Genomic DNA, 69,527 nt, shown 5'->3' with positions numbered 1-69,527 from the left:
ATTCATTTCTATGGAGCGTGCTGTTCGAATCGGCTGATCCGTAACAGTACTCGCTCATCTCTAGTCATAATCATGATGTGATAATGAATTCTGCATTCATGGCTTCTGTTAATTCACTACTAATAATCCTGGTAGAGAAGCAGGGTAACTTTCCTAAAAATAGTACTCCCAATTGGAAAGGTATGCCAAAGTTGTGGTCATAACACCACCTCCAATATATTCTCTCCTGTAAAACAGCACCTCTACAATTTGAACACAAGGAAATTCCTTTGTGAGGGTCAGCATTTCAGAGAAAAAGATGAGGATAGACAAGGGTGAACTGAAACACGGCATATTACATCTGCCCTTTGTGATTTTATTAAAATCGCCTCTTTGATGGCAGGGGTGGCACTTTTTTTTTTCAGACAAGCTATGATTAGAGATGAACGAGTACTGTTCGGATCAGTCGTTCCGAACAACACGCTCGCATAGAAATGAATGGACGTAGCCGGCACGCGGGGGGCTAAGCGGCCGGCCGCCGTCAAAGCGGAAGTACCAGGTGCATCCATTCATTTCTATGGAGTGTGCTGTTTGGATCGGCTGATCCGAACAGTACTTGCTCATCTCTAGCTATGATATCTCTGGTTACAGTAGCCATTTGCCTGAGCTTATTACTTGTTACATTTGGAGGGCTTCTCTATTGCCTCCACAGTTAGCAAACTTTTTGCAACTTCAGAATAATGATTATCTCCACATAGGTTCGAGGTCTTATTCCAGTATTTATATGTAACTAGCAGGAGGACATGACTTCACACGGGTATATTTCATTTTTTGTTTGTGTAGTGGCCCCATAAGATTTGTCCAGTTTTGCACTGGTGTATTTTATATGTTGTTTGTGTGTATGTCCACAAGTGTCATATGATCTTGTGTATCTCAGTTTGGATATCGGTGAAAAACCTGCGATCGGTTGTTGTGGATACCTGGAGTAAAGCTGTCTGATTGTGACCTTGTGTAACAGTGTCATCCACAGCGCCCTACCCCTTTAAAGCTGACATTCAGCAGTGAAGAAAAATGGCTGGGATGCTATGGAAATCTGGAGTAAAGCTCTGTGTGATACTGTGTGCTGGGCCGCGTACCTAATCCTCCGGCATGTGGTACTGTGTACTGAGCCACGTATCTAATCCTCTGATGCGTGTATCTCAGTTTGGATATTAGTGTTGTACATGTGCAGTTAATGTGTGTATGGCAGTTGGAATATGAGTGAAAGACTTGCAGGTTTTTATTGGCTAATGCAGGTTATTGTTTTGGGAATACTGTATCTCTGGAATGGTACATCTGAGAGAGTTGAGGCCCGGTCTAAAACCTTCCCGGACACCTGATGTATCTGTGTGCCAAATCGGTGAAGATTGGTCCAGTCATTTGGTCGCACATAAAGAACAAACAGGCTTTAAGGGTGATAATTGACTATTATAACTTTGTTGTGTTTGTAACTGGTTAAATGATACAATGAAATTGCAGTTATTACAGCTTTACAAGAATCTCTCTGGCAAAATTAAACCACTGGGGTGTAAAAGCTTGCTGGTGTTCTAGTGTCGACTCCCTCCCAGACCCCCACATCTATTTGCCCCATTGGTATAGATATGTTAATACTAGGAGTCTGTTGGTATTGGCTCACATCCTTAGAAAGAATTTACTTCTCTCCACAGCCCCTACATGCTGTGGAATATGTTTCATGAATATGGGAATCTGCTTCTTTCTGAAAAAGTTTCTTTTTTGCCCAGTGAAACTACTCTCTTTTTATTGGGCTTTATCCAAAGAAAAGGTTACTAACTGAAAAAGGGCTTCTGTCTTTCTGGCCTATGCATCTTAGCATGAACAACACCTCTCTATACAAATAACTACAGATCAGTCCAGGTTGAAACACCAACCAGATGTTCTCTCCGTACTTGCTACTGCAGGCTGGTGTATAATTCAGTCTGCTTCTAACTCCGTTTTGTATATTTAGAAAGCACAGGCCCTGGAGAAGGTGCTCATAGGGTTAAGTCTTACAGATTGGACATTCACATTCTACATTTACATTCAATTGGGCACAATTTTAATGAAGGCAAATTATGAGTTACTCACAGCCAATACCTATTCCTATTAGGATGGTGCCTAGCTGTGTTGGAGATATACAATAAACTATGGATCAGTTAAAGCCACACCTTTAGGGAAAAGTCATTTTTAACTAATCACATCCTTGCATAGCCTTTAGAAAGGCCATTCCACACCTACCTTTAGTATATAGATTGCCTCAGTGGTTTCTGAATAAGTCTGTTTTTATTCATATGCTAATGAGCATCCAACCAGCACAGGAAGTTCCCAGCAGCCTCCTCTCTTCTATTATCTCCTATGTGTGTGCAAACAGGAAGCTGAGTCATCATCAGTCTGTGCACAGGAAACAATAGCAAAGGGGGTGCTCAATGCATCGTGCACCAGTCTAATTAGCATATGAATAAAAACTGACTCAGAAACCACTGAGGCAATTTATATACTAAAGGTAGGTGGGGAATAGACTTTCTAAAGGCTATGCAAGGATGTGATTAGTAAAAAATGACTTTTCCCAATGATGGAGCTCCTTTAAGGCTATGTTCAGATGAAGAAAGTGATTGAAAAAGTGCAACACAAGTAAATGAAGATTACCTTACAAAATTCTGTTCAAGCGCTGCAGAAATCATTTTCAAATAATCAGTAGGCCCATGTTCTGGAAAAAACTGCAAACATGTCATGTCCCCCTTTTCGGCACTGGGTAAACAATCCACGAAATAAAAGAAATTCACTGAGTTGTGGATATATACATATAAAACTTAAACTAATATCTGGAAAAAAAAATCAGTCTGAAATATAAAATATACTGTGTAAATGCCAGTGTATCAATGACCAGATGAAATGTTCTGGCAGGGGGATATATTTTTACCCCCTTCAAATCCTAAATAGCATACACCTGGGTATTGCAAATGGCAGACATTTTCTGTATTTTTCAACACCAATAAAGACCACTCGAAAATACAATCCATACAGTAGCAAAGGGGGTAACTCATCCCAATAATACATCTTCATATATATCCCCCAGTTACATATTCTCCCGAGCTACTCAGAAATATATGAAATATGAAAAAATAACAAAAACAGGGAGAACATAGGTCATATTTCATAGCCAGCCAACGTTATGGTGAAAAAATATATCAAGTGGAAACATTACCCATGATCTAATAGCCTCTTCCTGGACAGCACTGACCGCAACGTGATTTTCAACACGGATTTCCCCATGTTTTTATTTATTCATCATTTATAGAAATGGATATGAACCATTTTATTCTTATAACTTGAGGAAGTTGTTATAGTCTGGTTTTGACCTCATAATGTGAGATAGGTCTTCAGTATAAAAATTCTCTTTGGGGCCACAAAACCTCACTGATCCCTTGTGCAGGTTCTTAAATGGGTTGTACAAGAGCTGAACATTGTTGATACTGATACCCTATCTACAAAATAGATCGTTGGTATCAGGGTTTGAACCCAGGAATAATCATCTGATGCTGCTGTCAGAAGCCATATACTAAGTATACTCAGTGGCCAAAGGTCACAGGAAGGCATGTCCCAGTGCCGGTTGTGTCAGATATGATGCTCAAACAGTGTGACGTGATGCGGTCTATGGCGCTATTGTCTCCAGGATGTCTGAGCAGTCTGATGCAGACAGGTGTCTTGTGAACATGGCAGGACGTCGTGAGTTAAGTGACTTTGAAAGTGGGATAATAATCAGTGCATGATGCATGGGGCATAGCGTTTTGGAGATTACTTGGGAGATTGGGTTTCTGAGGTCAACAATGTCTTGGGTGGATCTGCAATATCACAGAGGTAATGTTGGCAGTCATGTAAACTAGCGCACCGTTCGGCTATGAATGTTTGATGAACGGACCTCACGTCACTTCCGCAGAGTCGTACAGGCTCTCAATGGTCTACTGTGAGTCAAGTTGCCGCCGATTTGAATGTGAGGCGCCAGGACCCCATTTCCACGGGGACTATATGCCAAGAACTGCACCGCATAGGCTTCAACAGCCCGACCCGTGTCTCTTTGCTGACACCACAACACAGAGCTCAAAGACTGGCATGGGCCGTGACCATCATCATTGGACCATGGAGCAGTGGCAGCATGTGTCATGGTCTGATGAATCACGGTTCCAGTTGTACAGAGCTGATGGGCGTGTGAGAGTGTGGCATATGCCCCATGAAGCCATGGATCCTGCATGCCAACAGGGACATGTCCAGGTGAGAGGTGGCTCCGTCATGGTCTGGGCCATATTCAATGACCAGTGTTCGATACGTGCAACTTATGGCAGATCATCTGCACCCCTTTCTGGTGTTGGAGTTCCCTGATGGGAAAGCTGTGTACCAACAGGACAATGCAACATGTCATCGCTCATTGGTGGCACGGGACTGGCTTAATGAACACACCAGTGACCTCACAACCCTCGATTGACCTGCCCGCTTGCCCGACCTCAACCCCACAGAGCATTTATGGGATACTGTGGATACCAGTGTCCGTTCCATGGACCCAGCACCAACTACACAGGACCAATTGTGGGCTGCAGGGCAGACCGCATGGATCAATATCCCTCCCGAACTCTTCCAACACCTCGTGGAGTCCATGCCTCGTCGTCTTGCTGCAGTTATTAGGGCTCGCGGAGGGGCTACCCGCTATTAATGGTGCATCCGGTACCTTCCCATGACATTTGGCCACTCAGTGTATATGGCCAGAAGCAGCTCTGCTTCTATTCAAGCGAAGGGGAGTAGGACTGCAGTTCCAGGCACCACCGCTACAGTGTTCAGAGCTTTTCAGTGTTCAGAAGTTTTTGGTTCATATTCATCTAATTTCACATTTATAGACCAGCAATGAGATTTTAAAAAATGGTATATAGAAAGATAAGGCACAATCTTCTATCTCTTTAAACTTTTGCATTTTGTATGTGTTTATTTGCATGTTATGCAACTAACAAGGCATGATGCTTTACTTTATGATTTCATTTTGTACATGTATTTCATACCTCTGGTGAGAAAGCATTTTATGCGGCATGTGAATGTGTAATCTTTTTTAATGTTATGTTCCTTGTGCGGCACATACATCCCCTGCTGAGGTAAAAGCTCCAATTATCTCACCATGGGGTCCTGACATATCTTTGGGCGCAGTTTCTTCTTTTCTCTGCTGTGTTGCACAGATGGACCATATTTAGAAGTTGTTTATGAGCAGAATTAACTGCTATGAATCACCCCCTCCCCATTATTATATGGAATTTTTGCTTAAAAATAGTTCGATCTCCATTAATGAGGCATAATAAACAAATGAAGCCATATTATCAGGAATACTGTAATAATGATTGTTTGTTGTATAGTGATTGGCAATGACAGTATCTCAAGCTTCCTATGTGATATAGTGTTTAGGAATAATGGAATTGACAGCAGAGCACAGAGAAACAATTCTAAAAACCAAGATGGTGCGGAGTAGAGAAAAGTCATAAAATACATAAAATAAGGGTGTAAGGATGAAAAACGTGTTTTCACTGGACATTTTGCTTAAGGCAGAGTTTTTCATATGACAGCATTTTGGGACACCAAGTGAAAATCATGTCTGGTCAAGTGCCTGGACCCAAAAATGGAAATCCATGACTATATCCAGATGTGACATAGTACTTTGTTTTATTGGTCAGGGGACAGGATATTTCATTGGCGGCTATATCTGCTGAACCAGCACCAGCTGACTCAGGTATGATTCACATCCTGTTAGTGGATAGAGATTCCTGACAGTGTCTGAGCTGGTGCTTGTGAAGTGGGAAATGAAATTGTTGCATTGAAAAAATGGTTTGATGATTCCATGTTTATATGGGCATGTACTTTGGATTTGTGCCTGGTTGCGTTATTTAGTTGTTCTCCGTTTACATTCACCCCCACTAAAAGATAACATTTTCAACTTCTATTTCTACAGTGTATCATTTATACATGTCTTTCCATTTTCCTGTTGAATCATATCATATTTACAAGTAGACATCTTTGCGTTCATTGAGGTGAAAAATCCCATCAGAGCCAAGTTACACAGCTGAGACGATTGCATGAGATGACCTATTTATTACCTAAATCATATCAATGCCTTCTCACAAATAACTGGCCAAGTGTAAATGTAACTGTTTCTTTATTAAATAGTAACCTCTATGTATATCACACATTATCTGGTCCTTTATGTGATCTGTATCGTACAACCTTCTATCCACACTTTGTATATGTGGAAGAGATACTGAGTATACTATGAAGAACATGAGATAAATTTATACAAACTGACCATAAGCAGGAAGGGGTTAAAAAGAGGAGGAAACCTATTAACAAGGGGGTAGGGTTGTGCACTGCCTTCTAGATATATAGTAATAAATGTCTGCAGATCTGAAGTAAAGCCATGGAACCTAAATCATCAAGCTTTGGACAATATGCTTTTCGAGGAACCCTGGATATTTTATAAAAGCAATCATTCAAAATTGGTAAATTGGATAGTGTAAGATTTAGGCAAAAGAGTAGTGAAGTAGTGTAATATTTGGTGGATTCTAAAAACTTCAGTAGTGGGCGAGGTATAGCGTAAATTAAAACAATTTAAGATGATTTCTTATTGAGCAACAAGTCTGATAGTAATATGAGATGTGTATGTTTCCAATAGGTGAGACTAACATGGGACAATCCTGGCGATAGGAGACGATTGCGGAAGAACGGCATCAAACCATGTTCTTTAAGGTATAATTAGTGGGTTCCTTTTTCTGCTAGCAGACAAAGAAACCCATTAAAGTCAATGGGAGTTTGGGGTTTTTTTTAGCGCTGAAATTCCACACCAAATTCCTCACCATTTTGCTCTGTGTGAATGGACCCTTAACCTTCAGGCCAGATATCCTGGCAAATGTAAGAGGGTATGAGTCAGTTTAGGAAAGGTAGTTAGTGGTCTAGATATTGTAAAAAGCATATTGTCTGAAAATAAATTTATACTGAAGACCCTCTACCTGTACTTCTGAAACACGGGTGTAACTACCGGGGTAGCCGCGACCACGGGGAGGGGGCCCCATGTCAAATGTTTGCCTTGGTATCCCCGCCATTCTTAGTTACGCCACTGTCCTGAAATGTCATATCTCAATGGACCAGGATAGGTAATACCTCTAACGGGTTTCACCATTAATTATGATTCGGCTAGGGATCTTGGTTTGGAGCTTCAAAAAAAGACCAGCAAAGACTATCAAAGTTGTTGTTGCTTACTATTTCTTCAGTAGATAATGTTAACGTTATCTGGGCCTTCACATCCAAAGATGAATCTTGCCTGGTCTGAATGTATTAACACTGGAAGGAGCTGATTTAGGCATGTAACTAAAATTAAAGAAATAATCTTTACATCTAAATTTAATAGGGAGATGGGTCAATAGATAGCAGGCTTGGTGCAGTCTTTATTAGATTTAGTGATTAAAGCAGACCTCCCAACTTTTGAAAAACAGACAGAGGGACAAAATGTGCGGCGCACAAATTTAGATCCACCCACTTTTCTGTTTACTCCACCTATTCTCATTCATATTTCATGTGCCCCACACAGTACAATCCTCCTACAGCCACCTGTACATTATATGTCCCCACATTATAATGTTCCCTTCCAACTGCCCCACAGTATTAAGTCCCTTTCCTGGTACCCCAGTTTAAAATGGCAGAAACTAGATGGGGACATGAAACTGGGGCAGTTGGAGGGGGACATTAAACAGTAGGGGTAGTTGGAGGGGAGCAATAAATTAATGGCAGCTGGAGTGGGACATGAAACTGGGGGCAACTAGAGGCAAACCGATCCCCTCCAGCTACTCCAATGGTTTAATGTCCTCCTCCAGTGACCTCATTGTTTAATGTCCCCCTCTAGTTTAATTGCCACCTTCATCTATCCCCATTTTAATATCCCCCCATGTTTGCCCCCAGTTTAATGTCCCCCCTTCCTCTGCCCCCAGTTTCATGTCCCACCTCCATCTCTGCCCCCGGTATAATATCCCTCCTCCATCTTTTCCCTCAGTGTAATATCCCCCTCCATCTCTTCCCCAGTATGTCCCCCCCTCCATCTCTGACCCCGTTACTGCATAATGCTGGGTTATAACCAAATCAATTTCTCAGCTACGGACGGCACCGTTTCTGTCTGGTTGGACTTCATCAGTGCAGCCTAGAGAGAATTGATTTGGTAGAAGTGAGAGGCTGAGAGACCAGATTATGAGGATAACGTCCATCCTTTGTACCGGCCCATAGAATATAGGTAATATGTTACTTATACTGTACGCTGCATGGCAAAATAATTAAAAGGTAAAACACAATACCAGAATTATTATTTTTTTAAATCCAGCAAAAAAGAGTTAATAAAATGTATTCAATAAGTTATAGGCACCCAAAAATGGTGTCATTACAAAATGCATCTCATCCTGCAAACAAGCCCTTATATGGCCACGTCACCAGAAAAATAAAGCAAATATAGTATCTAGCAATGTGAAGACAAAACCCCCCAAAATCACCAAATCATTAAAACACAAATGGCTGTGGCAGGAAGGGAATGTATAAGCTGTGCGAGCGGATATCGGGGGACACCCCAGATTTACAGCTTATGAGGGAAAAGACACCAGAAGTGACTCCCCCAATCATAGGAGCTACTGGGACATAGTAAGGGAATCTGACGTTTGCAATGTACTCCGCACAGTTTACATATTCCCTCTTCGCCATCCGCTGTGCAGTCACTTCTGGGATACTAATACTCACTACACCCCCTGATAAATTCTTTTAGGGGTGCAGTTTTCAAAATGTGGTCACTCCTTTGAGGAATCCACTTTTCTGGTACCTTACAGGCTCTACAAACATGACATGGCTTCCAGATACCAAACATCTGAATCTGTACTCCAAAAGCCGCATAGCTCCTTCCCTTCTGTGCCCTGCTGTGCGCCCAAACTGCAGTTTATGCCCACTTATATGACACTGGTGTACCCAGGATAACGTACATAATGTCATATGTGGGTATAAACTGATATTAGGGCACAGCCGGACACAGAAGGGAAGAAGGGTTATTTGGTTTTTGGAGCACAGACTTAGACGGTTTGGTTTTTATACAGTACATCATGACACTTTTGCAGAGCTGAAACACCAGTAAAGTGGAATCCCCTGATATGAGACCTTATTTTGGAAACTACACCCCTGAAGGATTTATCCAGGGGTACAGTGAGAATTTTTAACCCCCAAGTGTTGCTATAACTTATTATCCATAAATGAATACGAAGCTGATTGTGAGAGGTGAAAATGGCAATTTTTCCAGGAATACGTCATTTCAATGCCTAATATGTTGTGCCCGAATTGTATCAGAGATGAACGCTCTAAAAGCTGTTGTGTCTGGGATACCTGCTTACCAGTTTTTGGAGTGTGTATCTCTGCTGACATAAGTCGGGCACAAGTTATCGGGCACTGAAATCGCGAATCTCAGGAAAAATTTCATTTTTAACTTCTCATTATCAGCCCCGCATTCATTTTTGGAAACTAAATAAATGCAACACTCAAGGGTTAAAAATGCTCGATACGCCACTTGATAAATTCCTTCACAGGAAAAAAAAATCACACTCAAAATTTCCAAAATTTGCTTATAAACGTGTAAATTGTCTAAATTACTCAAATATGCTAAAATTATTTCAAATATGCTTGAAACACAAAAGGAACATTTAGAAATATATAACTACTAACTTTTTTGACCTGTATTAGTGTGTATATTTGAGATATCGCAGCTGAAAATAGAAAAATTCCAAAATTTTCTAAATTTTCAACATTTGCGAGTTTTTTAAATAAATTTAAACAAGTTATATCAGTCTAATTTTACCTTCTCAGTAAAGTACAACATGTCAAGAAAAAAATATCAGAATCGCTTAGATGTGCTATACTGTTACAGAATTATTCACTGATAAAGTCACACATGGCAAATTTCCAAAATTTGGCTTGGTCATTAAGGTCCAAAACAGGCTGGTCACTAAGGGGTTAAAAAAATATTTGCTTCTTCTTACTGCTTATACATACAGTACGTGTACCACACCTATTCTCATCAAAGCTATTTTTCTGGCCTAAAAAGAATGGTAAGTTCCCCTTTTCAGCCTACAAAACTATTCACCTATATTGATTTTTTTTTTAATATTGCATGACTGTACTCATCTGCTAAATGCAGTGTGCACAATCTACCTTACACGTGAGATTCTGTTATGATTTTAGCATAGGAGCTATGCAATGGGTCTCTGCTCTTTATTATATTCTGAGCCTAGCTGTTTAAACCCTGAGATGGTCAAGGACAGCTAAGTACTTAGTTCCGGTGCACATCTGCGTTTGGGTTTCTGTTTGGGGTGTCCGCTTAGGGACCCACCAAACGGAAATCTATCTGCATAAAAAAGCAATTACCTAAGGAAATCTGTGGAGCCCATAGACTATAACGGGGTCCGTGTGGTTTCTGTTCAATTTCGAAATGAAAAAAGCAGAGAGAAAAGTGCAGCGTTCAGGATTTGAAGATATCATGCGGATAGGAGAATGGAATGGCCCGAACACTTATGTGAATGAGGCCTCAGATAAAGGGAGGAGCCTCTGTTAATCCATCAATTTCCCCCCCTGAAACAATTGTAGGTTTTCTGTTAGGCTGCTATGACATCCAAGGGACCTAATAAAGGTCCTCATGTTTGCAGAAGTATTGCAGTGCATTATGTAAGAACAAGCAGACTCATCCCTTCTGGGACTAAATGTTTAGATAAAATGTTTAAGAATTAAAAATAGGAAAAAAAACACAACCCCCTATTTCTGCATTAAGATGCTTTATTATGTCAAAAAGTAAAGTACAAAAAGTAGTATTGTCCACAATTGCCTAAACTATTAAATAATCATGTTATTGAACCTACATGTTGAATGCCGTAATAGAAAACTGGTATCTTCCAAAAAGAAAAAAGCCAAAGAAAAATCATATGTGCTCCATATGTACTAATAAAAACAACACATATCCCATAGATGTGAAGCCCTAGAGAGTAATGTTGATGAAACCAAAAAAAATATGGCTTGAAAATATGGAGGCATGATTTTTTTAAATGTTGCTTTTATGCAAAAGTAGTGAAAAAAACTTTAGAAATTTCACCATAATTGTACTGATCCGCAGAATGAAATAATTTATATTGCACATTTAGTTCTGTAAAAAGGAAACACAACAAAGCAGATATCCAAAAATGGTGAATTTTACATTATAATAAAATAATTTTTAAATATATTATATGTACCCCAAAATGGTGCAATCAAAAATGCAACTTGTCCCACAAAAAACAAGCTCTCATATGGCTAGGTCGACCAAAAATGTTTAAATGTTATGGCTCTTGGAAGGAGGAGAATAAAGGCCAAAGCAGGCTGTGTCCTTAAGGGATTGAGAATTGTTGTAAACTACCATCAAAGCATTACAAAGTATACAAAGTGATCTGTAAGTTATTATAGTGATTAAATACTAAATAATTGCAGAACTATTCACCACCATAACTAGGACCTACCTACAGGATTGCTGAAACAGAAAATTGCTTTTAGAATTCACGGAGCTAATGGAATCACGAGTGTGCTTAGTAGGTATTATTATGAATATCCCTCCGAGTATACTGAAATTAGTCATTATAAAATGCAAAGAACAATGGAACATGTAATGTACTTACTCATCCACACTCCTGCATGAGCTTTGCTTTATTCCAACCATAGTGAGTCTGGTTGCAGTGCTGACAGGGATGCCAGGCGACCAAAGTGATAGGTGGCCTATTTATATCAACTTTACAAAGTCATATTGTTGTATCCCTGCCTCTGTGACTGCTGGATTCTCCAGGGTACCGCATTGCTGATCCTGCTCGACCTGCTTTGTCTTGACTAGGTTTACGTTTTCTCCACAGTACTGTTTGCTGGTTCTGCATAATCTTCTGATTTTTCCTGAATCTTGGCTCATATGTGTATGTTCAAGTCTAGCTTATACATATATTTATTATTAACTGTAACCCATTATGATGGCTGGTCTATTGGACTACACCCCAGAATTCCCATATTATTGTCACACCTTCCTAGGTATGTGTATAGAGTGACATTTTCTATTGCAGCGGCATGTCCAGCTACTCCTATTATGTCTGGTTTACCTCCTAACATGTTATCTAAGGAGTCAATCACTGACCCTGCTTAGGCGAACTAAGCCCTGAGGTGAATACTTTGACCCCAACCATACTCATTTGAAAGGGAGTAATGCAAGTGAATTGTGCCACCCGGTTCAATCTTCCCTTGGTATCACAGAGATCAAGCCATTACGTGATGTAAATCTACCAAGTGCTGGCCAGATCCGGTCTTCAGTAACTCTGAGGACATTAGAAGATTTTGTATCTTAGATGGAAGACACTGTATGTATCTCTTCCCTGGATGCTTCACCACTTACATGAGAAGAATGGCAAAGAAAAAACAGTTGTTGAGAAAAGACATTGATGTCACATCTTAGGTACATTTTATTGAAAGGGGATCTTCAAATATTATAATTTTGAAAATACTAAATTTGAAGTTTTTGTTCTGACATGGGACAATGGCCTTCACTTTATAGGTTGTTTTTTTGTGTTCCTTTGGATCAACACTGTAGGGTTATAGGTTGGACGTGATGGACCTGTGTCTTCATCCAATCTCATCTACTACGTTACTATGTAAATATACCAAACTAAAAGGAAAAAATCTTGAAGAAAAATCTGCTGCTGTGAGCATGAGATCTTCATCTTGGCAAAAGAGGTTTGTTTCCAGAAAGACATCCACAGTGTCCACATTTCTAGACCTGACACATTGACTTTGTAGAGATTTGCTTTTACTTTCACATCACTTCATTCTAAATCTTCATTATATAAAACCAGAATGATATTATTGTTGATCACAGCCTATGCAGCTCTTCGTTACCCAACAAGGTACGACAAAGGTAAGACTGACTGGCGCAAACATGACCGAACATAAGTCCAGATGCAGTTATCATTGGTCTCATGTACTGACAAACCAGTAATAATTGGCCTGGCAATTAATCTGAAAGATATAGATTGTTTTCTACACAGATCTTCACATAATGTCCAGGGCCTTTAGTTGCTTCTGTAGGGAATTATTGGTACCATTATTGAGTGAGTTGTGAATAACAGGGGGTTTGTACGATGCCACAAAGAACCCGCTATACAGAACCTGTCAGTACTGTGAATAATATACCTATACAGTGCCAAATAATAGCCAAAAACATGGCCTATTAAGTGCCACAAAGTACCTGGATAATACCAAAATACACTGGAATAGAACTGTGCAATGAGAGATTGCAGCCCTCCCTATAATACCTCTATGTACCTAGACATAATATACCATGTTATATACATACACTCTACACTGTACAGTATCTACCATGTTATATACAGTAAATATACACAATAGGTTTTCTGGACTATGATTTTTCAGTGCATTGTTAGAAAGATATTTTGTGTACAAAAGCACAATTTAATTTTCTTGCAATTTAACACATTTATTACTAGATTTCTACTGCTAATCTCATTTCTTGCATGCATCTTTACTTTCAATTTCTCAGGAGAGCGGAGCTATATGGTAAGTGGAGTGTTTGAAGGTTAATAGTCTGGAAATGCATTGCTGCTATAAAATTGGTAGGGTGCAGCCGAAAGTATAATGACCTTTGGAGAGCAATTACATCAGATATTGGATACTTGTTTTGATGAGAGCGTTTCCCTCTAATACGATGAGCTTGTGTTATTGCTGTGGCCCTTTATATATTATAACAACATGAATAGGGCTAAAGATTTTCTACCTTGATAGAGACAAAGACACATTACACTTAAAACTTGCTATTTATCCTCTTTAATTGTATACATGTTAGGTGAAGAGTTTGCTGGCGCAGGGACAGAAAGACGTGAGGTCACAGCAGGATATGTGAGGTTACAGGGTGGGTTATGAAGGGACACGCACTAGTGCCCCCTTCCCCTAGTTCATAAGAAAGGTTAAAAAGTGCACCATATATTGCCCATATTATATTAGTGTGCAGAGATGTCAACATGACACCTATTAAATCAGTTGTTCACACTGCTCTCTTTCTCTGCATAAAAACCTTTCTGATCTATTTCATCCATTCAGACATTCCACTCATTCATCTGTTCAAGAAATATATTAACAATTTCTGGAATTCAGTTGGACTATGATTACTGTCCCAGATGTCTCTACATTGACTATTCACTACGCTTTAACACCCCTTCCATTTTTAACTCTGCTCCTTCTTTCCTTTTTTTGGCACATATGGTAGCACAGTCTGAGTACTCTTGTCGCAAACAGTCTGGGTACTACAGTTCCTTGTGCCCCTTTTGACTCCAGTCATTCCTCCTTTACTGCTTCGTATAACATTACAAGGTACGGTAGGCCTAGGAGGTTCTCGAGGAGTGTCTTGGCCATATGGGGGATCTTCACTGTCATCACAACATAGTGCATGGTACAGAACTTTATCACTGAACCTTACTCGGTCTCTAGAGCCAGGGGTTCTTGTTGGTAGGGGCTTCTGTGGTGGGATGGGCGTTTCTTCACTTGAGGAATCTGGACCATTGGGAGTAGCCCCACCATTAAGTAACCTAAAGTCAGGAGGACGGTCTGAGCCATCTCCAGAGTCAGATGGGGTAGAGGCTTCTAGAAAAGAACAGAATTCCCAGCTGTCTGAACTTAGGAAATCCAGGGGTCCCAGATCACAGAGAGGACCTCCTTTTTCACTGCTTGATGTGCTACTAACAGTTCCTGGGGTCCAGTCATCAGCATCCAGCTCAAACTCAAAGTCCGAAGTAAGTCTGTCTATCTGCTCCACCACCTGAAACAAACATACAATGTGTTACATTGTTGTTTCCATCAAGTAAACATTGTTACAAAAAGCTCCATACTTTGTGTACAAGTTTTAGTATTAATGTTCTACTAAATGTTCTAGAACCCATAGGCTAACGCCCCACGTTGCAAAAAATCTTTTTTTTCTTGCAGGTTTTGAAGCATTTTTTTGAGCCAAGGCTAAGACTTGCTTGAAAAGGTATGGGAAATATAAAGGAAAAACTTATCAGTTTCCCTTATGTTAAATCCACTCCTGGCTTTGGCTCAACCCCCTTCCCCCCCCCCCCTTCAAAAAAAAAAAAAAAATTGAAAGGGAATTTCCCAACATACTACTTTTTTTTAAGAAAACTTTATTTTTTTACTCACCTCCTAAGTGCCCTCTCTTTTAAGATATGCACCCAAATCACACCACTTAATTTTCAACTAGCAATGGCCTTACTGTTCAGTATGTGAATGTCTGCTTACTAGTGAAAACTATATTTCCCCCTACGCCCAACAGCAGCACAACTGGAGTATTCCTGCCCCTATGAGCTGTTAGGACAGGTGGAATTTTTAATTACCTAACAGCTTTTGACCCCTAGGAGGCCGGAAGACATGCTCCTCCCTTGTGTTTTTTTCTGTCCTGTGGGACAGGACAGGTGGTTGGGGGGGAGCAGGTGTTCTGACCTCCTATAGGGGTCCACTACTCTCCCCCATCCGTACCTGACAGCGGAAGATCTTTTTCTTGGACATCCTCTTCTTTTTTCAGCAGGGGTCCTCTTCTCCCGGCGGGGACCCTCCCGGCTCGTGCGCGCTCCTGTCTGGCTGGCGCGCCGGGTCGGGGCTTTCCCCGGGTATAGGAACGCTAGACCTAGGAACCTTTCTCAGGTTCCTCGGGTCCGCCGTCTAGCAGGGTCCGCTGCGCATGCGCAGTGCGCGGGTCTCGCGGCGGACGGAAAGAGAATAACCCCTAGACATGAGCATTGCCGTGGTAGTTCGGGGGGGGGGGGGGTCCCCCGGTCCTTGGGACCATACCTGAGTCGGATCCCCCCCCCCGTCTTCCCCCCTCCCCTTTTCTCATGGAGATTCTAGCTCCGTTGTAGCCCCTGCCCCCTGGGCGGGGCTCCGGGCAAAACCCCGCCCCCTGGCCTATTTAAGTCCCCCTAGAGCTTCAGTTAGTGCTTGTCGCTCCGGTTGCAAGCACATCAGTTGGTGAAGCTCCCTGGTCATTTCATTGCTGGAGAGCTGTCTTGATTGACTAAGGTTTGGTGGACATGGCCGGGGGGGGGAGGTTGGGGAGTTGCATCTCTGGGGGCAGTAAGTGGTTAGTGTATCCTTTTCTTCCTCCTCAGAATGTCTTCTTCTTCCTCCACTGTTCCTCCTAGAAGGAAGGCTGCTTCCAAAAGGAAGCATCTGGCGTGCGCTTCCTGTAGAGTGCCGCTGCCTGATGACTCCCAATATCGGTTCTGTCAGGGGTGCAGGGCCCCCTCTGTTGAAACAACTCCCATGCGAGAGATGGTTTCCTGGGTGAAGGGGTACGTCCAGGACTCCATGAAAAGGATGGAAGCCGTCTCCCTGGCCAAGAGGCCACGGCTGGATTGTGAATTGTCCCTGCCGCCTCTGGAAAAGCTGCGCCTCAGGGATGTGGAGTCGTCTTCTAGTACGGAGGAGGAGAAGGAGATTTTTCCCCTGGACAAAATGTCCAGAGTATTCAAGACCCTAAGAATCAGAGACCGGGAAGGCGGGGAAGGCTCTAGCCGTAGGTCTCGTACCTTCAGGCCCACTTTGGAGATGCTCCGCCTGATGGAGGGCGAATGGAGGCACCCGGAGAGATCCTTTGCACCATCCACACGCTTCAAGGCACTTTTTCCCGTCTCTGAAAGTCAACTAAAGGCGTGGGGTCCCCCACCAAAGGTGGACGTCGCCGTGGCCAAGTTATCAAGGCGCTCCATCCTTCCATCAGAGGACGGCTCGGGCCTCAGGGACCCCATGGATCGCCGAGTCGAAGGATCTTTGAGGCGTGTATATTCGTCCGCCTCTGCCCAGGCCTCTTTGGGCATGGTCGCGAATGAGGTAGCAACTGGCTTTCGCGCAGAACTGTCATCCCTGGCCAAGGACATCGATTCCGGCGTGGATCGTGATGATCTCCTCGCGGCAGTGTCCGACATCACGCTGTTGGTGGATCACCTGACAGAGGCTACCCACTTTCAGACCCGTCTGGCGGCTAGATCCATGGCACTGGCTACTGTGGCTCGCCGACCCCTATGGCTGAAGCCCTGGAAGGCTGACCTTACTTCCAAAAATAGCCTCTGTGGTCTCCCCTTCAAGCCCGGACGGCTGTTCGGAAGGGAGCTCGACCACATCATGGAAGGCTGGGCCGACTCCAAGGGCAAGAATCTGCCACAGCCCCTTGAAGGTCGGAGTACCTCCTTTCGAGGAAGAGGCACCAGAGGCCAGCGGCGATCCGGGAGAGGAAGAGGTCGGGGCTCATCTCGTGGCCGTAAGAATGCCCCCTTCTAATTCCCTCTCAGTACACCCCCCCCTTCCCTGGGGTGGGCGGTCGTCTTTCCCACTATGTGGAGGCCTGGCGGCAGAATATTCGGGACCCCTGGGTCATCCAGACGATCCAGGAAGGCTATAAAATTAATTTTGTTTCCCAGCCGCCAGAGAAGATGGTAAGAACCCGCCCTCTTCAGGGCCCCAAACAACTTCATCTGGAGAGATTGATTCAGGAGTACGTGGACAAGGCCGCACTAGAGATGGTTCCTCGCGCAGAGCAAGGCACAGGCGTCTACTCTCCAGTCTTCTTGGTCCCCAAGCCATCAGGCGAGTGGCATATGATCAGCGATCTCAGGTATCTGAATCACTTCATCCGCAGGCTGCGGTTTCGCATGGAAACCATAAGGTCAGTACTACCTTTCATGCACCCTGGAGATCACTTCATCACTCTGGACCTGAAGGACGCCTACCTCCACGTACCCATCTTTCTGGCACACCGAAAGTTCCTAAGGATTGCCGTAGACATACAAGGGAAAGAGGCGCACTTCCAGTTCGCAGCCCTCCCGTTCGGCATATCCTCCGCCCCCCACACCTTCACAAAGGTTATAGCTCCGGTCGCTGCCACCCTGCGCCTTCAAGGCATATTCATAGTCCCGTACCTGGACGACTGGCTTCTGAAGGCTCATTCAAAGGAGGTTCTTACCACGCAGGTGCAGACCGTCGTAGCTCTACTAGACAAGCTGGGGTGGCTGGTAAACTGGCAGAAGTCAGTGATGGTGCCATCAACACGAGTTCAGTTCCTGGGACTTATTCTAGACTCTCTCAACATGACGGTCTCTCTACCCTCTCCTCGCAAAAGGAAAATTGCTCGGGCAGCACATCATTCGTCTTCCACACGGAAGGTCACCATCAGGACGGCTATGAAGGTCCTTGGATTGATGTCCGCTGCCCTAGATGCAGTTCCTTGGGCCCTATGGCATATGCGCCCTCTACAGAACGAGATCTTGAGAGTCTGGAATCACAGTCCTTCAGGTTTACAGAAGCCAATCCAGTTAACCATCAGCACCCGGCAAACCTTGCCCTGGTGGACCCATCTGCGAGATGGGAAGTCCTCGGTCCAGCCCGCCTGGACCCTGTTGACTACAGATGCCTCCCTCACAGGCTGGGGAGCTCATCTGGGGGAGACCCCGGTTCAAGGTACATGGAATCAGCGGGAGAGGACGCACTCATCCAACTGGCGCGAGCTTACCGCAGTTCATCGAGCCCTTCTGTCATTTGCACCACTTCTACGAGGGAAAGCGGTCAAAGTAAGATCAGACAATCTGACGACAGTCCACTATATCAACAAGCAGGGAGGAACCAGGTCCCCCTCGCTCATGCAAGTCACCAACCTGATCTTCTCCTGGGCAGAACGAAATCTCTCCCAGCTGGCTGCGGTACATATCCAGGGCCGCCTGAACATCCTAGCGGATCAACTCAGCAGAGGCCGGTCGACCGCAGGCGAATGGTCCCTGAATCAGGACATCTTCCACTACCTGACCAGGAGGTGGGGTCTCCCCGAGGTGGATCTGATGGCCACCCAACACAATGCCAAAGTAGAAAGGTTTTGCTCCCTGTACCGGGAAGACAACCCTTTGGCTGTGGATGCCCTGTCAATACCATGGAGGTTCGAACTGGCATACGTGTTCCCTCCCATCCCGATGATACCGAAGGTATTGGCGAACCTCAGGCAGGACCAGACTTCGGCAATAGTGATCATGCCGTTCTGGCCAAAAAGGGCATGGTTCACCGACCTTATCCTTATGAGTCGGGGGAACTACTGGAGGCTTCCACCAGTCAGGAACCTGGTGTCACTGAACAGTCGGCCGTGCCTGGGCCTAGACAAATTCAACCTCACTGCCTGGAGGCTAACCACGCCATACGTGCAGACAGAGGATTGTCCCAGGGAGTGCTAAGTACCTTAGTCCATTCAAGAGCAGAGGCAACCAATCAGAGCTACCAAAGGATCGCCCGGATATTCCGAGATTGGTGTACAGGCAGCCACCGCGATCCAGACAGAGATGCAGTCCTAGAGTTCTTACAGAACGGCCTGGAGAGAGGACTAGCACCTGCCACCCTCAAGGTTCAAGTGTAAGCTCTATCTGCTCTCCTGGAGACACGGTTATCACAAGATCCTCTTGTCAAACAGTTCCTTAGGGGGGCTGCCAGGCTCTGCCCCCAGGTACGGCCCCCTGTTCCCAGGTGGGACCTGGCCGCGGTTCTACAAGGGCTATGTGCGCCCCCCTTCGAACCATTATCTGAAGTGGACTGGAAGTACCTGTCATTTAAAGTGACCTTTCTGTTGGCAATAACCTCCGCCAAGAGGGTTGGCGAATTGCAGGCTCTAGCGGCCTCCGAACCTTTCATAACCTTCTTCTCTGACAGGGTACAGCTAAGGTTCGTCCCAGGATTCTTGCCGAAGGTACCCACACTTCAGAACACCAATCAAGTGATCACCCTACAGGGTTTCTTTCCCTCCCCTGCCACTGAGCAGGAGGAGAAGCTACACACACTGGATCTGGTAAGAGCACTACGTATCTACCTGGACCGTACAGCACCGTTCCGAAGATCAGAGAATCTTCTGGTTAATGTGTTTGGCCACAATAGAGGCGCTAAAGCATCAAAGGTAACCCTGTCTAGATGGATCAGAGAAGCTATCAGCTGTTCCCTACGGGCTCACAATCTTCCTGTTCCAGATTTCCTACGAGCCCATGCCACCCGATCAGTGGCGACATCATGGGCAGAAACACGGTTCCTCTCTCTAGAGCAGATATGTGCTGCAGCCTCTTGGAGCTCACAGCTGACTTTTGCCAAACACTACAGATTGGACTGGCGTACGGCCGATGCTACAGCATTTGGGCACTCCGTCTTGGCATCAGCCTGCCAGGAGGTCCCGCCCTAGGGGAGATAATACTTGCTAAATCCCCAGTTGTGCTGCTGTTGGGCGTAAGGGGAAAGAAAGATTATGAATGATAATCTGTTTTCCCTTAGCCCAAACAGCAGCATAAGGCTCCCTCCCTAAGAGGTGCTATTGTACAGATTTTGTGTATGTGTGTGTAGCTCTTGGCATAAATTGCTCTCTGTATATCATACTTGTTACTAACACAAGGGAGGAGCATGTCTTCCGGCCTCCTAGGGGTCAAAAGCTGTTAGGTAATTAAAAATTCCACCTGTCCTAACAGCTCATAGGGGCAGGAATACCCCAGTTGTGCTGCTGTTTGGGCTAAGGGAAAACAGATTATCATTCATAATCTTTCTTTCTCTGGTGCACCTTGCTCTGTGCGATTCCTAATTGGCCAGAAATCACTCATGCAGTGCACATATTCCATCTATTAAGACGGCACATGAATGTTTATGTAGCCCTCATCTAATAAGCAACCTTAGGAAAGTCAAAGAGAAATTGAGCATGCTCGACCTGAATGAAGACGGACTACAGGTCGTATCCTTTGACAACAGTGCACAAAATGTGATAGGGAAAGGGTGATTCCATTCTGCATTTTCTAGTGACATATACACGTCTTAATTGCTTTCAATGTGATATTTTGCAATGGAGCTTTGCAGCAATGCTATTTATAGTGCTCAGCATATATATGAATACATCCCCTTTGAAAAGTAAGATTGTAATCAATATCTCACTGAACACAAGAACAATTTCCAAAATTTTGACAAGACTGAGTATTATAGAACATTGGTTTAACCTATGACATGAAAGTAAGGTTAATGATATAACTCAGATTACAAACTCTTCCACTTTACTCAAATTAGTTGATGCAAAAATGAATACACCCCACATGAAAACTACTACATCTAATATTGTATGAACTCTGTGATTTTTGATGACAGCACCAAGCCTTCTAGGCATGAAATACGCAAGTTGGTAACATATTGCATATCTCTAAGAATGACCTATTTTAGAGTTGAGTGGAGAGTAATGCTTAAACTATCCCCATAGTTTCCCCATAGTTTCACAATTCCCCATAGGTGTTCAATTGGAATAGATAAGGGGACATCGTTGGTCACTGAATCACTTTCACCCTGTTTTTCTTCAGAAGTTCAACAGTGGCCTTCGATGTGTGTTTTAGATGATTGTTGTCATGTTGGAAAACTGCATGACAACCAAGGGAATGGCATGATGGTAGTATCTTTCCTTTCAATATAGGGCAGTATATCTGTGAATTCAGGATACCATAAATGAAATGCTTCTCACCAACACCAGCAGCACTCATGTAGACCCACATAAGGACATTGCCACCATGTTCCTCTGTAGGCACCATTTTTCTTTGTACTCCTCACCTTTGTGATACTTATCTTGATCTCATTTATCTTCATCTTTTTCAGCATGGGGCCTGGCAAATTGTTGGCAGGCTTTTTTCTGCATGGGTTTTAGTAGAGGCTTCCTTTGTAGGAAACATCCATGCATGCCATTTCTCTGCAGTACATCCCGTGTTGTTGGATGACACTCATCCAGTTTGGGTTTCTATGTCTTTAGCTAAGTGCTCTGCATGGTGACTTGCATGGTTATTTTCTACAACCCTTCATCAGGATTGGCCCCTTTTTAGGTGTTAACTTCAGTTGACAGTCTGGACATCTCTATCAGATGGTTACAGTTACATTTTTGTTAAATGTTTGTATTACTTTTGCTACAGTTTTCTGGCATAAGTAAGGCTTTCCTGTTCTTGTAGCCCTCACCTTTCTTGTGTAAAGAAATTATTTTCTTTCTCAGTTCTTATGACATTTCTCTTCTATGTCATGCCATTGCTGTCAACATGAAATAGGAAGGGGTTTTCTATAAGTAACACCCTTTTATAGTAAACTGTCAGCTGTTTAATAAAGATTTAGACTCATCTGTAGTTTAATTCTTCATATTTAGAATTTTGTAGTCTAAGCTTTAGCACCTAAGGCTGGATTCACACGAAAGAGGTTCAAAACACATGTGAAAAGTATCCATTTTTCACTGCCATCTTGCACCCAAGGGGCACCCATGGATTCCCCTTACAACAGACCCGGTGACAACGGACCATCAAAATAACAATCATGTAAATAGCCCCCATTCACTGACAGTAAAAAAAAAACGGATGTCACATATCCAGTATTAACTTTCATGTGAATATAGCCTAAAACTTTCATTGGGGTGTACTTTGTGCAACATGGTCGTGAATGAATTTGTTAGGAAACTTACTTTTTTGTATAAGCAGAGCAAATTCACAAATCTTGTTTGTAATCAATGAGCTGCATTTATAACAGTGTTTTGTAGTAAAGGAAACTAAAGATAATGTGCATATCTGTTGGGGAGAACTTATTTATGCAGAGCTCTGTATGTGATATTCTTCTTTTGGTATCAGTTGTTATATTTTAGCATATTTGGCTATACTGCAGTCAATTTTTGTTGTTTCCACTTTTTAGCAACTCATTCATTTAGTAAACCGGAAAGTTTATTATAGTATGTTGATGTGTAATATAGCTTAGGGGCAAATATCTGTTTTCATTGTTTGCATTTTCCACAGTGGATGGTGATCTCTTTATTTTACTTCAAAATTTATAATAGTTATAGTCATGTAAGATGATAATGTCATCACATCTATTTTCCTGGAGTAACTTTATAAATCCCTAAAATAATCCAAGTTATCCCTAATACTAAATAACAGTTTTCTCATATAGCTAGTCATGACCCTTTTATTCCTTGGAGATATCTGTACACTTCTATACCCATTTCCTATCATTCACAACAGTGATTAAAAGGTTCCCACTATGTCTAAGTTAAACCTTCAGAAATGATGTGTAAATTCTACATGATAAAATTTCTCAGCATGTGTGAATGAATTTATTACTAATAGTTAATGTGTTTGTATATATTTAGAAGATCATAAACAGCAGAGTCAAGCTTGTACCTAATGCTGAGATTAAAATATGAGAACTGACATTTCCATGGAAACCATCCCTATATACTGGCCAAATGTTTTAGTCAACGGCACATCTTCATGTCACTGAAAGTAAACAATTGCATTTCCAAGGCACTATATTGCACCAGGAAGAGGGGTGAGCTTATATTGGCTTATTATATTCATTTGTACAATTCAATAGATTCAGGTGTGTGTCCTTGGCTCTTTTCTGGGCCAGAAAAAAGCTGCAGATTCTGCACTCCAAGGCAGATCCATGGGGTGCAAGGAGGTGTACGGTTCTGTCCTATAACCCTGAGTTCAGAGAGTCAATATTGTGCTTGTTTTGTTTGTGTCGCTGGCAGTAATCCACACGTATAGTTAGGTTAACATTATTGTTTAATTAGTTGCTCAGACGAGCAGGATTTTATTTTGTTTTTGCCTGAAGTTAAGGCTGTATTTTGTTTTGCTCATTTTGTACCTGAAGTCAAGGTTTATTTATTTTTCTGTTTTTTACCTAAATAAACTGGTTTGCTGCATATTTTGTGTCCCTGTCTTGGCTGTTTGGGTCTGTACCACTGATTCTACAGAGCTAATTTCCCCACAGTAGGGATGTAGATGCTGTTAGTGACAATACATACCTTCTATCTGTTAAAGTGCAAACTTGCTGTCAATAAAATACATTTTTATTCATCTGCAAATGAACTATTTGGTGAATTTTCACCTGTGGTCACTACCTAGCACCACCTTTAACATAAAGATTGACAGATCTCTATGTGCAGTGATCACCAGAAAAAAACAGGAGCTACAAAAGATGCTGCCATACACTGGGTGCACCAAACAGCAAATCCTCACTCAAATTAAAAGGCGGAGTGCTGTATATACAGTAGTGTTACATTATGGTTTTACTCTATGGTTTATTATGTACTAATATAAATTAGTAAATCAATATCCTATAAAATGTTGTTAGAAATCCTCTAGAAAATTAAAATATATTGGTATCTGTCAACTTTTCGATAGAGAGTAAACTTGGCCTTTCTGCCATATAAGACCAGTATTACAACTGACACATGGTATGTGGACACCCAAGAGCGTTCAATTATACCTCTGCTTTCAGACTCATACATAGGATTGCATTTAATAGAATTCATACCATTCTCTACTGACATACTATATATTTTTTGCTGTAAAGTGATGTTTAGTACCCAGTTTACTTTAGCATTGTATTATTACTGGTATAAATGCAAATAGAAACAAAACTGAAGAATTCATGTAGGAAGATAAATTTAATATCAACTTACCTCTCTTAGTTCTTTGGCCACTTCCTTGAGATCCCGTAAGATTCCTTCTAGCTGACCAATCACTGCCCGGACTCTGCCTCGAATTCTCTCCCTCTCCCCAGCTCTGCAGCTGCGTCCCCCTTGCTCCGTGGTCTTCCCCACCCCCCGAGAGCACATGATTCAGAGAGAGGCCTCCAGCCTCCTCTACAGCTTCTCTCCTCTGGGGGGAGCTCTGCATCTTAACGTCTAACCCCCCTTTTACCCTGCACCCCCTCCCTATACACAGCCACACACAATACTTCCCAGCCTCCTTTTCAGGAGGGCTAATAAATGTCAGATAAAATTATTCCTGTGGTAGGATATGAAGCTGGTAGATTAGGTTTGCTTTAATAAGTTAGAATAGAAGATAGTCAAAAGTTGGAATATTTGATAGTGGCTTTTGAAGATTCACCAGAAGTGTAGGAGGCAGGGTTGTGCAAGTCATGAAGAATTGAAGTTCTGCTGTCTGAAAAAGGAAGCAAAAGCTTGTGGTTACATTGAGGGTAATGCATGTAAAAGGATTTTTTAATATTTAAAAGAATCTCTTTATACATATTGTATGTTTCATTACCAAGTATGGAAGAATCAATCAGAATCACAGCTGTCACTACATAAGTACCAGGAACTAAATGAATAAATATATATTGAGATGGAGAAACAACGCTCTGCAAATAGAAATATTGTGAAACATTCTAGGAAGCCATATGAGGACATATACAGGGACATAATACGTCAAATTGCTCCCAGCATTGAAAAGGTTCCACTTTCATTGTTAATGACCAAAATCACTTACCCACTTGAGTACATGCAATTTTCCATTTTTGCAGATTTGTTTTTACTGCTCATTTTCCAAAAGCCTTTTTTATTTTTATGTTTACAGAATCATATGTAGTACAATTTGTGGGACAAATTGTACTTCGTAATGGGGCCATTTAAAGAGGACCTTTCATGTCCTCAGGCTCATGCAGTTTTATACCGCTAGAAAGCAGGCAGCTTTCCCATTATATGACCAAGGGCTGGAGATATCATTACTGTTACCAATCTCAGCCCACTGTCAGGACGGCCTTCCTGACAGTCTAACTGGGCTGGGAGGAACGCCCCTCCCTTACAGTACTCGTCCATAGCTCTGTGCTGTCAGAGGGGGGGGGGCGTTCCTTACCACTCAACCACTGTCTATGGACAAGTACAGCCGGGGGTTGTTCCTCACAGCTTAGCATCATGGCTGAGAAGTAAGGAATGCCCCCTCTGACAGTACAGAACTATGGATAAGTACTGTCAGGGAGGGGCGTTCCTCACAGCTCAACTAGACTGTCAGGAACATCCTTCTGACAGTGGGCAGATATCAGTGCCGTTATAACCCTTGCCCATAATGGGAAAGCCGACAGTGTGCTGAATTCAGCGGACTGTCGGCTTTCTAGCAGTATATAAAACCGCATGTGCCCGAGGACATGAAAGGTCCTCTTTAATATTCTGTAGAATGTATTGGGAAGCCAAAAATTATACTAAATGGGGATTTAATTGTGCCAGTTTCTTACAGGTTTTAAAATTATATGTTAGTTTTATTCTGTAGGTGGATACAGTAATGTAGAAATCAAACTTACATAGCTTCTTTTCATGCTATATAACTTCATACAAATTCTAAATTTTTAAAAATACAAACATTTCTTTGAGTTGTGATTTTGTGACAGCTGTAAGGTAAGGGTCCGAAATCTCCGACACCGAAGCATGAGGTGTAGCGTCCTAGTGTCTATGCTGTGAGCTACTCCAGTCAGTGGACAACAATTAAAGCAATTCCATAAGTAAAGTATGATATAGCAGCTGAGCATGCTAAAGTAGGCGTTTGTTCATTTCAACAAGGCTGGACAGATTTGTATGAGTTTTTGCGACAAATAAGACTGGGCTATGTGAGGGACATCCTCTACCCCATAAAGCTGGCTTACTGCACATCACCCGAGTTCTGTGTTCATCCAAAAGTCTTATCCATCAGAGAAAAATCATTTTTGCACAAAAAAGGTCATGGACGAGGATTGCACTGAAATGGAAGTTTAATCAACCAATTAATTGGTTACTGTTATGTTGTGTGTTTTATGACTTTCATGTAGGGGTCAACATCCTTGCAATTATTGGGTAGCACACTGATTGCTTCATCTTTGATTTTTTTTTAAATCTGGTACATGATACATTAGAGATTGCTGAGCCCTGGTGTAAGTTGTCTTTTTCTGGAGGATAATATGTAGTTTTTATGTATATCATTTCGGGGAATGTATTATGTTTTACATAGCTTTTTCTTACCTTTGTTTTTATATATTAATAGTTCTGGCATCTCCAGGATTGGAAAGGTCTAATACATTTCTTTTTTATTTTATTTATTTATAGGTAAGCTACATAAAAGGGAAAAGATTTGAACGTTTCATTATTTTAAACATTTTTTTAGCTCCCCTGGGGGGGACATGAACCTGAAATCTTTAGATTGGGGAAAAGTAATGGGGCAGTTTCTGCGATTGCGGAGCGTGAGATCCACCTCATTGATGCATTTGATAATGGCATTTCAATAGTTAGATGCTATCAGAGTCATCTCTGATCACAGGCACTGCCCCTGGGTCCCTGCTGGATAGAACGGCAGAGACCCCACATCTAATGTGACCACTCTGCTCCTGAGTGGGCACTATAGTTAAAGCGCCAAATCTCCTGTTATAATACACCGCATGTTAAGAAGGGGTTAAAGGCAAATAAAGTGCTTCCATTCATCAGTTCCACTTTGGGACCCTTTTCTTCAGCTTCAGGCACATGCAGATTGCTCAGATGAAGCTGTACCAAACTGTGCTGCCCTGCAGAACAAAACTTTTGAACCACTGCTATACGTGCAATGTTATAAGACTGTACTACAAACAAAACATGTCATGTCAAAGTGTGTGTTTTTTCTATTGTGAGTAGAGATGAGCGAACAGTGTTCTATCGAACACATGTTCGATCGGATATCAGGGTGTTCGCCATGTTCGAATCGAATCGAACACCGCGTGGTAAAGTGCGGCAAAATTCGATTCCCCTCCCACCTTCCCTGGCGCCTTTTTTGCACCAATAACAGCGCAGGGGAGGTGGGACAGGAACTACGACACCGGGGGCATTGAAAAAAATTGGAAAAAGTCATTGGCTGCCGAAATCAGGTGACCTCCATTTTAGACGAATAGTGGATTTCAAATCCGGGTCATATGAGAATGTGAACTTTGTGACTATGAGACAGGGATAGCTGTACAGGCAGGGATAGCTAGGGATAACCTTTATTTAGGGGGGAATGTTATTAAAAATAACTTTTTGGGGCTCTATCGGGTGTGTAATTGTGATTTTTGTGAGATAAACTTTTTCCCATAGGGATGCATTGGCCAGCGCTGATTGGCCGAATTCCGTACTCTGGCCAATCAGCGCTGGCCAATGCATTCTATTAGCTTGATGAAGCAGAGTGTGCACAAGGGTTCAAGCGCACCCTCGGCTCTGATGTAGGAGAGCCGAGGGTGCACTTGAACCCTTGTGCACCCTCGGCTCTGCTACATCAGAGCCGAGGGTGCGCTTGAACCCTTGTGCACACTCTGCTTCATCAAGCTAATAGAATGCATTGGCCAGCGCTGATTGGCCAATGCATTCTATTAGCCCGATGAAGTAGAGCTGAATGTGTGTGCTAAGCACACACATTCAGCTCTACTTCATCGGGCTAATAGAATGCATTGGCCAGCGCTGATTGGCCAGATTACGGAATTCGGCCAATCAGCGCTGGCTCTGCTGGAGGAGGCGGAGTCTAAAATCGCTCCACACCAGTCTCCATTCAGGTCCGACCTTAGACTCCGCCTCCTCCAGCAGAGCCAGCGCTGATTGGCCGAATTCCGTACTCTGGCCAATCAGCACTGGCTAATGCATTGTATTGGTGTGATGAAGCAGTGCTGAATGTGTATGCTTAGCATACACATTCAGCTCTACTTCATCGGGCTAATAGAATGCATTGGCCAGCGCTGATTGGCCAGAGTACGGAATTCGGCCAATCAGCGCTGGCTCTGCTGGAGGAGGCGGAGTCTAAGATCGCTCCACACCAGTCTCCATTCAGGTCCGACCTTAGACTCCGCCTCCTCCAGCAGAGCCAGCGCTGATTGGCCGAATTCCGTACTCTGGCCAATCAGCACTGGCTAATGCATTGTATTGGCGTGATGAAGCAGTGCTGAATGTGTGTGCTTAGCACACACAATCAGCTCTACTTCATCGGGCTAATAGAATGCATTGGCCAATCAGCGCTGGCCAATGCATTCTATTAGCGTGAACTGAGTTTGCACAGGGGTTCTAGTGCACCCTCGGCTCTGCTACATCAGATTGCTACATCTGATGTAGCAGTGCCGAGTGTGCATCAGATGTGTAGTTGAGCAAAACTGACTCAGCACTGCTAAGTCTCTGCATTCGCATAGGAATGCATTGGCCAGCCTTCGGCCAATCAGCGCTGGCTCTGCCGGAGGAGGCGGAGTCTAAGGTCGGACCTGAATGGAGACTGGTGTGGAGCGATCTTAGACTCCGCCTCCTCCAGCAGAGCCAGCGCTGATTGGTCGAGTTCCGTACTCTGGCCAATCAGCACTGGCCAATGCATTTCTATGGGGAAAAGTTAGCTTGCGAAAATCGCAAACTGACAGGGATTTCCATGAAATAAAGTGACTTTTATGCCCCCAGACATGCTTCCCCTGCTGTCCCAGTGTCATTCCAGGGTGTTGGTATCATTTCCTGGGGTGTCATAGTGGACTTGGTGACCCTCCAGACACGAATTTGGGTTTCCCCCTTAACGAGTTTATGTTCCCCATAGACTATAATGGGGTTCGAAACCCATTCGAACACTCGAACAGTGAGCGGCTGTTCGAATCGAATTTCGAACCTCGAACATTTTAGTGTTCGCTCATCTCTAATTGTGAGTAGCCTTTGATTTTGACCTATACTGCAAACCACACATCCAACCCCTCACCACCTCCTGCCTTCTCCAGCTCTAAAACATTTTCCAAATACTCTCCTTCTCGATTCTTGAGTCAATTAAACTTGCCTGGAAATCCTCTCTTCATTCTTTATTGCTAAGACTACATAGAAACAACTCTATGGCCTCCCTCTTGCGCCCTACCAATTTATTCTCAATGTTGCTCTCAGATTTATCTATTGCTTCCCCTCTGTGCCTTCTCTGGCTACCCATTTTTATGGCAAATTAAATAGTTATATAATTATGGTAAAAAAAAGACATATGTCTATCAGCAATGGTATTTATTTCAAGCTACATACAAGGCTGTCCACATCATGCTCCCTCTTTACATATCTGTACCAATATCCTGATACCTATTCACACATAATCTTTGGTCATTAAAATACCTTTGTTTCTACTGCACAAATCATCCAAATTATTATGGGTAAACCACTAGATCACAATATCTCCAATACAAAGTTCTTATTCACAGTATATACTTTGTACCTACCAATACACCAATGAAGAACAATAGGTAAAATGCATGGATAGTGAAGGTTAGCCTTTCAGTTAGATTACATAAAATAGCTTACTGTAGAGCAATTTGCTAGAAAAGTTCCTAGGTGTTACAGCAAATGGTGCAGGGCAGCTAGCCACATATAGGATGACAAGTCAGAACGCCCATGCTGTTCTATGTCCACCATTAAAAGCACCAAGGATGGGCATACGAGCACAAAATTAAACCATGTTTTCTAAATTCCCTATCAGTCTGTTATTTGAAATGTGGGAGGGAACCACAGAGTCCAGATGAAAGCCACATAAACACATGAAGAACATACTGTACATACTACTTGAAGACATTGCCTTTACTCAGATTCAAACTCAAAGCATGGCATTGCAAGGCTACCGAATGGTGTGTACATCTTACTAAGTATAACCATGGCAATGAAAATGGTGCAATGGAAAAAAAAAGAATATATATTACAGAGGGATTTCTAAAGCTTAGAACCTTTCTTTGAGCTTTTTGTGAGAGATAATGTACTTTAATAACACTAAGCCTTATATATCAAAGTAAATCAATAAAGCAGCAAACAGAACTCTGTGCAACCATAATCATCCAACAGCACTGAATATAATAGTCAAATGACTGCTTGTCAATTTACAAAATCCATAGAAAGCTTACAGGTTTGAGACTAGAAAAAAGGGATACAGCACCAGTACTATGAGTTTTGGTGGGTAATGCAACTAAGCCCTCTTTAAAACAAACAAGTTTGGGACACTCTCATAGATTGTAAGCTCTTGCGAGCAGGGGCTTCACTCCTATTGTGTGGATTGATTTATTACATGGTAATGTCTCATTTTGTTTGTAATTGAAACCCTATGATTTGTAAAGTGCTGTGGAATATGTTGGCGCTATATAAATAAAATTTCTTTATTATTACTGAACCACCCACAAATTATAAACTGGTGTTTTTTTGTTCCAAATAGCACTGTTGCAATGCTGTCTTAAAGGGGTATTCCCAACTCGCCTGCTCAACAACTAGCAGGATGTATGCTCTGTTCACTTCCTGGTTTTCTCGGTGAATTGGTGGGTTTCACTTACTCTGCTTAGCTCTATTCATAGCAGTACATGTTTGCAGTCAGTAATGAGGGATGGCTGTAAATAAATTAGCACAGTATCACTGGAAGATGCACAATATGAAGCTGATGTAGCAGAGATGGAATTGATAGGTGATGAGAATCCCAAACTTACATGCTACAGGACCAAGAGTCAGCTTGCAATAAACTCCGTTTTAGGTCTGTGTTATATACAGAGGTAACAGACTTCCTGTCTCAGCCCTTATCTGCAAAAATCAATTAGCAGCCTGATAACTGGAAGAGGGAGATAAACGGCTCAGAAATACAAGCTGGCTCCCGAGCACTCAGCTCCCCCTCCCCTCCTGAGAGCAGGGAGCTATGTCACTTGTCCTGGGCGGAGAGATAAGATCATCCCCAGGTCCGTGATTATGGAAACGCAGTGTAAACAATGAAGTGAATAATCTCAGATAGTAGCCAAACAAAGCAGTTTTGATAAAGCAATGTATTTAGGAAAAGTCTTAAATCCACATAAGCTAGCAGTATAGATAAGATCCTTGAGATGAGACAACCCCTTTAATGCCTGCATTAAAACCTAAAAACTTCCATACATACTTGGCATCTTTACTCCCGGCGCATGCGCAAGTCTTCAGTGAAGCCAGAGCAGTACATCTTGACTTCAATGTGCATTCGCTGAAAACTTGAGCATATACACAGTGAATCCTGGGTGTACACAGAATTGGGAGCACTAGAGAAGAATTGCACTGAGTTTATCTCCAGGTAAATATAAAGCTTTATTTTAATGTGGACACAAAAAGTTTTCAACAGGGTTGTTTGGGGCACTAAACTCCTGGTCTCCATGGACCTGTGAGTTGTTTAGTGTCCCAAATCAACCTGAGTTTCCATTTAAGAGAAAGATACTAAGCTGTAATTCCAGGGCGTGCATAGAGATGAGCACCGCTATTCTGCAAAATACTTTTCCTAACCTTAGACCACCTCTTTAAGATCAAAATCTCCCATAAACCTCCAGCGTGCAAGTAAAGCTACAGTATCTCATGACAAACAGTCATAAGCAAAAACAAGAAGCAGCAAGAATGATGGATTCAAAGAAAAGGTCACATAAAAGATAAATGACAGTAGAGAATAGGGAGTTCAAGAGGCTGTAAGATGGGCCTAGTAAAGCACAGACAATACACAGCTCCAGTGGTTACAAATGCTTGGATTTACTTAGTTAAAATGGATCTGTCACTAAGTATAAAATACTAAAAGCCATACATCATTTGTCGCTGTGTTCCTGACCAGTTTGGTGTTTTTATTTTCAAAAGCCATTCATCGGGTTAAAAGATATTATATGTAAATTAGCTCTTACTTACCAAGTGGGCGGTAACTAAGGCAAATGGTTGGAAAATAACCAAAATCAAAAGTCACTTCAATTAAATCATGTAAACTTGATCATATTGATTATATCAATTATTGTACGTCCATGTTATTCTAAGTCACCCGGCCATTGACTATAAGATACGTCACTAACTGTATGCTATCCAGTCAGGGTGTTCAGAATTCAGTGACAAGGCATGGCTTATACATACGGGGTCCTAAAATAATCATTCATTACTTGTAATCAAAATAAAATGTTCATTTAATAGTGATTTTGATTTAGGATATAATTGCCCAGCCTTAGTGATAACCCTTTATTTTCAATGAGAAAAGGTTGCTGCCCACCTGGTAAATAAGAGATACATGACATATAATCTTCCATATCTTATCAATGGATGAAACTGGTCAGGACACTGCGAAAACCAAATGACATTGGCATTTAGTATTTTATACTCGGTGACAGACCCTCTCTAAGCCTAGGAAAGTTCTAATAAGTTGGCCAGGTTTATGAATACTTGGGGACCTTTCAGCTGGTTACCCAAGTAACATGACAAAACAGTCATAGCAAAAAAAAAAAAATGTTTTTTTGTATCACAATTTGACATAATATTTCTCAAATGCAGCTTTCCTGTCCGTTCATGTCCGACTTTGTGTCCGTGCAAAAAAAAAAAAAAAAAAGTTTCATGGCGGAGAGGCTGCATACGGACTCAAGCAGTTTGGTTTAAAAATCCATTCAAATGAATATGTTTTTAACCTGACCGTAGGCAAGCCGTCTCCAAGTTGTTTTTCGGCGGAATCACAGCAGACGGACAGCAGCGCAAGTGTGAATGCCCCCTGACACCAACTTGTAAGCCGAGATATACAGTATAAAACAATAATGTAATATTGAGCCTATCATTACTAATAATGTTAATTCATGCTATTAAGTGTCCCTGGAATTCAGAACACAATCAATCACAGCAAAAGAATAACCCCATCCCCCCATCCCAATCTCCTGCCATTTGTAATACAAGGTCTGGAGAATTATCAGGGTAACACAAGAGCAGAGAAGTAGTTCCCCAGAAAGCCTCCACTATTGCTAGTGAGGTTCTTCTGCTCCAACCCCATGATGATGCTGGAACCTATCAGAATGAATGATAGGAACATGCAAGATAAATACAGTAAGTTTCCTCTAACTTCACAGAAACATTCACTAATACTATATTTTAGTAATAAAAAATGCAAGTGATGAAGGAATACACTGCACATGGAGGCGCACAACCACTAGTCCTTAATGTTTCCAAAACATATTTTATTGATCAGGAAAAAATAAATAACTAAAAACATGTAAAAACATTCAAGACTGTGATTCCTGGATGTTTTTAAATGTTTGGCCTTTGCTATCAGGAAAATAAAATAAATGTACTAAAATAATAAGACCATATTTAACATATCACTTTTAACTAATATAAGTTATGGACCTGAAACCTGTTTATAGAGTCCACCACCTCCATGCATATTCATCTATAACAGAGATACACATAAATTTGTTATATATGTAACATTTATGGAAAAAAAACTACTTTCAAGTCTTATGCAAATGAAATATGAAAAAAAACAAAAAAACTTTTCAAGTCTTCAGTAGGTGATACCTTTTTTAATGGCTAACTCATAATGATGACAGAATATGACGTTTCGAAGCTTCCTCTGAGCTCCTTCTTCAGATATATCTGAGAAGAAGGAGCTCAGAGGAAGCTTCGAAACGTCATATTCTGTCATCATTATGAGTTAGCCATTAAAAAAGGTATCACCTACTGAAGACTTGAAAAGTTTTTTTGTTTTTTTTCATATTTCATAACCACTGGCTAACACGGTACCAAAACAAACATTTTCCTTTATGCAAATGAGGCAGTTGGTGCACTGGGGGCGGGCCTTCAGCCCATGCTGCTGAAGGGGTATGGGTAATGTCATAGGAAGTATGAGTGGGGAGGGCAGTGCTCCAGTGCACCAATTGCCTCATTTGCATAAAACTTGTTTTCCTCCCAATCTAAAAAAGTGACCTACATAGCAGATGTAAGTAATTTATCACTGTGTTCTGCTCTTTAGCATGGTGGGGACAGTTCAATATGATCAGGGGTGGTGGTAGACACGGTTTATAATAGATAAGGACATGATGAGCTAAATATCATAAAATAAGGCACCTAAATAAACATATATAGATTAGTAAATTATGTGAGATTTAACAAAGTTAGTTCCAGATTAAAGGGATAAATTAATATGAAATTGAGGTATTTACACTTTGAATAATAATGTATATGACAATCCTGTCTGAATATCCAAGCACATAAAGAATATAAGCCCCTAAAATTGTTTATCCTGGTGACTGTCCAATGCTAAAATGAGTTTATGCAGAGCTAGTGATGTATTTCTATGGAGAGATTATTTATAGAAATAGGAGGACCTACTGTAGGAAGGTTAAGTGGAGCATGCATGGCCTCAACATAATAACAGGGGGCACGACATATGCGTGTCACAGGCACAGTCAGATTATTATCTGACTCTTCACACTCTTCTTTTTGATTATTGCTATTCTGCCTTCACCCATACTGTACAGGTTGCTTCTCCCATCACCCCACCCCCAATCCTCCATCTCCTTCTCTCCTTCACATTATACCAGAAGTGGCGGCAGATTATAGTTTCTTCTTACCTGTTTATTGACATGGGTGATGTGACAAGGTAAATGACAGTGACTTTCCTGGATTTTTTTGTTCAGTTGTAAAATGACATTGAGGAACCCCGACGTTACCCACAATCCAGTACAGGGAGCTCTCTCCCAATGATTCTCACAAGGCCACCAGAAGAAGAAATGTTTCCTTTATGTTTCCAAATTCAGATCCCATATACAAGGGTAGGAATGGTTTACAGGGGTTCATATAAGTGAAGAGCAGCTTCTCCGACCTATGTAGACATATATAACGTTAGTAATATCACCTGCTTTTCCTATAGTCTTTACTCCATGTCCTTCTCTCCATCCATTTCTTATCTATTAGAGTCAATATATGGTCTTGTGTTAGAAAATCCCTTGATTCCTTTTATACGGCTCATCTGCATCCTGTAAGGATCCCATGTTTTACCTCCTTTTCATGTATATTCCTATTTTCTCCTTGCATGCTTAATATTACAGTCATGTATATTTGCCTGCAACATCTATACTGTATATGTGTTCTCATTCCTGCTCTGTCTGCATCTCTACTCTCTCCATATTTATTTCCTCAATGTCTATATTGTCATGTGTGCCATAGTCCTACCTTCCCATGTCCTATGTAATATTTCGCTCACCGTGCGGTGTTGGAGGGGTCGATGTTTCCTCTATTCAGCATTCGCCTTTCTCTCTCCTTTGGCAGACTGGAGCAGACACAGCGCTCAGGCCTCATCTCTCCTTCTCTGGTCCTGATGCTGTAACACAGCTGATTCAATGCTGGATGCTTCAGCCCTCTGCGACATTCCTTCTTCTCTAGCCTTCTCTTCTTCACAATTTCCTTGGCTGGCCTGTGGGAGGGGACACTCTCACTCTCCTTTTTCTATCATGGGGGATGCACAGCTATCACTTGCTGTGTCTCTGGATTCCCCCTTGTCAAGAACAGTGGCCAGAGCGTGTGCCCCAGCTCTGGCTAAGAGAAGAGGAGGGGGAGGGAGGAAGTGATGGAGGAGGGAAAGCTACTCAACATTGTTTAGTATGGACTTGCCGACTATTGCTTCAATACCAAATTTCTCATAGTCACCAGTGCTGTATACTAGAACATTTCATTCACTATTTCCTTGCAAGGAATGTGTCACATCCCAAAAAATCTTCTTGTATGAGGGGTTTGCAGGGTACTGCTGCATTAACCCCTCCCCTGCTAAAGAACTGCAGTATGTTTATCTTAACTCATTTCACATCAACAGTCAGGCCATGTAGCTTTACGTTGTTTTTTGCTAACCTCTTTGCCTCCTACTGCAGATATCACTATACTATTATATGAAAGAGTCAATATATATATATATTATATATACCGTTGGTTTTGACTATATCGGGTTCTAAGAGACTAAACATATATTTGGCATGTGTGTATATTTTTTCGCAAGCTTTAGCAATTGATGACCTATCCTTGGGATCTGGGACCCCCATGGTTCAACTGCTTGAAGTGGTAGAGGTGCTTCCTGAGTACGGCTTCTGCTTCACAGACTATGTGATGTCACACTCATTGGTCACATGACCTGTTCGCAGCTCAGCTGCCCTATGCTTGGTTTTCTCTGAAAATGTATTGCAGTCTGTTCAAACTGCTGATCAGTGAGGATCCAAGGTGCTGGTCTGCAATGGATGACCTATCCTAAGGTTCAATTGATAAGTCTGGAAAAGCCCTTTAACTAGGTGGCAGACAACCTCGTTTTGTACTTATGTATGAAAGGGTAGGAATGGAAGAAATGGTCCCACTTACAATAAGAATGGTTCTGGCATATGTAACAAGGTGAAGGTTAAACTACCTTAGGTAGGTGACTATAGATAGCCATATACAGCATCTCCACCCTAGACAGATTAGCATCCCCAGAGACATTGTATCTATTTCAGGTTATGCTTGATCGTGACTGATATCTGCATATGCTATGAAACAATTAGTGATGCAAAGTGTATAATAATAATTATAATTTCCATTGCAGGTGCAATGTGTGTAAGGAAAATGTTGGTTTTGGCTAGGTTCTGTACCTAGTAGGAGTACACAGTAGGAGTTGTCTAGTACATCCCATGATTATGGACTATGACCCTCTTCTAGCTTCGGCATGACTCTTGGGCTTACACTGGATGAAAGCAGTTTGTATAAAAGTTGCCTTTACGCCTCTCCAGGGCAGTCAATATGGTGAGTTTATTCAGTTGGAAGGCCTGTGTCATCCTGGGAAGTAGCTACTGTGTTTTGAGAAGCAGAAATCCTTATAATGGGCAATGTTAGGTGCCACCATGCATTCTTTATGATTTACAATGAAAAAAACACCAAACACTTAGAATTCTTCTACAAAGTAATATCTTTCCTACTGTACTGTATATAAGATGGAAGAGGATTATGCAAAAGCCTCGTATATATTACCAAATGTTTTTATGTTTACAATCAACTGAATAGGAACAAAATTGCTTATAAATAGAGAAAATGTCATGTGATAGGAACCATAATCTTCCAGAAATTGATCTTACAAGGATAACTAGTTTAGGTCTTTGGTTGGATAGCTCCAAGACTTGTACTTTGTGTGTCTTATTGTGCATTTTATGACCTGTACTTTGATGAATATGTCTTGTATAATGTTCAAACGATGTGTTTCCTCAGTGGTCTTTTCGGCAGTGTTTTTCGGCTGCAGTTTGCTAAGTGGAGCCTTAGTCTTAAGGGGTTAACCAGTTTCTACTATTGATGGGCTATCCTTAGGATAGGCCATTAATATTAGATCTGAGGGGGTCCGACACCTGTCACTAGCACAGATCAACTGCACTGAGATAGCATGGCTCCAGGTAGTGTTCACATGCTGGGGTTTGTGCTGCTGACTCGCTGTACAAACTGTAGCGGCAGGAGTAGGCACTGTAGCACTGCCCCATACACTTCAATATGGAAGAGCTGTAGTACCACAATGTGCCACTACAGTTTGTATGATGAATGAGCAGTGTGGCTCCCGGCATGTAAACATGATCAGCTGGGGTCCTTAGGATAGGCCTCAATAACAGAAATGGGATGAACCATGTAAGTAGTTTGGAGTAAGGGGAAGTGAGCCAAGCCCAGAGTAACAACTGTATGACATAGTTGAAGTGTCCTGCTAATCCCTACAAAAACATCAAAAACATAGATGCAGCAAATAACCCATTAAAATTCACATAAAGTTGATATTTTGTTTTAATAAATCTCTTGCTTTGTTCTTTATCTTTCCATCAGGTGCACCAGCAGGTTTCACAGCAAGGACTTCATATGACAGAACAATGGTGATTTTCAAAACACTATAAAAGACTATTGGGCATATTTACATGTCTGTTTTTTAATGGACTGTGTAACAGGGGTTTTCACTTTACATAATTCTCACAGCGTATTTTGCAATATTCGTGTACCATATAAAGGACATGTTCAGAAACAAAGAACACAGAGTTTGATTGTAAATGTATGAGAATAAGTAATAAGATGCACAGTGACGTATCTTTCTATTCATCTTACTATGTCTCTTGATTATCTTCAATTAACTTTTTATGGTTATGTGTTTGGCATTTTGGTTCATCTAATTTGTTCTCTTCTGCCATTGTATTACTCTTGTGTACTCAACTAATTGTTTCCCCATTGTGCTAAAGTAATTACGTAAGTGTGTCCTACTGTCCGACGTCTGTCCTTTCAACTAGTGGCCTTATGTGTTACTGAAAAAAAGATGCAAAATTATTTGAATAACCCTAATGAAAAAATGTTATAGTATATATACAGAGAAAAACAGAAAATGTATCTGGTCATCAATCAGGAAAAATGGCCTTGCCATAAAGTAGTTAACTCCTTCTCGTTCTGTGCTGTACTATTATGTCACACTGAGCATATAGCGCCATAATAGTACAGCGCTCTATTGCCATGGGCACAGAAGCTGTCAGAAGGTACTCTGACTTCACAAAGTAACCCCCTGGATGCCATGATCGATATCGATCACGGCATCGATGGTGCCCAGGGACAAGATCGCCCAACCATCACTCACTTATTGGATCCTCACGATAAGATTGCGGGTTCTGAGGAGTTGCCATGGCAGCCAGGAGGCTTGGCCATGGCCTCCTGACTGCCTATGTGGGATATATAAAAAGTAAAAACAACCACGCACAGAGTTTAAAATAAATAATAATAAACAATAAAAAAGATAAAAAACCCACCTTTATATTTAGAAAAATACATATTCATATACGTCCTCACTATTAAAAAATAGCATTAAGTATTCTGAATGGTGAACTCCCTAAAGGAAAATATAACCACAATGAGCAAATTAATGTATTTTAGGCACTTGGCTTTCCCCAAAAAATAACAACAAAAATTGATGAAAAAGTCATACATGCCAAATATTTGTACCAATAGAAAGTACAACTTTCCCCACAAATAAAGAGCCCTGACATATCTCCATTAACAGTACAGTAAAAAAGTTATAGGCGTCAGAATACGATGACCCCAGGAAAATCGGTAATTTTCAAAAAGTGACATTTAAAAAAAAAAATAAAAGCAGTAAAAGAAACAATATAAATATGTCTCTGTAATCGTAATGACCTGCTGGACAAAGCTGCCATGTCGCTTTTAATGCAGAGTGAACGCCATAAAAACAAAATGCAAAAAATTATTATAGAATTGTCTGTTATTTGACATGGACCCCCAAAAAACGTACCTAAGAGCTAATCAAAACATTATATATACCGAAATGATTGCAAATAAAAGTACAACTCATCATGCAAAGAGTAAGACTTCACATAGCTAGGTGGACAGAAAAATAAAAAAGTTATGAATTTTGGAAGATGGCGAGAGCAAATATGAAAAAAGTCACCGAACACTCATGTACAAACTAGCCTGCGTCATTACGGAGTTAATTGGGCTTCCTGCATTGTAAAATGGCTCACCTCAGGGAAATGCTATCTGTATGTGTTGAGTGTATATCTGTATACTGGAACAGTCCCAATCATAAGACGTACGAGGCCAGCGTGCAGTAGAGTGCTGATGTCCCTTTGCAGTTACGAGTCACAGTACTGCTTAGGTCTTATGTCTGGTATTGTTGCTTAGTCGATTTCACTTCAGTGTGTCTAAGCTGCAGTACCAGACTCAGTGTGGTGTCTGCTAACACTATGGACAAATAAAGTGCTTATTGCTTATTGCCAGGCTATTTGTCTGAATACATGTTACGACTTTAATATACACAAACAGCTACTAGTGTGGCATTCAGTGTGGGAGTCAGTATTATTCCCTCCATTGACTAACATTACATTATGTCCTTATGTTTATTGTATTAATGAATCCAAACACTGAATGCAATGGGTAATAGTTCCCCCACAGTATGATGCTCCCTCAGTGGCCCCCACACAGTGTAACTCTCCTTTAGTGACCAGCACACAGTATAATTCCCCATAGTGGGCCAACTCAGTATAATGTCAGCTAATGGCTGCCACACTGCTGCTGACGTCTTAAACGCAGGCAGGCGCAATGTAGCGATATTACTGTGCCTACGTCTCTAAGTTGCTGAGTGTAGAGACTAAAGTGGACTCCGGGAAAGTGGTTAAGGTGAACATTACCTTTTCTTTGCATTCTTAACGTTTGGGGCATAAGGAGGCATTATGTTATATGGGAACCACAAGGGGGCATTGTACTGCCTGAGGGCCACAAGAGAGCCCTATAACGTGTGGGGAACACAAGGGTGAATTATACTGTGTGGTGGTCAAAAGGGGGCATTATACTGTGTAGGGAACAAAAGGAGGCAATATACAATGTGGTGACAATATGAGGGACAATACACCGTGTGGGGATAGTAACTGAACATTGTAATTTGTGGGTGGAATAATATACTGTGGAGGCACTAAGGAGGGGCAATAAACCTTTAGGGGGAACCCAGGAGGGCATTATACTGTGTGACGTAATAAGAGGGCATTATACTTTGGAGCCTCTAAAGGGGCATTATATATATATATATATATATATATATATATATATATCCATCCATACAGGTTGCTGACATTTCGGATTGTTTATATATATATATATATATATATATATATATATATATATATATATATATATAAAAGAAAAAGTATATCTGTAATCTACTAGTAGCAGGGTTTTGCTTTAAAGGAAGCTGTATAGTACAATTATTAAAATTAAGCAAGTATTACCATTTTTTGCTGTGATTTTTCACCCCCTATTAGCATATGTAGTTTATTTTTGTCATGCTTACTTTTTCTTGAACTTTATATTCATGCATCTAATCAATGTCACTTAAGCATCCTTGTAACTATGGCAACAAGATATTGAAGCATTTGTTTGCCTTCACACTTTTTTAATCAACTGCCATCTCAGGAAATTGAAGAAACAGGGTTACTGCGGTAGACATACACAATAGTGACCCCCTGTGCAACAAAAGTTGTGTACTTGCCCTTTGAAGGAATTACTAGAATAATGAAAGACAACTATGTAACCATAAACGCTGCATATTTGTCAGGTCTAACTAGGACTACACAGCAAAGGTAAAGACTTTTCTTCTGGTAAAGACTTTCCAATGTGAACTGTGCATTGTCTGATATGCATTGTATATTGCTGTGTATGGGCTGATCACTTTATCTGTGCTTACAGCTGAATTCTCATGCCTACTTCAGTCAAGTTCTTTCTGGAAAGATAATGGCACTGTGATTCTAACCAAATGGATGGAACCCAGTTGTGCCCCTGGCAGTCTCCTTTTTTCACCATTCGCTGTACACCTTCACATGTTACGGCTGATGCCTTGTGGGCAGGCTGGGTAAGACAACTCTTATTTAAGAAAAAGACTTTTATCTGGAACTTGTTGCAACCATTGCAGCTACATAGCCTGTAAAGTGCAATCCTGGAGTCTGTATGTAGCACTCGTAGTGACCCTAGCCTATACCTGAGAAGTGGGAACACAATCCTTGTGTGAACCAGGCAATTCATGTGTGTTGCCTCAGGACCACTAATCTCATGCTGTGAGAGTTTGTTGAGCATTCACAATAGCAATTGCTTTTGACTGCATCTCTACACTCAAGAAAGGGGGACCTTGGTAAGACGGGGGAAAGGAATGCATGATGACAGCTTTCTGCTGTAGCTGCCATGACCATTATATACTTTTTGGCAAAGTCAGCAGAATCCAGATCATCAACACAAACTTTCCCAGTGTGCGGCAGTATCCACATCATCGGCACAAAAGAGTAATAATAATAATAATAATAAATTTTATTTATATAGCGCCAACATATTCCGCAGCGCTGTACAATTTGTAGGGTTCAGATACAGACAGATACAAAACAAAGAACGTCATTTCACACAATGGGACTGAGGGCCCTGCTCACAAGAGCTTACAATCTATGAGGTAGAGAGGATGACACAAGAGGTAGGAGGGGCGGCATTGCTTATACAGTGTTCAGACAATTTTGTAATAGAGGTTGCAGCCATTACACAAACAAAGCTTTATGGGCCGTCACTAGTAGTGTCCTTTAACATGTGGATAGAGCATGGACAAATATGTTAGGCTGAAAAGGCATCAAGAAGGGTTTGCATTAGGAATTGTGATAGGCCTGTCTGAAAAAATGCGTCTTTAGTTTGCGTTTGAAACTGTAGAAATTGGGAGTTAATCTGATTGTCCGGGGTAGAGCATTCCAGAGAAGTGGTGCAACTCGGGAGAAGTCTTGTATACGAGCGTGGGAGGTTCTGATAGTAGAGGATGTAAGTGTTAGGTCATTGAGTGAGTGGAGAACACGGGTTGGGCGGTAGACAGAGATGAGGGAGGAAATGTAGGGAGGTGCGGCATTATGGAGAGCCTTGTGGATGAGGGTGATAACTTTATATTTTATTCTATATTGAATAGGCAGCCAATGTAGCGACTGGCACAGACCAGAGGCATCGCTGTAGCGTCTCGCCTGATAGATGAGCCTGGCCGCTGCATTCAGAATAGATTGTAGAGGGGAGAGTTTTGTGAGGGGAAGACCAATTAGTAAGGAGTTACAGTAGTCAAGGCGAGAATGAATCAGAGAGACAATAAGTGTCTTTAGTGTATCTCTGGTAAGGAAAGGACGTATTCTGGAGATATTTTTGAGGTGGAGGTGACATGAACGTGCGAGTGATTCAATATGAGGGGTGAAAGAAAGGTCTGCGTCAAACATGACCCCGAGGCAGCGGGCCTGCTGCCTAGGAGTTATAGTAAGGCCTGAGACTGCAATGGATATATCAGGGACAGATCTATTAGATCAGACCTGGGCAAAGTCCGGCCCCCGGGCCATATCCGGCCCTCTGACTGATTCAGTCCGGCCCGCACAGCTTTGACTAGGGAGGCGTGTCTAGGGGGCGTGTCTTAGTGCCGGCCGAAGATGGAGATGTGGAGCGTGTCATAAAGTACTGAGAGATGTAAGGTGAGCTGCAGGGTGGAGAGAGAGAGTGTGTGTGTGTCTATATGTGTGTGTGTCTATATGTGTGCCTGTCTATATGTGTGCCTGTCTATATGTGTGTGTATGTGTGTGTCCATATGTGTGTGTGTCCATATGTGTGTCTGTCCATATGTGTGCCTGTCCATATGTGTGCCTGTCCATATGTGTGCCTGTCTACGTCTGTCTGTCTGTCTGTCTGTCTATATATATGTGTGTGTGTGTCTCAGTAACCTAGGGGCAGAGATGGAAGGGGAATGTTAGACTAGGGCAGAGATGGCAGATGGAGGGGAGGCATGAAACTGGGGGAGAGATGGAGGGGGGGGGGACATGAAATGGGGAAAATAAAGGGGGATATGAAACTGAGGGAGAAATGGAGGGGGGGACATGAAACTGGGGGTAGATGAAGAGGGCACAGACTGGGGGGACATTAAACCATGGAGGAAGCTGTAGAGGGACCTGTCTGCCTCTAGTTGCCCCCAGTTTAATGTCACCCTTCAGCTACCCCTACGGTTTAATGTCTGCTTCCAGCTTCCCGATTTTAATGTCCCCCTCTAGTTGCCCCCAGTTTCATGTCCCGCTCCAGCTGTCAATTTATTGCCGCCCTCCAACTACCCCACTGTTTAATGTCCCCCTCCAGCTGCTCCAGTTTCATGTCCCCTCTAGTTTCCCCCAGTTTATACTGGGGCACCAGGAGAGGGGCTTAATACTGTGGGGCAATTGGAAGGGAACATTACAATGTGGGGGCATGTAATGTACGGGTGACTGTAGGAGGATTATACTGTGTTATACATGGAAAGATGATTGGAAATGGGCGGAGTCAACGTAGAAGTGGGTGGAGCTAAATTTGTCGTGGCATGGCCCTCTGGCATAGTTTAAATTTCTTATATGGCCCCATGGGAAAATTAATTGCCCACCCCTGTATTAGATGGTGTAAACAGTAGTAGTTCAGTCTTAGAGAGATTTAGTTTCAGATAGAGCGAGGACATGATATTAGAGACAGCAGAGAGACAGTCACTGGTGTTCTGTATGAGTACAGGGGTGATGTCACGGGAAGATGTGTATAATTGGGTGTCGTCAGCATAAAGATGGTACCTGAAGCCAAATCTGGCGATGGTTTGTCCAATGGGGGCTGTGTAGAGAGAAAAGAGCAGGGGGCCTAGGACCGAGCCCTGAGGAACCCCAACAGCAAGGGAAAGAGGGGAGGAAACAGAGCCCGCAAATGATACGCTGAAAGTGCGGTCTGAGAGATAAGAGGAGAACCAGGAGAGCGCAGTGTCATTGAGGCCGACTGAGTGGAGCATAGTGAGGAGGAGATGATGGTCAACAGTGTCAAAAGCTGCAGAGAGGTCCAGAAGAATAAGAAGAGAGAAATCGCCATTGGATTTAGCCGTCAGGAGATCATTGGAGACTTTTGTGAGAGCCGTTTCAGTAGAGTGCAGAGCGCGGAAACCAGATTGTAAAGGGTCAAGAAGAGAGTTAGCAGAGAGATAGCGGATTAAACAAGAATAGATCAGGCGTTCCAAGAATTTAGAGATGAAGGGGAGGTTAGAGACGGGTCGATAGTTAGCAGCACAGGACGGGTCCAAGGAGGGTTTTTTCAATAGCGGAGTTATAACAGCATGCTTGAAGGAGGATGGGAAGATTCCAGAAGAGAGAGAGAGGTTAAATATTTTAGTAAGGTGAGTATGTATGGGCTCATGGAAAAAGGCCAGTGGAAAATCATGGAGTACTGGGATGTTGTTTTATGACCAGACAAGAGGGTATGGCTTTCTTAGAAAGAATGGCACCAGTTAATTGTGCCTGAAAAGACAGTTTAGCAAGATGGCATATACGTGGTCATATACGAGTTTGATACAGGAAAAGACCTGGAATACAACCAAGTATGAGGACTGTGGGGTTTGTGGGCTGGGGCCATTGAGAGATTACAGCATGTACAGCACTAGAGCCCCGGTAGGATCTGAAAACCAGAGTATCAAGCCCAGTGGAGGAGATGAGGGAATCTGCAGTGAGTCTCCTATGAAGAAGAGTCACATTGGTTTTTAGAGGTGTACGTCTTCAAACGTACTAAATTGCAAGATCCTGCAATAAAAGCTTCCTCAAGGGAGGGTCACTGAGTTGTTCATTTTGACCTCACTACAGATATTCAGAGGACCAGAAGAAGAATCAAAAGAAGTGTTTGCCATAGAGCTTATAGTGTGAGGGACATGGTTCATGGTGGAGCTACAGTGGAGAATGTGCTATGAGACAAAGGAACCCATTTCAGATGTTCAGCAGTTGATCAGGATGCTGAGGAGACAAGTACAACTGGCATGTGACACATCACATGGAAGAGGGTACAGAGTTGGAGCCGGATTTAGAAAGATGGCTAGCGGTTGTCCTGGCAGAGGGCTTGGAAGTGCTCAACCCATATACACAGTTGGACTGTTTGTTGTAACATGCATACCATGTTCTGTTCCCTTGACGTATTGTTTTAGAGGAAGGAGCTGTGCCACTGGACTGAACATAGAGAGTCATGTGGAAACATCTTTTATCCCAGATTCAACAACAGAAACAGACATCTGGACATTAGATGACTGATAGTGCCATCCTTAATTTAACTTTGAACAAACCTCCTACTTTATCAGGCTAAAATCGCAGTTTAGAAGTGAGAGCTTTCATCAGTACTGATGGAGGTACTCATTGGTATTATGGTTACCCCAGGTAGCAAGCATGGAGCTGGGTCCATCTTTAACCACTCTACTCTCCGGCTCCCTCTCTGTCCTGGGCACTGAGTACTGGTGTCACATCAGAGCCTGGAGCAGAGAGGAACCGGAGAATAGAGCATTGAGTAATAAAACCGCTTCCTACTTGTCCACTGGACATAACTGTGTGTGGAGATACTCAGGCTATCATTATACTGTATGTGGAAACTGAGGGGACCACTATACTGTATGTGAGAAAACTAAGGGGACATTATTCTGTGGGGAACCAGGGGGATCAGAGTCATAGTAGCGCTGTGCCACCAGATAGGCCGAGTGCCTTCAACCAATCTCCCAGCTCAACTTTTAGGCTGGATACAGACAAGGGGGGCCTTCTGTGCTACCACATAGTGGTGGTAGTAGCTCCCCTGGGGTGCTTCCAATTGGAGAGGGGTCGTCTCGTACCCTGAGCTGGTGTGATGGTGTTTTGATGGTATTGCAGGAATGACTCAGGAACCAGCAGTGCAGTTGAATCAGGTAAAACTTTACTCAGAAACTGTAAACTGTGCATCTTCTGAATGAGGGCAGTAGTTTCCCACTGTATAGTACTCCCAGTCTTTGCCTTGAGAGGATGCCCAGTTATGTTAAGGCTCGAGTGCCGTACTCAACTCCTATAAACCTCCACAACTCATCCACCTCCAGCACAGGATACTGGGGACTGTTGTCCAAGGCAATCCTTCCAGGGGCCTGGTTACCTTTTGATGGCAGGTCAACAACACCTCCTGGCACAGGACATCTCTCCTCCTGGCATGGTGTCAAAATGTCAGACATCAGGTTTTCCTTGTGTCAGGGCTGTCTCTAAATAAACCTTGAGCTAAATTTCTTCCCTCAGGAACTGTGTAGCGAACTGCAGTGCCTCTGCAAGACTGTGCTCTCTACATGGTCCACTGCTAACATTGAGGCTCCAATGGTTCTCCTGGAGACAAACGTCTCCCAAAGCCTCACCCAGTGGTTTGTGTTAGGCCAGGGCTGTACCAAGTATGGGGGACACACTGTGTGGAGTCCACTCTGAAGCATTATACTGTATGGAAGCCACTGTAGAGCATATTGTACTGTGCGGGGGCCCTGTGGAGAATATTTTACTGTGTGGGGCCACTGTGGGCTCAAAATTCCTGCTGCCAGCACTATGTGCTATGTGTGCAGTTCCCTTACTATAATCTTGCACAATCTGTGTAGCGCTCCATGGTTGTATCCTTCCCCATACATAACTGTGCACTAACCAGCCATGGAGGCCTGCACAGTACTATAGGGGGCAGCGATACTGGGACACTCAGGATAGTCAGCGCATATATAAGATTTCAGTGAAGGACTTGAGACTATTAGCAAGAAACTGTTGGGTAGCCCCAGAACATGTTCCTCTGGTGGGCCCTAGGCCCTTCAGTCCAACACTGTAGATATATGAGAAAGAGAGAGAGAGACATACATGTCTAACAGTCATAATCATATATGTGTAGAGTGATATGTATTTGTCAAAATATTCGTGTTTATGCATGCATACCTCCAAACTGTCCCGGATTCAGCGGAATAGTACCCAAACTCCGGGTCCTGTCCCAGGATCCCGGTCAGCGGAAGGTATGTCCTGGATTCAACTTATCTGTGTCTGGTGAGGATACAGATGAGTTGAATACAGTGGTAAAGCAGGAGTGGACGGAGTGGACAGCTCTGACCCTGGGTTCTGAAGGCGTGATGTGATGTAGATCGCGGCAAAGATGCTAGTGGTGGAAAATAAAGAGGAATTCCTCTTCATTTTCCACTGTGTGAACATACCTTTAGAGAAGAACAAGCTAAGGCTCACATAGACAGCTCCAAAGGAGAATGCTTAAGAGCGGAAAAAGTCACCCAGGCAACTTTATACGTCAATCAAAAATTTCTTATTTGAATTAGCTCAAAGGAATAACTCCTTTCATTTTAAAGGTTGAACCACAATCTGAAAAGATGTTTTGATTAAGGCAATGTGGACACTTACTTGTAGTAATGCGCTATAATTAAGGTGGCTTCACACTAAGAGAGTCTCAGATGTGAAACTTGGTCCATACGTGAGCTGGATTTATTGGTATGTACACTATGCTGGGAGACAGACTCCTATAGTTATCTATGATTCTAAGAGTCCCTGCCTTTTTGCTACATATTGTTTTGTACTGTAATCAGGACAGTATGTATTAGAGAGGCAGGGACCCCTAGCATCATAGATAAGAACATTAATGGTAGGACTCCATTGCCCAGCATAGTGTACAGCCTAGTAAATCTGGCACACATGCAGCATCTCAGAGTACTCCTGCTTTAATTGCATTTGTCTTTGTGCCTCCAAGTGTGTTTGTATGTCCTGTCTATATGTTATATGTTCTATATATTGTTTTGCAGTTATCCCATTGTATTCCTCTGTTTGTTTTCTCACTATTTGGTCCCCCATACTAGGTACAGCCCTGGCCTAACACAAACCACTGGCGAGGCTTGGGGAGACTTTTGTCTCTAGGAGAACCATCGGAGCCTCAGTGTGTGTTGGAGTAGTGTTAGCATTGTCTTGCAGAGGCACTGCGGTTCCCTGCACAGCCCTTGAGGGAAGAAATTTAGTCCAAGGCTTATCTAAAGACAGCACTGACACAGAAAAATCCTAATGTCTGACATTTTGAATCTGTGCTAGGAGGAGAGGAGTGAGTCCTGTGCCAGGAAGTATTGTCTGGACTCTGTCATCTAAAGGTAACCACACTCCAGGAAGGACTGTCTAGGAGTACAGCCCCCAGTATCCTCTGCTGGAGGTGGTGGAGTTGTGGAGATAGACATGTTGGAGTAGTGTACAGTGAGAGACTACTACCCTCATTTAAAAGCTGCACAGTTCACAGTTTACAGTTGTTGAATAAAGATAAACCTATTTCCACTGTACTGCTCCCTCCTGAGTCATTCCTGCAGTAACATCAGAGCTCTTCTGAACACCAACACACCAGCTCAGGCAAGAGAAGACCCCTCTCCAACTGGAAGTGTTCTGGGGGAACTACTACCACCTCATCGGTGTCCAGACTAGGAGCTGAACTAGGGAGATTGGTTGAGGGTACTCGACCTATCCGGTGACACAGCTACTATCACTATGGCTCCTCCAAACGCTGATGAGTTGAAGACAGTGTTTAAGTAGACAGCAGTTCAATCCCCGCTTGACTATTTGGCCCCTGTCTCTGCTCCTGATGTGCTGGAAGCAGGAGGCATAATGTGATGCCGTCACTTACATCGTGCCTGTTGCTCCTTGAAGACTCCAGGTCCAGAGACAGGAGTGAACAGGGGAACAGTATATTTATTTGAAATATAAAGGGGGGCAACCTAAGGGAGACATGAAAATGTGGGGGTTACTGGAAGGAGACATTATCATATAATGTCTGAGAGGCCACGGAGGGTGGAACAAATTAATGTCTGAAGGGCCATGGTGGGGACAGGTTAAGGTGTGATGCATACAGGGGTATTTGACTGTGTAATAGGCTATTGAGGGGCATTATATGCCATGGAGCCACTAGGGAGATGTTATACTGTGAGAGGGCCACTAAGGGGCGGTATACTATGTGAGGGCATTATAATTTGTGCAGGTTAGGTATTTCTAAGTGGTGGTGATAGGGGGCCCATTTATAAAACCTTTGCATAGGGACCATCAATGTGTTACAAAGGTACATGTGAAAGGTATAGAAACTACTTGGGCAAGTCAAATATATCAATAAGATTAGAATTTTTTGTATACCCTTTATCTATTAGTAGGCTACTGATATTTCATATTTCAAGGTCAGAATACGTATACAGTCATTTTAATCGCTAGAATGAATTGCCACCCTCCTATTCTAGAAGGCTAGAAAAACATCCCAAAGATGCTCTCCCAGAATTACTAAGAAATAAAATATAAAATCATTTGCAATTTCACTGCAGCTCTATTGTTTGTCACTGCCTGACAAACAAGATATTTTTCAAGCTAGAATACAATAGAAAGTAGGCTACCAAGTTATATACATGTCTTATAATGTTAACTTATGCAGCCTTCTGCAGTCATTCTTATTGAAATGATAACAACTTAGATAAAAAGTGTCATATTCATTATCTTTGTATCTGCAAGCACAAGGACTAGCATTTGTTATCTGAACTATCTGCATAGAAAGTGCTGCCACAGTCACTGTGTTTGAATGGATTTCTTTTAGCAGTTGGGCCCTAAATATTCCTATGCACCATTCCCCATCATGTTACTAGGAAATACCAGGCTCTAACTACAAGGGTTTTCACACCATGGCCATGCATTTCTATATGTCGTATTAGGTCATATGGACATCATAGATAAGGGGTTTACCTGCTTGGAAATTCTTTTGAACCATTGTGGAGAGCTGCTGACATACAGTAGAAAAGTTCTCTGACCCTAGACCTTCCATATTATACTACATGTATGACCAGACACAACTTCCCTTGATGATAAAGCCATGTGCTGCTTTTCAAGGAACAATAAACATAGGTAATAAAAAAACCCTCATCAATTCCTCCATTAATCTTGTACTTACTTTTCATCAAATATTTGTTTAATATTGCAATTAAATCAATCTTAGAAATATATAAGTAAATCTTTTCCATGTGTCCCAAGAGATCAGAGATTGTCTGCCTCCTGCTCTTTCATTATCTTCCTCCGTCCTTATGTCCTACTCCTTCATTCCCCATTTTTTCGCCTCAATGTCCTGATGTTTTAACATCCTTTTCAAATTTAATGCTCTGCTCTCTCAGTGTCATCCTAATTAGGCTGAGTTTTCATGGAGTTTTTTGGTCAGGAATTTGGTCAGGAATCTGCCTCAAAATCAGCCTCCAAAAAAGCCTCCCAATAGGATTCTATTGGGAGGCTTTTTTTGGAGGCTTATTTTGAGGCGGATTCCTGACCAAAAAACTGTGTGAATGTAGCCTCAGCCTCCTTTTCCTCTTTTTTCATTATTCTTCAGGTTTTCAATCAATGGGATGACAATCAGTTGTGTTGGCGACCTGTTTTATTTAATGACCAGGGAACTATGTCTGATCTTCACAGCATGGCAAGAACAAAGGAGAGTTCTGGGAACCTCAGACGAAGAATTGTTAATGCTCATCAGACTGGAAACGGTTACAAAACCATCTCTCCATCAAGCCACACACAGCTTTTCTATAAATGGAAAAAAAATCAAGACCATTATTACCCTCCTGAGGAGTGGTCGACAAAGATGACGCCAAGAGCAAGGTGTCTTACAGTCCCAAGGTCAAAAAGGAAACCAAGGTAACTAAAGCCCTTTCTCCCATTAGCCAATGTTAATGTTCATGAGTCCACCATCAGGAGGTGGACAGCAATGGTGTGCATGACATAATTTTCTCCAAAAAGAACGTTGCTGTCCTTCTGTAGTTTGCTAAAGGTCACCTGAACAAGCCAGAAAACCACTGGAACACAATTTTGTGTATGGATACGACCAATACAGAGCTTTTTGTCTAAAATGAGAAGTGTTATGTCTGTAAGAAGGAAAACACTGATCTTCAGCATAAAATTCTCATACCATCTAGGAAATACAGTGGTATAGTAGTAGCATGGTTTGGGGCTGTTTTGCCTCATCTGGGCCAGGACAGCTTGACTTCTACATTATACCATTATATACACAAATTCTAAAGGAAAATGTCAGGACATATGTTTATCAGCTGAATCTTGAGACAGAGTGGGTCATGTACCAACAGAATTAGAGATGAGCGAACACTAAAATGTTCGGGGTTCGAAATCCGATTCGAACAGCCGCACACTGTTTGACTGTCGAATGGGTTTCGAATCCCATTATAGTCTATGGGGGGAAATGCTCGTTTCAGGGGTACGCAACATTCAATCAAATTCTACTTACCAAATCCATGAATGAGGGTCAGGCTGGATTTTTCTCCCTGTGCAGCGTCCCCGCGTCCTCTTCCGGCCTTGAATTCACTCTGCTAGGCATCAGGCCTGGGCAGAGTCGACTGCGCATGCCCGCACTACAAGCGGACATGCGCAGTCGGCTCTGCCCAGGCCCGATGCCTGGCAGAGTGAATTCAGAGCTAGAAGACGCCACGGGGATGCTGCGCAGGGAGAAGATTTCTAAAGGTAGGAGAAGAACCAGTGTTGATTGGCAATGTATAGCATTCTGCCAATCAACGCTGGTTCTGCATTGAATCTTAACTTCGAACAGCTAGTAGTACTTGATCGAGTATGAGTATTTCGAATACCGTAGTATTCGATCGAACACCTACTCGATTGAGTACTACTTGCTCATCTCTAAGCAGAATCATCCTAAGCACACAAGTCATTCTACTACAGAATGGATAAAGGAAACTAAGTCTTGGAATGATCAAGTCAAGGTGAGCTAAATCCAATAGAAATGCTGCTGAAGGACCTGAGGCGAGCGGGTTATGAGAAAAAACCCACCAAATTATTAGGTTTTTGACTCATTTTTATTTAGTAAGCTTAATTCATGTGTCATAACTATGCAATAAATTTGGTTCTGGCACTTCCAGCCATATTAATCCATTATCTGAGACACCAAAATGATTGAAAAGCTGTTCAGGAGCTAAAAGACCCTCAGCAATTACCTACAGGCACTCTTATAAGGAGAAGGTCAAGCGTAGCACACCAGTTTTTAATCACCTTTTCAAGTTGGTATCAGTCAGATGATGGACTCAATGGTGTCTTTTGGGACTACTCAGTTTGGAATTTTTTTCATTGGGGGTGCTTGGTTTAAAAAGGTTGAAAACCAGGGGCAACCTGGTGGCTCAGTGGCTAGCGCTGGAGTCCTGGATTCAAATCCTGCCAAGGTCAAAAACATCTGCAAGGAGTATGTATGTTCTCCCCACAAAGGGCCCCTTCACACGGCGTAAGCGCGCTGCTCATTTAGACACGTATACACGTGTCCAAACGCGGCGCTTCAAAACAGAGCCCATTGATTTCAATGGGAAGTGCGCGTATATCGGCATATCAATGAAATCAATGGGCTCTGTTTTGAAGCACCACGCTCGGACACGTATATACGTGTCTAAATGAGCGGCGCACTTACGCCGTGTGAAGGGGCCCATTTGTGTGGATTTCCTCCCATATTCCGCCAAAGATATGGGGCTCACAATCTACATGAAAAAAAAAGTTGAGAACCCTGCTCTATGGGACTGTTTGTGTCAGGATCCTAGAACAATTTTTGCATACATAGAAGCAGTTATGGTACCTGTCTATTTTATTTTATTTCTAGGTTTGATGGTTCTTTAGTCAAAGAAGGGATTGTCATCTTAAGACAGCAAGGATAAACATTTTCACATCATCAGACATCACTAGGAAACAAGCTGTACATGGTTGAAGCCCATGTGAGAAGCTCTATAACATACTGCTGACTATTTTAGGGGTACAGTGCTACGGACAGATTTCCTTCTAGACTTACATTTTTTACTCACTTTATATCCAGTGAAAAGGAAACTCTTTGTCTGTTTTACTCACAAATACATGCTGCAGTCACTGGTGAAAACCCTCCAAATACAAGACTTATCTAATATGTACATACAGGATTAAGTTGTATGTTCGTATTTGTCCTGTGAAAAATGTCCTTGGCCAGTTTAAGCCAGACATATCTGCATATTCAGGATGGTTGTGTGTTTTGTAACCTTGCTCAGCGAAATGAATCATTCTAGATGTATAACGTGATAAAACTGTACATTGGGATGCACTAATTAATCATATTGTCATTTAACACTTTGGAGGAAGGTGAACTACTGAACTATTGTACAGATAGATACAGGGAGATAGTCAACATTTATTCTTAAAGGATTTCTTCCTCATAAAACATCTGGAACATGGTTGTCTTCAACTTATTTCAGATTAAGGAAAACAGCATAATATATAGGGAGTTTTATATAGAAGTTACGTAGAAGGGTTTAAAGCTTAATCATGCATTTTAATCAATATCTTCCCATCCCACAACATAAGTGTTATTTTAAGTGTGGCACTATCCAAATAACTCGATTTTTCCTTAGTACTTGTGCACACTGGTATATTTGGGATTTGTATCACACAGACATATACTCTATTAGACCGAGTTCTCCCCAGAAGCAAAGAATTCGACCTGTGAAATTAAACTTTGTAATAAGCTGTCATAATATGCCGTGCAGTAAATGTTTGCTTCACACATTATTATGACTTAAAATACACATGGCCTAAGGCCAGGACTTCACTGTAACATTTTGTAGGGAAACTAATTGATTTTAGCTATGGAGTTACAACTTTGGTCCTCACAAGAATGGGACCTGTCTGTTTGCAAAAGTGAATGGGGAAGGGTTGTGATTCACATTTCTCCATTCATTTCTAGGGGTATTCCAGAAATAGCTGAAGAAGCCAGGCCTAAGATTGCACAGTATTTTACTTACATATTCAGGGGCAGCATGGTGGCCTTGTAGCGCTGGAGTCCTGGGTTTGAATCTTATCAAAGACAACATCTGCAATAAACTTGTATATTCTCCCCTTGTTTGCGTGGGCTTCTTCCCATACTCCAAAGACCTACTGATAGGGAATGTAGATCCCAAGTCCTATGTTGAATAGTGATTGACAATGTCTGTAAAGCTCTGCAGAATATGATGGCACTATATAAGTAAGCAAATATATATATATTAACTTAGCTAGGACAGGAAGTTGCACACACATTTAGAGGATAAAATATTGGCAAACTGGTAACCTTGCAAGCAGACAAAAACTTGTCTCTAACTCTTCATCTAGTCTGCACCTTCCTGAAAATTTAGGTGAATATGTTTGCAGTAAATTTGTTATAACCCTAATCATAGTACCTTGTAGAGTTGTTCCTATAGTTTCTAATATATTTCCATTATTCAGCTTTGGAGCCCTGTTTTCGTGTACTTAGCCATTGTATGAATTCATAATTACAGGCATAAGAGCCAGCTGTATAATACTCCTGAGTGGCCGCCATATTTAAATATCCAACATCCGCCATAATAGTACGGTTGATGTTGGGAAGGGATTAATGGTTATTACTAGAGATGAGCGAACAGTAAAATGTTCAAAATTCGATATTCGTTTTGAGTAGCCCCTCAATATTTGACTACTTGAATCGAATATCGAACCCTATTATAGTCTATGGGGGGAAAATGCTCGTTTCAGGGGTAGGCAACGTTCGATCAAATTATACTTACCAAGTCCACGAGTGAGGGTCGGGCTGGATCCTCCGAGAATTCTTCTCCGTGCAGCTTCCCCGCGGCATCTTCCGGCTCTGAATTCACTCTGCCAGGCATCGGGCCTGGGCAGAGCCAACTGCGCATGTCCGCACTACAGTCGGCTCTGTTCAGGCCCGATGCCTGGCAGAGTGAATTCAGAGCCGGAAGATGCCGCGGGGACGCTGCAAGGAGAAGACTTCTAAAGGTAGGAGAAGAACCAGCGTTGATTGGCCAACTGTATAGCATTCGGCCAATCAATGCTGGTTCTGCATCGAACTTTTCCATTCGAAGAGCGAGTGGTACTCGATCGAGTACGAGTATTTCGAATACCGTAGTATTCGATCGAATACCTACTCGATCAAATACTACTCGCTCATCTCTAGTTATTACCATCTTGGCAAATAGCTGCCTACACGGGAATAACTATTTCCCATTAGATTTCCTACAGTGGGCTTTCAGGAGCTGCAGTGAGGAGAAGGGGAGCTGTGGAAACAGCGAAGTACCGCTGAGCTACACTGTTTCCTTAACTTCCATTGTCCTCTATGGGAGTTACAGGAACAGTGTAGAACAACTATTGTTCCCATAAATTGGAATAGTAATATTCCCCTCTGTGCAAAACTTTGTTGAGATTGGGATTACCCTGTAATTTCGTTAAAGGGATTCTACCATTAAAAACTTTTTTTTTGTCATTGACACGTCGAAATAGCCTTAAGAAAGGCTATTCCTCTCCTACCTTTAGATGTCTTCTTCGCCCCGTCGTTCGGTTAAAATTCCATTTTCTGTCGGTATGCAAATGAGTTCTCTCGCAGCACTGGGGGCGGTTCCCAGCGCTCAAACGGCACTGGGGGCGTCCCCAATGCTGCGACAGAACTCTCCAGCGCCGCCTCCATTTGAATTCAGCGCACTGTTGGCTTTCCAGCAGTATATAGAACTGCTTGTACTTCAAACCATGAAAGATCCTCTATAAATCCCATCCTTGTCTTGTAAACTGCAAGTCATGTCAAGGTCTGCGATTTACAAAACACCGAGAGCATACAAAACATGTCTGCTCCTGACACAGGCTAGCACGATGATGTCATTGTGCCTCCTGACGTCTTGGACCCTGCGCACAGAGCAGAAGAGAAGAGGAGGCGGCAGCGATAATTTAATAGTATAAAGGGTTGTTAGGAAGGGGAAATATGACGATGGGGGTCATTTATATAAGGGCTATTAGAGGGCATTACAAGAGGGGAGGTCATTGATATAAGGGGTTATTAGGGGCACGCTTTGGAAATTGTCTGTATACATATTTACCTATATATGAGTGTGTGTATATATTTGTGAAATTGCTGTAACTGATCATCAAAATCAAGGTCATGTCATATTATTGTCGTTTTCACAGACCCTTCCATACACTCAAATGTTTAGACACCCCTCGGGTGCTAGATGGCCATTTTGCACCTCAGTCATCTGAATGTAGCCTTACTGAGTCCTATGCTAGGAGGTAGTAGGAAATTGTGGGGGATTTGTGTACCAAGTGTACTTTGAACATCTTACATATTTTCTTTACAACATTTGCTGTTCTTTTGTTTTTGAAAACCAAATACTTGTGAGGTTTCAAAATGGGATCACATCCCAGAGGGTTTCACTTCACTTGCAAGCATAACATCTCCGAAGGCCAAAGGGTGCTCCTTCGTTCTGAATGCCTAAGGCTGGTCTTACACGACCGTATTGAATGTATGGTCCGCAAGTTGCTGATCAGCAACACTAGTTGCTAATCAGCAACATAGGCTCTGCAGATGTCTAGAGTTCTATGGGCGAGTCCGTGCAGTGCCGCAATTCATGGCCATTACAGACATGTCCTATAAATTGTGGACCACGGTTGTGGCCCAGCCAAACCACGGATAAAATATCCGGTGGTGTAAGAGGCCATATTGCATATAATGTGTCCGCAAATGGTCCGCAATTGAGGGTTTTCAATTGCGGACCATTTGCAGACTTACATTACGGTCGTGTAAGACCAGCCTAAACAGCAATTTACATCACATATATGACATTGTTGTCACACACAAGAGATCACAGAAGGAGAGTAGTATTACTCTGTTTTCAAACATGAACTTGGGACTCCGTTCTTCAGGTCCGTTGTCGTAGTTCCTGTCCCACCTCCCCTGCGGAGTTATTGGTGCAAAAAAAGCGCCAGGGAAGGTGAGAGGGGAATCAAATTTTTAGTGAGTTTGCCACCTGGTGTTTGACTCGAATCGAACATCTCGAACAGCCTGATATCCGATCGAACATGTACTCGATGGAATGCTGTTCCCTCATCTCTACTATTCACAGAAATGGCTGTAGGGTAAATGACTGAGCATGTGTGTACATTGCTATACGCCTTGAACACCAGGTGGCGCCAAACCCTGCATGTAAATATCATAATGGTGTCTTATTTGATCAGCTCACCACCTTGGGAGCGCACAGGCAAACAATAGCCAACGCCACATAAAAGCTATGTAAGGAACAACAAAATCCCAGCTTTGGATAAGATCAGGCTTTTTTTTAAATTAAACATCCATGATCAAATGACAGTGGAACTGAACAGGAAAACTTAGCATTTGTGGTATACAAGTCCTTAATCATAGTGATGAGGAACAAAACACTCCACACGTTTATGTTAAACTGGACTGGAAGAAGAGCACTTAGTGAGGCCCATTTATTATGTACTTGCACTTTTTTTGGTGTAAATTGCGGCTTTGAGATAATTTACTGCAGTACACTTCAGTTATGAAGCCTTTGCGCCTTTTTTCATACTGTTATGCTGCTCTTGCCACTTTTGCTTTTTGGTGTAGACTAAATGTGGACCAGGTTTATACTGTATTTAAAAAAAAAAAAAAAAAGTGCAAAATTGGCACAAATGCACTCCAGTCTATGGGCAGTGTAAAAGACCCCATCAGGATGGAATGCATTAGAAACATTAAAAAGAGAAATGAATAAGTGAATTATCACTAGCTTTAAAAAAAAAAAAAAAAAAATCTAAACATTTTCAACACTTTTTTTTCACAAAAAAGGCGCATCTAAACTAACATTTGCATGACATTTAACAAGGAGGTGTGCCTACATCATAAATAGGCACCACAGTAAAACGAGTCCAAAAAAAGGTGCACTTGCGAAAAATATGGCCAAAGAAGAGGCAGATAATAAATAACTCCCAGTATGTTTAAATAACAATAAAACAACATCATTTTTCCAAAAAAGGTCAATTAATGGTATTAATGGTACATCCAAATACCTTTAGCAGTGTTTTGAGCAGCAGGGCTCCTGGCATCCTCTGCATTTGTTTACAGGTGTAGCCTCCTGTTGTGTTTTCCTGCATCTACCATGATGTCTTGTGCTTCACTTAGAGCTTACTCCTACTACCTCCCCCTCACACTTTCTCCCTCTCTCACACCCCCTCCCTGTTTTCCTAGCTAGCCCGCTCACTAGTAGCTCTTCCCAACTATCTAACTCTAAGCACAAGAGATCACTTCCTCTGTGGGGCTGGCTCCTCTTCTTCTTGATTTCTTCCGATCCCTGCACAATAGAGCCGGAGTGCTGGCACTCCGGCTCTCTTGCGCAGGTGTGGGTAGCTGACAGATATCAAGAAGAGGAGGAGTGAACCCCACAGAAGGAAGTAATCTCTCGTGACCAGAAGATCCGGACAGGAAGACAGATAGGTATGATTGTGTGGAGAGAAGGGGTTAGTATAGGTGACATTCCGTTTCTTGAAACGGAACATCACTGTAAAATCTGAAAATGTGCCTGGGGCTGTCTCATGACCCAGCAATCAAGGTAAATATTCATTTTTTTGCAAAGTAAGTGAGTTAGATGGTAGATGAGAGGAGGACAGTGGCGTAACTACCGCCATAGCAGCAGAAGCAGCTGCCACAGGGCCCGGGACATTAGGGGCCCGGTGACAGCCGCTACCACTGCTATCATTATACGCAGGGGTCATCCCCCGAGCAGGGGCGTAACTACCGTGGTAGCAGTGGTAGCGGCTGCCACAGGCCCGGGACATTAGGGGGCCCGGAAACAGCCGCTACCCCTGCTACCCCCGCTCTTATAACAGACATACTGTTGTAACTGCGATAAGAGCGGGGAAAGCTTGTGCTCAAGGACCTTGTGTGACGTCAGCCGTCACATGACTAGGTGGGCATGTCTTTATAGCTCGTGCAGTCCTGGAAGAGATGAAGAGAAGGAAAGATGTGGTGCTAGGTACTGAAGGGGAGGGGGTGTGAGATGCAGGATGGAGAGTGTGTGAGTGTGTATGTATGTGTGGTGTGGAGGAGGGGAGAGGACAGTGTCCTCATATCTGTGTATTAGGAGGAGGGGACAGTGTCCTGATATCTGTGTATTAGGAGGAGGGGGAGGTCAGTGTCTGTAGATGGATCAGTACTCTACACATTGTTTGTATTCAAACTTGCCTGCAATTGCTGTTACTAATGACTGTCTAATAGTAGCCAGGGGACGCTCTTTATATTGTATTGTACTGAAGGGGAGGGGGGTTGTGAGATGCAGGATGGAGAGTGTGTGTCTGTGTGTGAGTGTGTATGTATGTGTGGTGTGGAGCAACAGTAACCTAGGGGCAGAGATGGAGGGGAGGACATGAAAATGGGGGTAGAGATGAGGGGTGCATGAAACTGGGGCAGATGGAGGGATGGCATGAAATGTCATGTGACATCCGTGCGTTATTAAAGATGGCCAACACCACCAAAGACTGCAGCAGAGCCGGAGACAGGTAAGTAACTTTTTTTTTATGTCTGTATCTCCCCTCGGTCTCCAATTATTATACTCTGGGGTCTGAAAATACCCCAGAGTATAATAATCGTTCATGGGTGTTCATTATGAGGCATAATCCTGTGTGCAGGGGCCACAATGGGGTGTAATACTGTGTGCAGGGGCCACTATGGGACATAATACTGTGTGCAGGGGCCACTGAGGGACATAATAGAGCGTGTAGGAATGCGGCGGGAGGGGGGAGGAGGTCGATCGGTCAAGGTCTTCGGTGTCGGTCAGGAAGGGGGGGGGGCATGTCGAAAAAGTTCGCAACGGGGCCCCGCCATTCCTAGTTACGCCACTGGAGGAGGATGTTTAGCTAAGTGTAGAAAGTTCATTCTATCAAGGACAACCCCTTTAATCAATGTTTCACATACTGAAAAATGAGTGCACCAGCAGCCTGAGGACCAAATGCAACTGCATCAGGTATACAGTGTAACAGTAGTCTGAAGAATACATTAACTGCAGCAATAGACACATCTATTGAAAGTTGGCCATCTAGTGGTTACATTACAGTGCTGTGAGAGCGGAGAGGGCATATGAATCTAGCAAGAGGGGTGAAAAAAGAGAAAAGCAGCAATACAGTTATATATGTAACTTGGCTTATTTTTGATATTAAATGATTTTGATTGAAATGTAATGCATCATGGTTTCCGCCACTGAATCCGCCTAAAATCGGCAAAAAGAAAAGTCCTACAACGAGGATGTTTCTCTCCACTGGTTTCAGTTTAAAATTGGATAAGGGCTAGTTCACACGTGGGCAAAGGGGAGGTTTTTGACAGCGGAATTTGCTTCAAAAACCGCTCCTTTAACATGGTGGTCTATGTAGACCACTAGCTTTTTTTTTCCTCCTAGCGTTTTCCGCCTGAAGAAGCGACATGACCTTTCTTCAGGCGGAAAACGCCTGAAGAATTGCATAGAAGTGAATGGGAGGCGAAAACCGCGCGGTAAAAAACCGCGCGGTTTTTTGCACACAAAACCACGCATTTTTTTGCAAAAAACCGTGCGGTTTTCGCCTGCAGTTTCTATAGCACATATAGGAAAAAAAAACCCTAGCGAAAACCGCTAGCGAAAACCGCGTCAAAAACCGCGTGGAATGCAAAAAACAGCGTCAAAAAAACTCCCCGAGGTTTTTTACCTCGCACAAATAAGCTAGGCGGTTTTCACGTGTGAACTGACCCTAATAATTGTATAATAATTAATATTGTATCAATTATAGTCTATGTGGTCTGCAGGTTTCCACGTATAATTGTTTTTTAAGTGGACAGGGTTTCCCAAATGCTAGTGTGAACCTAGCGGTAAAAGTGCATGTGTAAAGACATAACCTATCCCAGGATGCACAGAAACACATTTTATTCACTTAAAGGGGTTGCCAAGGAGAAATTCATATTTTAATCATAAGCCCCCCCCCCCTCCAAGTTTCTAAATTACATCTATTATTACTACTCATTTTTTATTCAGTAATGTATGTAGGTCATATGACCTACATATGCCCATTTTTTGCCTTTCTGCTAACATTGCAGGAACCCAGTATAACTATTACCCGTACCCGCAACATCAGTGAAAAGGACTCGCCCCTAGCCCCATTATATTTGCCTGTTCTTCCTGGCAGTTCCGGCATGTCATCACCCTCTGGCACCTCCTCTTTGTGATGTGTGCCTGCTGCCCATGCATGCGCTATACACATACACATGCACATGCACACATAACAAAGAGGAGGTGAATTGGTAAATTGATGGCCAACACACATGTACACATACACATGCACAGTGGAGCATTATTCTGTGCAGGGGCCACTGTGAAGCATATTATACTGTACAGGGGCCACTGTGGAGCATTATATTGTGCAGGGGCCAATGTGGAGCATATTATACTGTGTGCAGGCCCCTTTGGAGAATATTATGCTTTGTGTGGGCCATTGTGGAGCATATTATACTGTGTGCAGGCCCCTGTGGAGCATATTATACTGTACAGGGGCCACTGTGGAGCATTATACTGTGCAGGGTCCACTGTGGAACATATTATACTGTGCGGTGGCCAAAGTCAAGTACATTATACTGTACAGGGGCCACTGCGGAGCATTATACTTTGCGATGGCCACTGTGAGGCTTTTTTTTTTTATGTAGATTATGAGCCCCATATGGGGATCACAATGTACATTGTTTTTTGTTTAAAGGGATTCTACCACTAAAACACTTTTTTTTCTAGTTACCACGTCGGAATAGCCTTTAAAAAGGCTATTCGTCTCTTACCTGTGGAAGTGCTCTCCGCCGCGCCGTTCGTTCAAAATACCGGTTTGTACCGGTATGCTAATGAGTTCTCTCGCAGCGATGGGGGCGTCCCCATCGCAGGAGCAGCGATGGGGGCGTCCCCATTGCAGCTCGAAAACTCACCGCAGCGCCGCCTCTCCGGTCTTCGGTGTCCTCCCCTTGCCTCTTCAGCGTCTGTCGGACGCCTGCGCAGTATGCTCTCTGTTCGGCGAAGATTGCCAAACGTACTGCGCATGCGCGAAAGTTCGGTGCCCGCACTATGGCTGGGATCGCAATTTCGCGCATGCGCAGTACATTCGGCAATCTTCGTCGAACAGAGCGTACTGCGCAGGCGTCCGACAGTACGCTGAAGAAGCAAGGGGAGGACACCGAAGACCAGAGAGGCGGCGCTGCGGTCAGTTTTCGAGCTGCAATGGGGACGCCCCCATCGCTGCTCCTGCGATGGGGACGCCCCCATCGCTGCGAGAGAACTCATTAGCATACCGGTACAAACCGGTATTTTGAACGAACAGCGCGGCGGAGAGCACTTCCACAGGTAAGAGACGAATAGCCTTTTTAAAGGCTATTCCGACGTGGTAACTAGAAAAAAAAGTGTTTTAGTGGTAGAATCCCTTTAAATATGTTTTTGTAGAATGGGAGGAAATCCACACAAACACAAGGAGAACATACAAACTCCTTGCAGATGTCCTTCCTGGTGGGATTTGAACCCAGGACTCCAGTGCTGCAGGGCTGCAGTGCTAACCACTGAGCCACTGTGTTGCCCCACCCACCAGTTTTTCTTTGAAGTACTTTTATTATACTCTAAGGCAGGGGTCCTCAAACTTTTCGAACAGGGGGCCAGTTCATTGTCCCTTAAACCACTGGAGGGCCGAAAAATATAGTTTAATAAAAAACGTAAGATTATATGCTCCACAGAAGCACTCCCCCCCGCCCCACAGTATTATATGCTCCACAGTACGCCCCCCCACACACACACATAGTATTATCTGCTCCTCAGTACACCTCCACACCCCACTGTATTATACGCTCCTCAGCACACACCCCCACTGTATTATACACTCCTCAGTACGCCCCCCCCACTGTATTATACGCTCCTCATTACGCCCCCCACTGTATTATACGCTCCTCAGTACGCCCCCCACTGTATTATACGCTCCTCAGTACGCCCCCCACTGAATTATACGCTCCTCAGTACGCCCCCACTGTATTATACGCTCCTCAATACACCCGCCACTGTATTATACGTTCCTCAGTACGCCCCCCACCCCACTGTATTATACGCTCCTCAGTATGTCCCCCCACCCCACTGTATTATATACTCCTCAGTACCCCCCCACACACACTGTATTATACGCTCCTCAGTACGCCCCCCAGCCCACTGTATTATATGCTCCTCAGTACTACCTACTTTATTATATATTCCTCAGTACCCCCTTCACTGCATTTTATATTATATACTCCTCAGTACCCCTTCATTGTATTATATACTCCTCAGTACCCCCTCACTGTGTTATATACTCCTCAGTACCCCCTCACTGTATTATATACTCCTCAGTACCCCATTCACTGCATTATATACTCCTCAGTACCCCCTCACTGTATTATATACTCCTCAGTACCCCTTTCACTCCATTATATACTCCTCAGTACCCCCTTCAGTGCATTATATACTCCTCAGTACCCCCTTCACTGCATTATATACTCCTCAGTACCCCCTCACTGTATTATATACTCCTCAGTACCTTCTCACTGTATTATATACTCCTCAGTACCCCCTCACTGTATTATATACTGCTCAGTACCTCCTTCACTGCATTATATACTCCTCAGTACAACAAACACTTCATATAGCTTTACCCATAAAGAGCAACTGCCGCACGTTCTCCTCCTTCAGACTGCAGGAGCGATGACGTAATCGCGCCTGCGTCGGCCTACACTGACAGCTTTCAGTTCTATGTGCATTTGCACATAGAACTGAAAGCAGCGGTCCGCTCACTAACAGGGAATCATATTCCCTTGTTAGTGAACGATCCCGGCGGCGGCGAGGGCCACATGCGGCGGGCCGGATAAATGTTCTCGGAGGGCCGTATGTGGCCCGTGGGCCGTGGTTTGAGGACCCCTGCTCTAAGGTCTTGTGTCAAGGCATCATTATGGTTCACCCCACTGAGTTTGTTGCTAACTGGTTCACGCATCTCTACTACCTAAGACAGGATCGGAAAATCTACTCCATTATGTTGTAAATGTGTAAAATTTGCGCAAGGGTTCCTGAAGTCTGAGAGGGCTACATATAAAGATAAAAATATTACCATTGGCATGTAGTAGGCCAGTGGCCCTGTCACAGATTTCCATTGGGGCCTAGGCTTTTTTGTTGACAGGGCCCCAGTTTTTGTTGAGTGTAGCCAACCCTTGTAATGCTAGAGAGTGCTGGTCTTAGTAATAAACTACGTGGAATATTGAGGGAGTCTATGGTGATCCAGCAGGTAGTAAAACCCCCAGCGGTTGGCGTGCGAGGACTGAGACTGATGGAATACACAAGCAAGTTAAGAGGTGAACTTATGAGATAACAGAGCCTCAACTGGAGACCAAGACAGGGAGCATGTGTAATAGTGTTCTTGAAACCAGTAAACGGTCAGTGTGGTTCTGTTGTTGGAAGCAGCCCCATAAGTGTTGCCCTGCATCTTGCCCAATCAAGAGGGTAAATCCCACTACATCGGCCATACAGCTAAAGATTGGTAAAACCCAAGTGAACTTGTTATACTAGCTTGTCTACCACTCAAAACATTTCCTCTACAATGTCTTCCATCTGTACCCTACGGTCATGTTTTACGAAGGCCGCAGTATCACAAGATGCCTGAAGGTGGCGATGAGTTCTCACTTTCATATGTGGTTTATTATATGCAGAACTTTTGTTCTTTGCTTGTTACGTGTTACATGATTTCTGAGTATGTTCTTTGCAATCCATCATTGTCCTATAAAGTTGGAAGGAATCCTGCATAGTGTAAAGGACATCTCCTAGTTTCACAGTGACTGTGGGGGCTGCACGCACTATTCTCCCAGGGAATTGTATTCCAGGAACAAGTTAATGAAAATAATTAAAGACTGATTTTCTCGCTGGGAAGAACATAATAACTTATGATGGTTTACGTTGGTCTGAACTTGGATTTGAATAATTAATTTTTAATGAGATTTATGCTACAATTGTCAGATAATAGCATTGTTTAACACATCACTATTGAATGACTGTAAGCTTTTTAGCCCGCAGCCATGACTGGTTCAAATTGGCATGGAAAGGGTTATTCTGGTTACATTCCTCACATTACCTCATTCCAGCTGTTTCCAGCCCCCAGGGCAAAGCTCAGAAAAGCGGAGGGAGGGGCAGACTGTATGTGAGGGGTCCTTTTGCCAGCCTGCTAACCACTCCTTGTTCTGTTAACCCATTGATTGCCACATGTTGCTCACATGTATATAAAGTTTCGGGAGGTTCTGGGTAACTGGGTATATGTTAGAGAAAATTAGTTAGTGATCATGATAGCAGGGATTTTCTGAATTATTATCATTAATGTCACCAAGTGAAATGGTTGATAACAGGGAACACTTAACTGAACTATACAAATGTAAAGGATTTTTTTTTCACCAAGACATATTGCCAAACTTCTCTATGGCCTGTGTCCGCTACGGTAGATCAGTCATGTTCACTTCATTGAGGCTACAATACCATACAGTGAACACTCCGTTCTTAAAGCTGATGAACTGGAAGCTGGAAAAATAGGAAAATGTAAGGACTTCATTGACGCTGACAAGGGCTAAAACTGTAAAATATAAATGGATGGGCCAGGACATCTCCAAAATGTTAGGTCTAACGGGTTGTGATGAATGCTTAATACCTACCAATAGTGATAAAAAGTAGGACAACTGGTGAACTGTGTCATGAGCACCTAATGCCTCAATACAGTTGTGGAACAAAGGCAGATCCCAGAGAAGAGTTAAAGGGGTATTCCCATGACACTTGTTCACTAACCTGCAGGTTGTTGTGCTCTCTTCACTTCCTGCTTTTCTCGGCACATAGGTGGGCAGAGTTTCACTTGCACGGGATTGGTTGTAAATGAATTACCACAGTGTGAAGCTGATGTAGCAGAGCTAGATTTGAGTCAGTTTGCATTATATACAGAGGTAACAGACTCCTTATCTCAGCCCTTATCAGCCAAATTCAATTAAACCGACTGATAAGAGCTCAGAAATTCAGGAGCTCTCACCTCCCCTATCTGAGAAGCTCCACTACTTATCAGACACAAATAGCTCAGAGCTGCTCCCAGCCCCTCCCTCCCCCTGAGAGCAGGCAGCTACATCACTTGTCACTTGACAAATGAGCAGATAATCCCAAGGGCCATAGAAACAGAGTGTAAACAATGAAGTGAATAAATTAAGATAGCGGCTAAACAATGCAGTTTTGATAAAGCAATGCATTTAGGAAAAGTCTTAAATCCAAATAAACTAGCAGTATAGATAGGATCCTTGTGATGGGACAACCCCTTTAAGGTAGTGCAAATTGTTGGATAAGTTAAAAGGGTTACAAAAAATTGTATGCAAATACATCCACAGCAGTGCTAAATACTAAGGCCAGGTTCACATCTGCGTTCGGTATTCCGTTTGGGATGACCACATGGAAACCCCCGAACAGAATACCTAACTCACTGACAAGTGGTGAGCTTATGAAAGCACACAGAACCCATGTGTGTTTTCCGTGTGGTCTCCGGAAGAGTCATTTGTAGCGTGGAAAACACACAGATCTCATTATAGTCTATGGAGTCCATGTGATTTCATAAGCACACCGGACTCCCTGTATGGAATACCGAACACAGATATGAGCCAGGCCTTACTGTTCCTTTGTGCTTCCTTTACTTGTCTTTATTTTATTTTGTGTTCCTGTTATCACTGTTATTTACATGAAGTGAATCTGTGAACAAACTACATTTCCTATGATTCATCTGCCTGCTCTCACTCTCTGTGTTTGCTGCTCATAGAGCAGTGAGCTTGCAAACGAAACAGCAGCATGTGATCTCTGATATGGGGGGGGGGGATTTATTACCTGTGATTTCATTGCAAGGGAGAATGGAGAAGGAAGGGGTACACAGAGAGTGAGAGCGGGGAAATGAAATATGGGAAATGTAGTTTATGTGCAGATTCACTGCATGTAAATAACAGTGATACAAGGAGCAGCAAGTAAAACAAAGCCAAGCAAAAAATGCTGCAGAGGGAAACAGTGAGTAATTAGCACTGCTGTAGATTAGAGGCATGGCAGGGAGGCGGGGGGAAGGTGGCGCAAGTGCACACAAAAGCTTCAACTGTGGGGCCACACGGTGGCTCAGTGGTTAGCACTGCAGCCCTGCAGCACTGGAGTCTTGGTGTTCAAATCCCACCAAGGGCAAAAAAAAAAAACATCTGCAAGGAGTTTGTATGTTCTCCCTGTGCTTGCATAGGTTTCCATCCCATATTCCAAAAAAGACATACTGATAGGGAAAAAAAAAGTACATTGTGGGCTCACAATCTACATTTAAAAAAAAAAAAAAAAAAAAAAAAGCTTCAACTGCATTGGCATCTATAGGACACTGATGCAGTTAAAATACATGATAGATCAGAAAGCTATTGGCTTCCTGTTCTGACATACTATAACGTGTGCATACAGAGCAGTGATGAGGTGAGCAGTACCTCCTTCTACATACATCCTGTACACATCTTCTATTTTCATGTCAGTGATACCATAGAATAGGGGGTCAAGGTTCCAGGAGAAAAGTAGAAGATACGCACAGGCTGTGTGCAAGAGGAGGTCCTGCCCGGAACCTTGACCTCTATTCTATGTTTCCAGTGGGAAGAAAATAGAAGATACACACAGACTGCGTATAAAATGAAGTCCTGCCCACCCCATCACTGCTTTGTAAATACAATATAACTATACGGAGCAACAGTATATGGAATGGTATGTGGGGGACTATAACCTGTGGGGGGTGCAGATAGCTCACTATTACAGTAATTGTGACCACCACAAGTAACAGTAATTATGTGGGGAGAGGGCTACTACATGTGGGATGGGGCAATATTAAGCCACTATTACTGGACAGTGCCCCCCATTAGTAGCAGCATTACTTTTGTGAGGGAGGGAACTATTACCTGTTGGGGGGTGCTATTAGAGCACTGTTACAGTAATAGTGCCCCCTACAGGTAATAGCATTACTTATGTAAGGAGGCTATTACCCATGGAGGGGAACAGTATTACATGTGGGGTGACCGTGCAACCCAAATTCCATTCCCAACCAGCACCACCCTCCATCCCCTCACTGGGCCGCAGACAAATTGTGTTCACTGAAATTGACCATTGGTGCAAAAAAGGTTACAGGTTTCCTAGTGACAATTAAGGGCCCACTAGCGAAAAAAAGAAGCGAGCTGCCCTTTTTTCAGGCAGAGGCGAAGCCGCGTTGCCCACCTGGCGGCAGCAACCTCCGGAGTCGGCCTATTCATTTGAGCCAACTCCAGAGGGGGAAGCCGTGACCGCGACAGTCGTGGCAGGAGGGTTTTGACCCAAGAGTGACGCTGCTCCCCGTGTCACTCTTGGTGCCAAAATCTGCCCCCCCCCCCCCCCCCCCGCGCCCCTGTGTGAACAAGCCCTAAGACGTCAGCCTCCTGGTACAGGCGGGTGCGATGACTGCGCTACATAGCATGTCTCCAGCCTCTCTATAATTGTGCACAGAGATAGCTGTCAACCACTGTTAGGACCATCCACTGGACTTAACACTCCTTCCAAGCATAGAAAGAACAGAGAAATATATGACTAAATGACTGGCTATAC

The 69,527-nt window shown here is 42.9% G+C and overlaps 1 protein-coding gene across 1 annotated transcript; it reads right to left on the bottom strand.

The window, feature by feature from the left end:
* Positions 1 to 13,401: 13,401 nt before the first annotated feature.
* On the bottom strand, positions 13,402 to 36,228 carry INSYN1 (inhibitory synaptic factor 1). The gene is made up of 4 exons (XM_075273737.1): positions 35,904 to 36,228; positions 35,272 to 35,522; positions 24,644 to 25,127; positions 13,402 to 14,938 (listed from the first exon to the last, which is right to left on the bottom strand). Exons 3-4 carry the CDS (start codon positions 24,797 to 24,799, stop codon positions 14,348 to 14,350), a joined length of 747 nt encoding a protein of 248 aa, XP_075129838.1. The 5' UTR covers positions 24,800 to 25,127; positions 35,272 to 35,522; positions 35,904 to 36,228; the 3' UTR covers positions 13,402 to 14,347.
* Between the last annotated feature and the right edge of the window lie 33,299 nt (positions 36,229 to 69,527).

This window comes from Leptodactylus fuscus, chromosome 5, assembly GCF_031893055.1.
Source record: "Leptodactylus fuscus isolate aLepFus1 chromosome 5, aLepFus1.hap2, whole genome shotgun sequence".
Taxonomy (NCBI): Eukaryota; Metazoa; Chordata; class Amphibia; order Anura; family Leptodactylidae; genus Leptodactylus; species Leptodactylus fuscus.
This window is presented reverse-complemented; position numbering and strand designations above follow the sequence as displayed.

What these genes read in the sequence shown, in the direction of transcription:
- INSYN1 (XM_075273737.1), bottom strand. Translation starts at nt 24,799, where the DNA reads ATGTGCTCTCGGGGGGTGGGGAAGACCACGGAGCAAGGGGGACGCAGC. An exon ending in TGGCCAAAGAACTAAGAGAG is followed by an intron (nt 14,939 to 24,643) that starts GTAAGTTGATAT and finishes TGTTTGTTTCAG; the next exon opens with GTGGTGGAGCAGATAGACAG.